The sequence below is a fragment of the Bactrocera dorsalis genome, chromosome 4, assembly GCF_023373825.1.
Source record: "Bactrocera dorsalis isolate Fly_Bdor chromosome 4, ASM2337382v1, whole genome shotgun sequence".
Taxonomy (NCBI): domain Eukaryota; kingdom Metazoa; phylum Arthropoda; class Insecta; order Diptera; family Tephritidae; genus Bactrocera; species Bactrocera dorsalis.
Genome location: NC_064306.1, coordinates 9,531,809 through 9,600,512, shown reverse-complemented (window position 1 = coordinate 9,600,512; position 68,704 = coordinate 9,531,809). Strand labels below are relative to the sequence as shown.

The window sequence follows — 68,704 nt, the reverse complement described above, 5'->3', positions numbered from 1 at the left end:
GTTTTGTGCTTCGTATTTTTTTTTGTCGCTGGTCAATCAGTTGATTTTTGCTTCGAATGCTGTTGACTTTTGGTCCATTGTTTGCCGGTAATCGGTCATTACCTACGGTTTTGCTTTCGCTTTCGTTTGCGCGGAAAGCGGGGGGCAAGAGTGTACGCTCACTTCGAAATTCAAGTGCAAGCCCAAGCTTATCGCGTTAGCTTACAATGCCTATTAAAACATATTTAATCTATGGCCCACATTCGGTATTTGTTTATTTTTGTACAGAAAGGTCAGCAGGGTATTTAGATTTTAAGTATATTTTCGAAGCTCAGCTTAAATATTCGTTTACTAGAAAATGAAATATATATTTGATACTTGAAGTAATAGATATAAGCGAAAAATAAATAATATTGTAAAATAATGCCGTCTGTTTTCGATTGAAACCATAACAAACTCAGAAAGTGAAGCTTTGAGCTGAGCCATTTTAGAAAACTTATTCGAAAACTTATCGTACATAGTAATAGGCCCCAGCTGTCTTCTGAACGCAGACGGTTTGATTTTATGCAGTCCCTAAGTTAAAATTTCGGCTGCGAAATGTCTAAGCCTAACCCATAAATAATACGACGATGTCTTAATCGGTTCTAGCATCCTCTACTTATGGAATAAAATGGAGACGTAACCAGTAATTTAATCGTAGAGTTTCCAAAAATCTCACTGCATGAAGTCTAAGCTACAATCACAGTCGAGAGGGAGCCGTAAGATGAACTTTGCAATTTAAACTTTCTTCTTCGATGAGTTTTTTAACACATATCGCAAGAGCAGCGACTCAAGGTGGCCATTCGTCGGAATATCCAATCATTTCCAACATCAGGGCTCTTTAAGCTTAAGGTTTATCTGAACTCAGTTCCAAAACAAACCCCTACAATGAGCTGCTTTTCATCATCTTAGGGAAAGTAGTACTTATGTGTATTTATGACAGCTAAAAATGTCTATTTGCCATCTCTAAAACTTATAAAAAATTAACCCATACCAAATGCCTGTAGTTCCATTAAATATTATTGGAGATCTGTATTTTTAGAAGTCGGTCTTGTAAATATTGTTATACCATGTAGAATTGTGTGCAAGTTCCCCTTTTGATATCGGCTTAATTTGCTGACAGTTGAGCTTGATATGAACTCGGTACCTTTATTAAGATTTCTAGTATTGCTGGCTTAAACTTAGTACTTTAGGTTTTGATTTAAAGTTCAAATCTTGGCATCGAGTCTAGTTTTCTGTTGATGTCATTTGGGATCTGAAGCAAATTAGATTGTTGACGCCTACTTAGCGCTGGATTAGGTTCATTTACTTAAACACTTCAGTGCAGCGCCGCTTCTTTTTAGGGTAGGACTCCTGTCACGTAAAATATGGGTTAATTAACTGGTTTCGTGGTTACAGCTGTCGAAGCTCCAACTTTTTTGTAATACAATCTTTGGAAGCGAACTCAAATCATAGAGGAGTCTACATGGTAAACCTACCGGAAACTGGAAAGCAAGAGTACATTTGAGTACATACTTAAATTAAGGGAAAATATGATACGAGCCTTCAAGAAAGCAAATATAATTCAGGAAATGGTTGAAAAGTCTCAAGAACTGCTGAGATCTTCTACAAACTGCTTCTGAGAGATCTGATAGATAAATATAGAGTTTCTTAAAAAACATATAACATTTCTCTTGTTGTCAACTAGAAAGTAAGGAAATTTTTCTTGGGTAACAGTGGAGCTTTTATTATATTTGGAGATCTCGAGGGGCTACAAATTTCAGATATAATCTGCAATGGAGCTCTTGAATTTTTCCAACCTTAACCTAACATTCTCAGTCTTTTATTAATGAATATACATTGTGTCAAAAAAGCACCCGGAAATTTTAATTAAATTCTCGCATAAACATAATTAAAAAAAATATATATTTTGTTAAGAAGACATGTCGACACTCGACGTCTTCAACTGATGTTAATAATAATAAAGTGAAGGACATGGTGTTGGAAAATCGTCCGGCAAGTGTTAGAGAGATGACAAATGACCTCGACATGACTCGTTAGTCCGTTCGTATGATTTTGGTGGGTATTTTGGGTATGAAACGCGTTCTTGCTCGACTCATCCCGATGAAGCTAAATTTTTTTTTAAAGAGTGCCGTAAACAGTTCTTTTTAGACATGCTTGATTATTCGAATTCCGATCCCACATTCATGGGGGACATTATAACCGCCGATGAGACATTGGTCTATGAGTTTGACATACGTACAAGTCAACAATCAACTGAGTGAAGGGGGAAAACGAGCCGAAACTAAAAACCACGCCAATAGATTTGTTCCGGAGAGACAGATGGTCAATAGGGATTTCTATTTGGTCGTATTGAGGCGTTTGCGTGAGAACATCTTTCGAGAACGACCGGAATTGTGGAAGAACATAATGCGCCATTGCATCGATGTTATTTTTTCTTGTACCCCAAACTGAAATTGCCGCTCCATGGAACCCGTTTTTAGTCGACTGAAGACTAAACTACACAATGTCACAATGTATTCGGTTAAATGGTTTACTTAAATCGAGTTTCTATAGTAAATTCTCAGCTGCGACTGCGTCTGTAATAGCACTATGCTTTGTCCCTCCACCTATGTAGAAACTTATCCAAGTCTCGATAAAATTTCCTAAATTGCTTAGTTGCTAATGGGGTCAAACAGAAAGTATTTTTTTTAAGATTTCGTCGAGCTTTGTTTTTTCTTATTTCCAGTGACTTTTAACATTTTGTTGACTTAATGCCTACACACATGTTAATAAGCGCCTCAAAAAGAGTTCAATATTCTGCACTTGCTCGAAATAACAGTCACACCTGCAGTTAAAGCAAAAAAAGTGAACGGCAATTGCCCTGTGAACCCACGCATCAGCGAAAACGGTTGTTTTGAAAAAAAAAATAATTTAAAATTTCTGAACTGTTGACATCAAAGTGTTATTGACCAAAATTTCTTTTCTTTTTATATTTCTTATTTTTTGCCATACATTTTTTTTCGGAAAACGTTTGTGCATGACTCATTTTTACACAAAATGCGCGCGACGCGAAAAAAATTCTCAGAAATTACAAGCAGTTCTAAATACCGGAATAAGGTGCACTGATTAATCAGTAATCATTACAATAATGTTGCTCTTGTTGTTGTTGTTCGCTGTAGAACTAGTTTTTTTTGTGTTTTGCTTTGTAACTCAGCGCCTTGTTTGCTTGTGTGCACATTTGTTGTTATACTTTATTTTTTGTTGTTGGTACAAAACAAAGTGTGAAGTGTGTCGATGACAGCTGAGCTGGCCAATACCACAAGCGGCAAGGCCGTTGCAGCGCCGGAAAGGGTGCAATGTTTCTTGCTTACTTAATTCTAAAAGTTCATGAGTGTTTGGGATTTTTCTTATTTATTTCTTGGTTACTGTCATTAACCAAGCTTAATTGCTTCCGTAAGTTCGAAAGTATGACAAATACTTTTTATTTGGATTCTTTGGTGAAAATTAGCCATTTAGTGGAAATACCAATAATGAGAGAATGGTTCGAGGGTTAATGAGTAATTGGTTCGAGTGTTAGGCGTAGGTGTGCTAATGTCATATGAAACGGAAGTAGCTGCGGTAGTGAGTGAGTGAGTGCACAGCAGAAGGTGAAGAAATTAAAAAGAATAGGTAGAGAGAAAGGTAGAAAAGAATGACAGAAGCTGTAGTTGACGAAATATCGAGAGATAATTCGTGAGAGTGTACGTGAGGACAACGTTTGATTGTTAAACTGAGAGTGATGGCTATTAAGTCTATTCCAACTACTATTTTATTCCAACTACTTATGTAGAGACTTTTTTTTTATAAATTTATAAAAATAGTGAGGAATCTTGAAGAATCTTGAGCAGTTTTTCCTATATATAAGACTTTAAATCCCAAATTTCTCTATACTATAGAAAATATTGGTGAAAACTCCGATTTGATTCAATGTATCGGTGCTTTAGAATGGATTATTCATTTCAGTCTCAGTTGGATAAATAAGCCGGTTAATAATCATTGTGGTCGATCTCATCATATGATTTAACTGCTCCCAGTAGGACTCAAGATTAATCAGAATCTATTTTCTGAGATTTTTGTTTTCGAAATTTGTAAAATTTTTTGTTTTAAATCGTCGTTTATCTGCGATTTGATAATTCTATTCAATTACACTACGCAACAAATCTGAAGTAAAAATTTGCGACTTTTCCATCACGTTTAGCCATTTTTGTAAATGCTGTTGGCTTGACCAACACACCTCTTGGCTACAAAAAAAATGTGTTAGAAAATTTGTGCTCTCATTTTCGATTTTAGCTACCCAAAATTATCAAGAAATAATCGCAAAATGATTGTAAATTAGTGTTATCGATATTTTAAAAGGAAAATAAATTAAAATGACTTGGTCTTTCAATTGCACAAAAATATTTTTTCTGTTATCGATAATTTTTATCTCGATATAAATCGATGTTTTCTGTTATCGATAATATTTTTTCGATTAAGAATCGCTGTTTTCGATTTCTCTATTTATAATGTGTTAGAAAATTTGTACTATCGGTTTCGATTTTAGCTACCCAAAATTATCAAGAAATAATCGCAAAATGATTATAAACAAGTGTTATCGATATTTTAAAAGGAAAATAAATGTAAATGACTTGGTCTTTCAATTGCACAGAAATATTTTTTCTGTTATCGATAAATTTTATCTCGATATAAATCGATGTTTTCTGTTATCGATAATATTTTTCCGATTAAGAATCGCTTTTTTCGATATTTCCACTTATAAAAACGCAATTGACAAAAGTGTAATATAATAATTAATCATTAATATATCGATTTATGTCTTCAAAATTGTATGAGTTTTTTCATGTCCTTCAACTAAATGGATTTAGCTAAACTTAAAATATTTTTTCCTCACCTTTAATTGCTCAAAATAAATTATTTTTAAAATAAAAAAAAAGATTATCGAAATAATATAGAAAATAGTATAAAAAAATTTTTAGATTTTCAATAATTTCTAAAATAAATTAATTTAAATAAGTTTAAAATACAATTTTTATTACGTTTAAATGCACAACTACTTAATTCAGCCATTTTAATATTCATTGACAAAATATCGATATTTTCTGTCATCGATTTTTTTGTTATCGATTTTTTCTGTTATCGATTTTTTTTCAATTCCAAATTTCAACGCATACCAGCAGTCAGTAAATCGAACTCTATTTTTTTTTGTTAAATGCATTTTATTTGCAATCTATTTTAGTAAATAATAAACAAATTTGATAACAAAACCATAATTTGACTTATATTTTTTATCTAAAGTTGAAAAAAAAAACATTTTTTGTTGTTTTTTATTAAATCTTTATTTATTTCACCATTTTTTCTCACTGTAATAATAATAAATGTCATAATAATATATTAATATTAATACAATTCAATAATAATTATAATCATATCATTCTCTTGCGTAAATACATTTTCATCTTATTCATATTTCTTAATTGCAATATATTATATATATATTTTTTTATAATAACTTTTATTAATTTTTTAATATTGTTTTTTTTTCTTATTTTCTTTATATTTGCTTACAACTAACAAACGTACTCATCGCAGTTGTATTACAAAATTTTTGGTTTTAAATTAATTATATTTATATTTTTTTTCGTTTGTCGTTTTGCTACTGTTTTTAAGTATGTGTGTGTGTAAACATTTTCTAGCACTTATTATATTATATTCTTTTAATATTTTTGCTGTACTTAGCTCATGTTTTTTTTTTTTTTGAATACGTGTCTGTTTTTTCTTTCTTTTTTTGTTTTTTGCTTTTCCCTTTTCGTATTTTTTTTAATATATTTTTTTTGTGTAATTTCCCATATAAAGTTTTTCATGCATTATTTTTTAAGTTAAATTTTTAGTAATTACTTACATAAGTATTTAATTATTGTATATTTAGTCGTGCCTAGTTAAAACGAGCATACAGAAAGCAAATTTATAAATATCGTAGATTTTTTTTATTGAAATCTAAAATTAATTTAATTCGTTTTTAAAATACTTAAATTGTTTTTATTTATTAATTTTGTTTGTTTATAATTTTTTATTTTATTTTTTTCTTTATTTGTTACAATTTTATTATTTTTTTTTTTTCTTTAAAATTTTATGTTTGTTTATATTTTTTATCATTTTATTTTAGTATTATAGTACATTTTATTATTTTTTTTTATAATTAGTTGTATAATTATTGTTTGTTTTTGTTATATTATTTTTAATCCAATAATGTTTCAAACAAAAACTCGCAATTGTTTTTATTTTACTTTTATATTTATGTGTTTTTATTTTCATATTTAATACATTATATTTTCTTAGTTTTTTCGTTTTTTTTTAAATTTTTTTTTTTACTTTCGTTTGGATCTCAGCACTTCTTTTAAATATTATATAATTTTATTATTTATAATTTTGTTAATATTTTTTTATTTGATATTATTTTAATATTTTCTTTTTTATTTTGTATTGTATTATTTTATTTATATTTATTTTACAAATTATCGAAAATCGAAAAAAATTTGTTTATGTATATAGTAGGCAGTGCCAAAATGTCGATTGTTTTGGATGTCGATTAAATTACCGAAATAAATTATTTTTAGCAATTGAAGGCCAGAAAAAAAATATTTTAAGTTTATTTAAATACATCCATTAAATCCATTTAGTTGAAAAATATTGAAAAAACCATAAAATTTTTAAGCGACTCATTTATGTATAAATTGAATTAAATGAAAATATTTATATTTAACTAAATATTATATTATATCATAATTTCATCAATCACACTTTTATAAGTAGAGACGTCGAAAAAGCGATTCTTCATCGATATCTATCGATAAAAAATATCGATAACAAAAAACATCGATAAATAAGTTATTTTGTGCAATCAAAGGTCAAAGAATATTTTAAGTTTATTTAAATTTAAGCGATTCTTCATCGATGTATATCGATAAAAAAATATCGATAACAAAAACATCGATTAATAAATTATTTTGTGCAATTAAAGTTCAAGAAAGAATATTTTAAGTTTATTTAAATACATCCATTAAATCCATTTAGTTGAGAAATAGTAAAAATATTAAAACAAATGTTAAGCGTCTCATTTAAAAATCGAATTATATTAATATTTAATGATTATATTATAACTTCATAAATCGTGTTTTTATAAGTAGAGATCTCGAAAAAATGATTCTTAGTCAATTTATATCGATATAAAAAATTTCGATAACAGTATACATCATGATTTTTAATCAATTTATATCGATACAAAAAATTTCGATAACAAAAAATATCGGTATTTTTGTTCAATTGAAAGGTCAAGCAAATATTTTAAGTTATTTAAATTTATTTTTCTTTTAAAATATTGATAACACTAATTTGCAGTCATTTTGCGATTTCTTTCTACTTTTGGGTAACTAAAGCAGAATATGATAGTAAAATTTTTTTAACACATATTAATTTTTATTTAACAAAATATCGAAAATCAAATACCATTTGCTTATTGGCAGTGTCTAAATATCGATTTTTTGATATCGATAATTTTTTTGTATCGATATAATTATCGATATAAATTATTTTGTGCTTCTAAAGGTAAAAAAAAAATATTATAATTTTATTTAAATCCATTTAATTAAAAAATACTGAAAAAGTTATGAAATTAAAATATAAAAAATGTATGGATTTGTTATACAATTGAAATGTCAAGAAAATATTCATTCTAATTATTGTACTATAATTTCTCAATCGCGGTTTTAGTGTAATTTAATTTATTTTATTTTATAAATATTTTTTTATTACATAATATTATTTTAATATTTTTTATGCTGAATTTTATTATTTTATTTATATTTGCATTATAACAGTTAATTAAATTTTTTTTATTTATTTTTTTTCAATCAAAATTTTTTTATATATTTTGTCGAAATTTTTTAATTTTAATTTAAAATCAACCTTTAAAACTAAATATTTACACATTTTCAAAATCTGTTCTCAAAAATTGTTTACCAATTTTAATAAAATTGTTTGCTTAAATACAATACAGTAGTTGCCAGCGAAATTTTTCCATAAACATTGAACTTTTTTGCACTAAAGTGGTTTGCATTATACATAAATTTTTTTTTTTTTGTTAATATATCAAAAATCGCCTTAATTAACAATAAAATTACTTTTAACAAATGCTTAAATGCGTTTAGGTGTATATTTACTTAAATTTTGTAAATAAATTTATGAGTAAATGCTTTTAAAATTGCTAATTAATTAACTTAATTAATTATATTTTTCAAAATTTTCAAGTTTTATAAATATTTTTTAGCTAAAACTCAGCATTTATTTACAAATTTTATTGCGCGTATACACTGAGGTACGCAAATATATAATTTAGACTGTAAATTTTCATATAATTATTTGTGTTATTTTTATTTATTTATTTTTGTTAATTTGTTATTGATTTTTCTTTTTAATTTTTTTTGTTGATTTTTTTAATTTTTTTTATTAATTTTTTATTGATTTTTTTTTAATTTTTTAATCAATATTTTTTTATTTATTTTTATTTTTTTTTTTTTAATTTTTTTTAATCAATAAATTTTTTTTATTTATTTTTTATTTTATTTTTAATTTTTATTTTATTTATTTATTTTTTGTTATATTTTTAATGATTTTTTATATTTTTAATATCTTTTATATATTTTTTTATATTTATTTATAATCAAACAATTACTTTCAAATAATTATAAATATATTTTGTAAATGCATTATGGTAGTGTTAAGTGTGTTTTAACAATTTAAAACTTGCCGCATTTTCGCTTAGTGTAGTGCATTTTCTCTATAAACACAAGTGCAGCCGTGCTGCCATATTATTTTGCAGGCTTGTTTTCATATACTATATAGCATAATTGTTCCCCTTTCACATCAACTACAAAGGCTCTAGCGCTCATCTTGCACTTGTCAGCCATATGAGTGATATTTTTTTTATTTCCATGTACCTTGAGTAGCTACATAAAAATGCCTTATTTGCAGCAGTTAAATTAGAAATTAAATATAAATATTATTTCTGTATACTTTCTATATTTTTTTTTACTAACTGTAATATTTGTTATTTTTACTATTATATTTTTGTGAGTGTGGTAGTTGCATATGATTATTGTTAGGTGAGTGTCTTTGCTAAATGTGTAGCAATGAGTGAATTTTGAGCGCAATGAAAGCGATACAATTTTTAAATGCAGATGGATAGGAAATAAAAAAAATTCAACTTCCATATGTATGAGATTAGGTGTAAAAAGAGTGCATTTTTCGTATTGAAAGTAGCAACCAAGCAATTTTTCGGATTTTTTATGTAATATTTTCTCCAAGTTTAGCACTGTACGGGTAGTAGAAGGTAAAGAAGAGAATGATTTTAGTATTGAAAGTAGCAACAAAGTAATTTTTCAGATGATTTATGTAATATTTTTTCCAAGTTCCGCTGTTTGTTAGAAATAAAGAGGACTAATAACCCGTATACAAATTTTAAATGAATGTAGTTGGCAAAGTGTATATGTTTACTGAATGAATTTGAAACATTATAGTTTGAAATATATTGTAATGCGCTAAATTTATGTCTTTCTGAATACTTCAAGCTTAATTTTTATTATCCATTTGGACAAAAATAATGTTAATTTTATGTTCGCTTGATGCTTGGAAATAGTAACTTGAAATTACTTAAAACTGAGAATTGTATTTAGACTGAGTAAAAGTGATCATTGAGAGAAATTTAACGAAATTTCGGTTATTATGGTCGCAAAAGAGTAGTTTACCTAAAAAACGGCATTAAATATATGAAATTTATATTTGCTCCTCTGAACGAAAGTGATCCACGGAATTCATTCACAAAAAGTACTAAAAGTTGAGAACTGTATTTTGGCTCTACTGAGCAAAAGTGATCATTGAGAGACACTTTAACGAAATTTTGGTTATTAAGAAATTTAATGTAACTTAAATGTCATTTTAATCCCACAAATTTTCACGGTTTAAATTTAATTATTATAATTAACTTTTTTACTTTTTATTAAATACTCATGCAGTGTCTCATCACGTCTCAAGTAAGCATATACCCTTTATGTACTCTCACACTCATAACAATTTATGCACAAAGCTAATTGTAATGCCTCTCACTCATTTAAGCAACTGCTATGTCATCCCTTAAAGAGTATTGCTATGCACTTATTGGTCAATTAGCGTTTCACTTGCGCTACTGAGCGTTTAAAGAGCATTCCTGCGCGTCGATTGGCCTGTACGTTGCATAAACGTTCTCTACGCTCACCAGTGTGGTTTAGCAACTTTTATTGTGCAGCATTATTGTTGTATGCATTTTGAGTGACAAACGCAGCTTAAAGCTGTTGAGAAGTGTAGGAAAATTAAATAAAATTGAAATTTAGAATTATTGAGTGGAAAAATATTCACTTTTTTTTTAATCGATATTAAAAGTCATTAACTGGAAAATATGCACTCTGCTACTTATATAATTTTGGTTTGCTTGCAATTACTAAAAATTGTTTGTAGTGTTGTTGTGTTATTAACTGTTTGGCTAAAACTGTTTTTATACAAAAATCTACAGTGGTTGCGTATTTGCTTCAGTCCTATGCGTAGTGCTTAGAAATAAGCTGAATATTTATATTCATTTTAGCTTTAATATTTATTTTATTTATTGCTAAGTGTATTATGTATATATATATTTATTTATTTTTTTTTTTAATATCGCGAGCACCAATTCGTTTTATGTCTTAAAACTATAAGTAAACTTATGACCGAGCTTTTTTGAATGCATTTACTATTTGTTTATAATAAACTTGCGCTATGTTAACTAATTTTTTATACATTTATAAATATTTTGTTTAATTTTTGCTGACATTTTTTTATGAATAAAATCATTATGCTAAAATTTTGCTAACTATTTTGCTTAAATTACAGTTTTATGCTTAGATTTTTGCATATTTTTCTTATCATTTACTATTTACACTCTACAATTTTTATTTTAATTTCACTAATTTTTTGTTTCTTGACATAAATAATTCATTTTTTTTATAATAATTTTTTTTAGTATTATTCTATTATTTATGTATTTTTTGTTTATTTTTATTTTTATTTATTTTTTTTTTGCCAATAACAACTTGACGCACGTTTTGGTGGTTCTACAGTAATTTGACTGAAACAATTAAATGCAAGAAGGTGTTTTAATTAAAGTAGCTTTCAAGTATTTATTTCTCATTACAATTTACACTTATTCAACAATTTTTTTTTTTTCAATGTACTTCAGGTGCGTGCGTCGTTAATGGGTTCATGTCTATGCTAATAAGTAAAGTAGAGGAACTTAAATGTTCTCAGTGTGTGAGAAAATGTTTTGGTGTAGTGCGTAAATTGAGAGCTTTTAGTTTTTATGTAGATTTTTCTTATTAAAACCATATTTGAAGGAACAATGCTTATAATTAGCAAAGAAATAAATATACTTATTTGTTGCCATAAATATGTTATTTTATAGTTACCAAACACTTAGGCGACACAAAGCGCGTGCTTTAAATAAATCTTTAAATGCCGTACGAGACAGTTATAATTAGTTAGTAATTTGAAATTCATGACACAATTGCTTGATGACCATTTAACGACTATTTTCAGCAAATAAGTTTTTATATTACATATTTATTTATAAATTGAAAAATTCTTTAGTATTACTGTTTATTATTTTCTTCACATTTTTATATTTTGTGCCCAATATCTCTACATACAGTGCTAAATTCATCTTTTTTTGTTTCAAATTCACATATTTTCTACTATTTTTCTCAGTGTATTCGAATTATTTTGGTGCTTTTGTTTAAAAACTTGTCAAGGCATTTATATATCAGACTCTTGCTTTTACTGTGTTCATTATATACATTACATGCAATATGTAGTTAAGTATGTTTATTCTTATAATGGTTTTAATATTTTTACATAATCTGTCGCTCATTTTACAGCGTTTCATATTTAGTTTTTTTTTATCTTATAATATTTTCCTTTTCATTTTTTGTTTTTTTTTTTTTGGTTTTGCTATTGGAAAATAATATATTATGAAACACAGACAACGTGAGCGTTCGTGTACCTCTCTATGAATGGTTTCTGTTGCTGTCTCTGCTAAATAAGCCGCTAAAGAGAAAATGTGGTTGTGAGCTTTGCTAATTTTTTATATGTGCTCAGTTGATCGCATACAAATAAATATAAAACAGTTTTAATTTAGAGTTTTAGGAAAATAGAGTAACAGTGCATAAGAAAGCGTTGTTGAGAACTTAGAATTTATGTTATTTTATGTAGTGGTCATCCTGTGGAAAACAATAAGAAAAAATTAGAAATTAGTTTAATAATTAAAAAATGATTAAATTTAGACAAAATTTCCGCATAGGATTGCTGCCATTATGACTTTTGTAAGTAGGTTTAAATTTTAAAACTGAAAAAATCATATTTAATTAAAAATGTGATATATTCAAGAAAATATTAATAAAAAAGTTTTCATTAAATTAAAAAAAAAAATTAGAAAAAAATTACAAAAATTAAAAAAAAAAAATTGATAAAAATTACAAAAATTAAAAAAAAAAATTGATAAAAATTACAAACATTAAAAAAAAAATTGATAAAAATTACAAAAATTACAAAAATTAAAAAAAAAATCTTAAAAAAATATTATTACATTTTTCTATTTTTTTCCTAGAAAAAATATTAATAGTACAGCTTGTCTATAAATGGGAAAAAATTAGGGACTAAGAGTTGGTAAGAGGGAGAAGTAGTGAACGTTAGACAGAGATAATCAGAGTGGGAGCAAAACAGTTAGAGAGATATAGCGAAAGTTAGTGCTGTAGAGAAGGAGAGAAGGAGAGAGAAGAAATGGAATTTACAGAGGTTTAAACAGGGAGAGAAAGATAGTATAAATATGATTACTAGGGACTAAGAGTTGGTAAGAGGGAGAAGTAGTGAACGTTAGACAGAGATAATCAGAGATTTTAGTTAGAGAGATATAAGGAAAGTTAGAGCAGTAGCGAAGGAGAGAAAAGAAATGTAAATTACAGAGCTTTAGACAGGGAGAGAAAGTTAGTATAAATATGATTACTTCTATTCTATTCTTTATATCAACAAGACAAAAATTTTGGTTCGAATCTGAAAATTTTTTGTTCGAATCTGAAAATTGTTTTTGTTCGTTTAAGTATAGTTATAAATAGCTTATGACGGAAACAAGAGTAGTATAAGTACATTTCTATTTTCGTATCATTTGCTTGCCGGTTGCTTTTTTGGATCTTAGTTTTTATATCCTTGCCACATGTTAAAGCATAATTTTACTCATACTTCATGCGAAATTTTTTGATCTCCCACCTATTTGGTAACCGATCGCTCTTTTCATCTCATCACTTTCACTTTAAAATGAATTAAAAAATTTAGCTGGAAAATTTGTTGTCTAGTTTTGAGTGCAATTCCCCTGAAATAAAGATTTTAACCCAAATTTTCTCGAAAAAAATTCTGCAAAATTGTAATATTGCGCAAAAAATGAAGAGAGCGTGTGAGCATGATTTGTGTTTCCACTAAAGAGAGTTTCTTATGTCGTTAAACAGGTTGTGATATGAGATAATTGAGAGCGTAGTATGCATAGAAGTGAGTAAAAAGTGTGGGGATGGTTCGAGTTTCAATCACTGCGGCATCATATTCGACGCAAAAATGTTGCAATATAAGTATCAGCTGAGTATCTGCAGAAAAACAATACTGTCGCAATATTGCTGCAGTTATTTGCTTGCTCGAACATGCCCTGTATTAATATTTTTTCCTATTCTCCTTCATGTGCTTGATAAGGCGAGAATTGCGCTACCGTTGTTATAGCATTTCTGACCCTGCAACATGTTGCTGCGGAGCTAATTGAGAAACATGTTGCTCTAAATGTAATTCTCTCTGCTCTCCCTTTTGCTCACTGCTTCTATTAATTTTAACTGAATTAAAAGATAATAAACAGTTGTGGCAACCGCTACAAATAACAAAAATTGTAGTATTGAAAAATAATTCGTTTTTGTACCCGATTTCAATGAAATAAAGATTTTAAGTATATTTCCTCGAAACAAAAATGTAACATTGAAAAATAATTTTAAAAAATTGTAATACTGCATAAATTTTTTTCGGTGGCATTTTTACTCTTCCAAATTTCAAAAATAAAAACACAGTGCAAATAAACTTTGTAAAAAGTACATTTATTATTTTTTCACTTAAATTTTTTCATTTTATTGTGTTTGTTTTTGTTGTAAAATTCGTGGAAATTAAAATACATACACACAATAACCAGCGTGGAGAGGAAACATAATGACAGTAATGAAAATATAATATTTTTACAAAATGCAATCAAATTGAAAATTTACAAATTAAAATTATAAAATACAATACAAACTTAAGGCGTGACTTAAACTGCTGCACATTCAAGTCAAAACTAAACAGTAAAAGTAGAACACAAACTCAACAAATTGCTACAAATTAAACGTAATTATTTATAAAAAATCATTTTTTTTTTATAATTATGCATATATTTGCTTTATTTTTTCCATTTCCTGATATAACACATACAACTGCAACGCTAATTATTCAATGTACTTAGCTTTGTGATGCCAAATGAAGTGTATTTTTTAGTACTAGAATAAAATAGTTTAATTGTAAATAGTAAGTGTCGTCTGCTTTGGTGCGCTGGGTGTTGCTGAAAATGTGGCGAAAGCGTTGAAAATGCGCAGCGCAATATATTTGAGAGAATTATTTGGAGCGTGTAGACTAGCATGAAGTGAAAAGATGGCTTTCAATGAGCAAAAAATGAAGAGAGCGTGTGCGCATGGTTTGTGTTTCCACTAAAGAGAGTTTGTTATGACGTTGACAGGTTGTGACATTGGCTAATTGAGAGCGTAGTTTGTTTGAGCGCTGAGTGTATGACAAGCTGTGTGGTGAGAGGTTTACATAATTGAAATTAGTATGTTAAAGTGGGTTTAAAAACTAAATAGACTTAGATGAGAGTGATGAATAGTGTTGTTGTGTTGTGTATGCGAGGCAGCTTATGTTAGACAGACTTGTAATGATAGTCAGACTTTATAAATTTGAGAATTGCAAGGCAATAGAAATGAAAGTTGATGTACAATTGACAAATACAATTCATTAGCATTTGTGATAATACTACGTTTTAATGTCAGAAAGTTATGAGACGCGTTGAGCTTTCATGTTTTGTTAGAAGTTTTTGCATTTTTTTGGTTTAAAAAGGTTTTATTTGCGCTCACTTAGTATAGTAATTTTGGAAAATTTTTTAGACTGAGCTTTCATGCATTTTTAAGCTTTCTTGCATAAATTAATTTTGCAACTAGTTTTGAGCTATTATGGATTGATGAAGAACTGTATGTTTGTTACATTTTCTCTTGCCAAATTTTAGCTCAAAACGGTTTTGAGCTTTCATGCAGTGTTTAAGCTATTTTATATTAGAGCTTTCATAAATTATATATTTTAATTAGAGCTTTCACCATTTTTTTTTAACTTTTATAGTTCGCTTTCACTTTTAATTGATAACAGTAAACGTTTTTAAAATATTTTGGAAACATTGCCAATTTGAGCTTTCATAAAATGTCAAGCTTTTATAGCGTATTGTTTGAAAATACAAATATATATTTGAAAGCATAATATTTTATCTGCTTGGATTTTATAAAAAAGCACGAACAAAATTTTTAAATTTGAGCTTTCACGTGTTTTTAAGCTCTGTGTTTTTACAAACTACTGATGAATTTTGACGAAAGAAACTATTTTTGAAAGTTTATAAACTCTAAACGTATATTTTTAACTTGGCAGTGTTGAAGGAAGCTGCATTTTTGAAACATTTGTAATTGTTTAATATTCCACCAATTTGAAACTAATGAAAGCTCGCAGGCTTGAAAATCGAAAATGAAAGCTTCATAACTTGGTGGTGAAGAGAGATTTTGAAACTCTAAAAACCTTTTAATCTTAAATAAGTTCACTAATTTGAGCTTAATAAATTCTCAAAGTTTTAAAACTCAAAAGTGAAAGCTCCATAATTTAGGAACTGTTCAAGAAAAGTTTGAAAACGGTTGCTTGTAGACAAAAACTGCAAGAAGTGATGAAAGCTTAAATGCTTGAAAGCTTGATAACTTTAGTGAAAACTTTATGGCTTTAGTGAAAGCTTTCTAGTTTAGGAAAAGCTTTCTAGCTTTAGGGAAAGCCTGATAACTTTACTGAAAAATTTCTAGCTTTAGTGAAAGCTTTCTAGTTTAGAAAAAGCTTTATAGCTTTAGTCAAAGCTTTCTAGCTTTAGTGAAAGCTTTCTGGCTTTAGTGAAAGCATTCTGGCTTTAGTGAAAGCTTTCTAGTTTAGTAAAAGCTTTCTAGTTTAGTAAAAGCTTTCTAGTTTAGTAAGAGCTTTCTGGCTTTGGTGAAAGCTTCGGCACAGCAATGAAAACCTTCTAATAATATTGAAGTATCTTTAATGGCAATGCAGGCTCCTAATTAATGCACTTGAAAGCTTCGTAGGAGCATTTAAAGCTCATTAATAGCAATGAGTGTTCTAGAAATAATTCAGACTGCTATTAAAGTTAATAAGCTTGCTAGTTTATGGCAGTTTTTAAGTTGACGCACTAAATCACCCGCTACGACACCGTTGTGTAGTTAGATAAATGCTGTTCTCAAGCAAAATTTTGGTAATTAAGGAGGAGGAAACTTGAAAGACTCAATGTAGAACTTATCTAAGTATAAGCACATGACATATGTAATAAGTATGCGATTTATATGTATGTTTGTATGTATCATGACAAAAAAATATTTGATTGCAATAGGTTTTTTGTTGTTTTTTTTCATATATGTTTGTATTTAGTATGTATTTCATGTAGGTATGCATGTACTATGTATTTCTATGTATGTAAGTAATGACAGACATTTAAACAATTAGAAATTACAGTAATTTTAATTAAAAGCAAACACTTAAACAACTACAACACTTTACACAGAATACAACGTAGGCGGCATTTCAGCAGTTAAAATTTGTTTTTTGTTGTTTTTGTTTTAAGCTTAAATTCTTCTTCTTACTTTGCTTACTAAATAAAAAGGTATATGGTAATTCTTTATGCACATATGCATGTATATATGTATATGTATATAGTGTAACATAGTATGTATATGCTTAAGACAATTAACAGCTAGCTTAAACACATATATATATATAATTAAAGTTAATTATAATTAAAATGCATGTTTGTATGTGTGTGTGTATATATAACTTGCTATGCATATATGTATATGTGTGTGTATTATTTTTGCTTATATATGTATATATATATATATTTATATACATAAATATTTATGTATACATACACATATGCGCTTGCATATATGTATGTTTATGCCTTAATTAATTAATTAATTAATTTTTTTCTGTATGTATGTATATATGTATTTAGGCATTTACTTAATTTTATATGCGCTTTTTATGTAAGTATATATATTATATACTCTAATTGTTATATATGCATATTGGTGTATATGTGCATGCATATGTGTGTGTGTGTGCATTTAGAAAATAGGAAAATAACACGCTTAACACACTAATTTGCTATGTATATATCTACATGTATATAATTACAATTGGCATACACACAACTACATACATACATATGCATAATTGTATTGTAATTCTATGTATATGCCAGCATACATACACTGCTATATGTACATGCAGTTACTTATATACATATGTATATATATGTACATACATATTTAACGGCATTGTGTATGCATGCATTTAGGCATGTGGGCGTGGTTTAGCTGGTTCTAGCTTACGGCTCTGCTCTCTCTCTCTTTTTCAAAAAATAAAAAAGTAAAACAAAAACAATTCGCTTAGTGTAAAGAAACGCTCAAGAAGTATTGTACAAATGCTTAGCTTACAACTTTAACGTTTGTTGCCTAGTTATTTATTTTCATTTAAATATTTTTCATGTATGTATGTATATATGCATGTATGTACTATGTATATTATGTATATATGGTTGGTAATAATGCTTACTGGCTAACCATTTTCCATTTACTTGCTCACCCTAACATACATACAAATAACAAATTACAGCATAGCGCACTTAATTGCATATTTTTACATAACTGTATTTTTTGTTTTGTTTTTTAATGATGACAAATTATAATTTTATATGCAATTATATTTTATTTATAAGTTTTCTTGTAAATACAATTTTTAACAAAAATTTTCATTTATTTTTTTTTTATAAAAAATGTTTACTTTAGTTGTAATTTTTATTTACATAATTTGTATTAAACATTACATTTCATAGTATTTTTTGCTTAAATTTTTTACGCTTAAATTAACTAATCTTTTCACATAAATTATTTAATTTTTTCGTAAATATTATTTTAACTTTTCTTAAGTTATTTTATATTTTCTTAAATTTTTAAAAGTTTTTTTTAATTATTTAAATTTTTCTTAATTATTCTAATTTTTCTTAATTATTTAAATTTTTCTTAATTATTTCAAATTTTTCTTTAATTATTTTTTTCTTAATTATTTCAAATTTTTCTTCAATTATTTTTAATTTTCTCTTAATTACAATTTTACCATAAACTTATTTTATTTTTAACACTAATAATTTTCTGCACAAAATCTATTTTTTTCACTTTCACATACATATATAATAATTAACTTCTGCTAGTTTTTATTAAATTAAGTGCACGTCACTAAAATTAAATTTTTCCACAATAATTTTAACTCCGTTTATGCAACTGTTTTCTGCTTAATTTCTTAATTATACTTTTACTACATTAATTAACACTTTTTACTTAAAAAAACTATTTTCTATACTAAATAGACATAATTTACTGTTATATGTATATATTTTTATTGCTCCCTACAAAAAGTGAAAAACTGTTTTCTGAAATTTTTTTCATAAATTTCAAGCATTGTGTTTTTCATTATTTACTTTTTCCACCGTTTCACCAATACTCATGCATTAACATACGCATTTATGTATATATTTAGTATAAAAATTACACACTATTTGCTTATTAACATTTAAAAAGTCCATCTGTCCTTCACCGCAAAGCCTTTGTGGCTGCTAGCCGCGACTTTGCGGTTTTTTGTTGTATGCTTAAATATTAAATACATATTAATTTTTAAAATAATTACATTGAAAAGTCCATAAATTGTTAATTTTTGCAGAAAAAGCATTCATATTTATGCCAACAGTTAAAGTTTTGCGCAATTTTCGGCTACTTATGCAACATGCACTGCAAGAAATTTTGGGGCAAAAGAATTTTTTTTTTTAAATTATGAAAATAGGTAACTTTTTTAATTGAAAAGTGGTGAATTAACCGGCAGCAAAAACTAATTTTTGTTTTTTTATCTTGGTATGTTGTTGTAGGTTAAAAAAATTTGTATTAATATTTTTTTTTTTAATTTTTTTATGGGTTTGGAGTAGTGGAACTGTTTTACTAAGAACAAAAACTACATTTAAGAAAAAAATAAATAAAAATTATATTAAATAAATATAAAATATAAAAATAAAATAAATAATAATAAAAATTAATATTATTTTTTTAATTATAATAAAAATAAAAGAAAAAAAATATAAAATATAAAAATAAAATAAATAATAAAAAAATATAAATACATATGTATATGTATAATAAAAATTAATATTATTTTTTTTAGTTATAATAAAAAAATCAAAAAGCATAAAAATAATAAAAAAATTAAAAAAAAAAAATAATAAAAAAATTAGAAATAAAAACAAAATAAAAATAAAATAAATAATAATAAAATGTAAATACATATGTATATGTATAATAAAAATTAATATTATTTTTTTAATTATAATAAAAAATCAGAAAGCATAAAAAAATAAAAAAAATTAAAAAATAAAAATAAAAAAAAAAATTAAAAAAAAGGATAAAATTAAATTAAATTAAAAATTTTTAAATGACATTAATAAATGTAAAAAGGTTTTAAAAGTGATAATTAAGTTATAAACAATTTATTGAAAAATATATATGCTTTTGGTTAAAGATATAATTTTAACAAACAAAATATTAAATGAAAACATTTTTTATGCTAAAATTATCTAAATGAATTTAAAAAAGTTTGAAAAGGTGATAACGCAAATGATATGGTTTAAATAATAAATTTTGTAATATAAAAACTAATTAATAATTAAAAAAGAAATAATATTTTTCAGTGAAAAAAATATAAAAATGTTTATATATTAAATTTACATGAAATACCAACATAAAAAATTAAATACGTAAAAAATAAATAGTAAAAAAAGAAAAAAAATAAAAATAAAAAAATTTTAAAAAATTAAAAATAAAATTAAAAACAGAAAAAATAAAAAAAAATTAAAAAAATATAAAAAAAAATTAAAAAATAATAAAAATAAAAAAGTAAAAAAATAAAAAAAAAAATAAAAAATGAAAAAAATTAAAAAAAAAATTAAAAAAAAATTAAAAAAAATAAAAAATAAAAAATAATAAATGAAGAACTAAATAAAAAATAATTAAAGGAACAATAATAATAACAAAAACAAAATAATAATAATAAAACAGTAGTGGAAAGTGCAATGTTTAATAATCTCACGCGAAAGCTTGCAATAAAGTTTAATGGAACTCTAAATTACCTCTCAAAACGAAAACTTTGATGAACTAACACTTTAAAAGCTCTCAATAAACACCAAAAGGATTTTTTTTTTAATTTTCAGCTTTCTTTTGAAAAGCTTTGCGTAAATTTTCTAAGATAAAAGTGTAAATTTAAATCCTCTCTCTCTCCACAGCTTTCAATTTATTATATGAGCAATCAATTACTTCTCAGTTTAAAAACTTTCATAAACTGACATTTTTGATACCCTGCAATAAACTTTAATAAGATTTTAAAACACTTTCATTTGAAAAGCTTTTATGGCATTTACAATTAAAATTTTAATTAACATTCATTTGAAAAGTAAAAAAATACGAGCTTTCATTGTAGAGCTTTCACTTAAAAGCTTTGAGCTTTCTTTGGAGAGCTTTAATTAACATTCTATTGAAAAGCAAAAAAAAAAACTTTCCTAAAAATTAAGAGCTTTCACTTATGTATTTTTAATAGCTTTTACTCAATTACTTGCAATAGCTTTAATGCTGGAAAGCTTTCATTTTTATTCATTTGTAGAGATTTCACTCAAGTATTTTTAATAGCTTTAACTCAATTACTTTTAATAGCTTTAACTCAGGAAAACTTTCATTTTCATTCATTTGTAGAGCTTTCATTTAAGTATTTTTAACAGCTTTAACTCAATTACTTTTAATAGCTTTAATTCTGGAAAGCTTTCATTTTCATTCATTTGTAGAGCTTTCACTATTAATAGGTTTAATGCTGGAAAGCTTTCATTGAAATCTTTTTACCGTTTGCTTTCTAATTTTGTAACTTATGCCGCCGCGCAAAGCTTTTTTAGAGCTAATAATGATTTTAGAAAAGTTTTACTTAGTCGTGTGAGTTACGTAGCTCCAGTAATGGTGAAATTTCGCTCCAAACCCAAGTGAAATCCGGTTAAAAACGCCAAATAATACGGATTAGTTTAGTCTAAGCTTTCTTACAAAAATTGCATGCACAAGACAAGGACTTTCATTAGGCGTTGTGATACTTACACGCTACAACAAATATGTTTACCTATAATTGTAATGAACAAAATGAACGTCTAATGCGGTGTTACGAGTGGAAATTTTACTTCGTATGTGTTGAGAGCTTTCTGCAAAAGCTTTTTCGGCATATTTTTCATTCTTCTTTTGCTAATAATAAAAAATTAATTAATTCAGTCATCAGGTAACAATGTTTTAAAAACAACAACAGTAACAGCTGTGGAGGGCGGGGCAGCGGTGGCTGTGGCAGTGGCTGTAGATGTGGGCGGTGCGGCACTAATCGTGCACGCATTCGTTGTGGTGGCAGTAACTAATGTAGTTGGGCGTTGCGGTGAGGCGCGGCGCGCCACATTGGACTGCTGCGTTGGCGGTGAGAGCAATGTTGTCGCTGCGCTGCCGCTAGCAGCGCTTGCCATTGCTTGTTGTTGTTGTTGTAGAGCAGTGCTTAGTTTGCGCGTGATTACATGACTGCTAGCGGCGAGAGCGTGCAACGGCGTCTGCGCGCCACTTGTTGCAGCGATGGCGGAGTGCATTTCTTCGGTTTGCGTTTGCGTCGTCACCGTCGCCGTGCGCACTGTTGGTATTTTTATAGTTTGCGTGGCAATTGCTTGGCAGCCGCTGCTAGCGTTGTTGCACGCAATTTCTGTGACGCATGCGCCGCGTCGCAAGTTGTTAACAAAAGTGGCAGTGGAGCGCGTGGTCGTGGCGGTTGTTGTTGCTGTTGCTGTCGCGCTCGAAACGCAGCGCAATACGCCCGCGCTTGTATTATTTAATACGAACTTGGTGTTAGCTGCAGCAGCATTTGCTTCTGAGTTGGCAGTGTGGCTGTTGTTGTTGTTGCTGCTGGTTTCAACTGGCAGTATAGTAATTGTATTCTGTTGCTGTTGTTGTTGTTGTTGCTGCAATAACGTTGCCGCTGTTGTCAGCATGTTGCATGTGGCTGTTAACTTTTGTTGCAGAAAACTCTTCTTCTTCTTCAATGGCAGTGTTTGTTGTAACAATAAATGCTGCTGTTGTTGCTGCTGCTGCTGCTGTTCGCGCAAGCGGCGTTCTTCCTCCTCCTGCTGTTGGCGCGCTGCCGCAATTTCACTGAGGCTCGCTAGTGTAACTGCGGTCTTTAAGACGTGCGGTGGTGGTGGCGCCGCTGCTTGTAAACCGGACGCGCGCATAAATTTTGGCCCAACTGTCGTCGGCGTTGGCGGTGTTTGCGACTGTGGCGGCCGCTCACCCATAAGCGCCGTCTGCAGTATGGACTTGTAAGGCATTGCGGGCTTAGGCTGTTCGCGTTGTTCTTGCTGTAGTTGTTGTACGTGTTGTGGTTGTTGTTGTTGCTGTGTTTGCAGTCTTTTACTCTCTGTCAGACTATTATCCGCCGACGGCGTTTGTTGTGCGGTCAGCGCGCGCGTGCCCACCCTACCGCCAGGCGTTAGTGGTGATTGCGCTTTGCGATTTACCTGCTCCGCGGCTGCCGTCAGCGTCGCTAGTGTTGCTGCCGCGCCTGCCAGCAATGAGGTCTTTAGTATCGACGTGGTTGGCTCCATTAAACGCGCCATTATTGGCGATTTCATATGTGTTGATGTGCTCTCCTCGCCGCTTTGCTTCTGTTGTTGCTGCTGCTGTTGTTGTTGCCTTTGCTCCAAATTGCGTAGCTCTTCCTCGTCCGTATCGGCGTCGTCTTCATCCATTGTATAACTATGTTGCTGTTGCACATTCTCCACTTTGATTGTAGGTAACTCCAACATCGGCAGACAAAATCTTACCGGTTGCGCTTGTTGTTGTTGTTCCGCCGCTGACTTTTGGCTTTGCTCGCGTTGTTGCTTTTGGAAATCCTCTTGTTGCTGTCTTTGCAAGCGCTCAGCCATTTCGGTGGCTGCGCGTCTACGCGCCTTCATTAAATTGCTAGCTTGTTGTTGCTGTTCTACTTTTGGCTCTGCTGGCTCCTCATTCTCCTGCTGTTGTTGTTGTTGTTGTTGCATAATCATCATCAATCGCTTAGGCTTCGGCGGATCATCATCGATCGGCAGTAATCCACGTTCAAGCCTTTGCTACCTCACGCTGGCCGAATTCAAGACGAAGGGAACGTAGAACATTTTACTTTCTAGCAATAGACTAGCAGCAGCTTGGATCTAGTTGGGTTTTGTGGAGAAAAAGAGACGGTTTACATTAACATTAACATATGCCTTTCATCAAAAACCCGTGAGCTCTGTGGGGAAATGTTTTCCGAAATAACCTATAAATGGTTAATCCCTGACTCAACTCGTTAGATTAAAAAAAATGGTTCGGATAATGAAATGAAAGTTCTTGAATCCCTGCAGACGATACGAACGACAGTTGAGAGCTTTGATGTCTCTTCGTTTAGGCAGGTTGTCTTTCATACCGTATTAGCCCACATTCTTTTCCTATCTTCGATGCTTTTGAAACTGAGATTCAGTAGTCTCTAACCCAGTTGTTGACGCAAGTGCTTGATACAAGCACTTTCAGCCCGAAATACCTGACCATATAAAATGGACTGCACTTTCAAATCCCATTAGGTTTGAAGATAGATCTTTGTGAGTAGATATTTTCTGGTAATTAGGAGTGTTTTTGAATTGAGAAAGTCGGGATTGGTCCTCAGCACATGTCCTCAAAAAACCATATTAGAAAAGTTTTAGGGTTGGGAAGTCTTAGTAACCCCAAAACTAGTCATGTTTTTCGATTATACATTCAATATTACTGTCTTCAAAGGAACAGATTACCGACTAGGTCGTAAGGATGATGAGGTATTAGCGTAAATTGCAGACTAACACTCAACATTTAACATTAGAAAAGCTTTTCTGCGGAACCAGCTTTTTATAAGTGATTGCAGAGGGATTAGCTGATGCCTTCAGACGAAATTAGCATATATGAGACTCTAGAACCAACGACGAACCCTCCGGGTCATTGTGTTCAGAAGCTTATCTGAGTGACCAGCATATAGTTGGCGCTTTCAAAGAGCTTACCTACAGCCTTCTGTTAATTCATTTCGGATTTCCGGAGTCAAACTCAAAACCCGCTGGCTTCAGATTTAGGAAGCATTAAGTACCTTTTCCGAGGAATCAGCAAGTGGAAATTGCCTCCGGAGTAGATAAAGTCTTCTTAATTTCCGAAGCCAAAGCAAAACCTATGAGAGCTCGGAAGCTTGTCTAAGTGGTCAATCTATTAGATGTGACGATTAAGTAAAGGTTTTCGCTTAACGTTGGATATTTAAACTCTGGAGTCAATGACAGAACATCCGAGCCACAAAGTTAGTAAACGTTTCTAAGGGATTAAGGAAAGTGCTAGGGATTAGCTGAAAGATCCCGCTAAAACTACCGATTTTCTGAGTGGTCACAATATTAGATGTTACCGTAGAGCGAGTAACGGGCACTTCCCACAAAATGCGTCGTATACGATTTCCGAGACCCAGAGTTTATAATTATTGAAGTGGAAGCTCACGGGTTTCAACCTTCTTTCATCCTCAACTTACCTCCGGTATATGCGACAGCAGTTCAGTGAGTCGATCTTGTGGATTCTGCGGTGACGAATGCTGCAAATACGTGCGTAACACTTGCACATAACGCTCTTGTATGGTCTCCAGTTCCACTTCTGCTAATGGGAAAAGATGAGCTACATTGTTATTGTAGTACAACAGCTACAATTTCTCACTACTACAACTCACCTTTATTCAACAGAATGTACACTTTCAAACAAACATATTCCTCCATTTTGAGTTTAATGCGTCGAAACATGATCGTAATCTGTGTCATCTTATCCACCATATGACCGACATCCAGCTTCAGCTGTTCCATGGCAATGGGCTGGCCCATCAGTGTGGTGAGGCACGTTTGCAGCGTCAGCAGATGGCCATTCACCTCGTCCACGAATTCGGGATCCTCCTTCTGCAGCGGTGGCGTTGCTGCTGCCTGCATTTGTTGATGATGCAGCTGGTGTGGCAAATTCAGACTCGTGGCATGCGGTGAGCCGCTCATGTGATGGTGATTGTGATGATGATTGGCTGAGGCGGGCGAATGTGGTGGCGCGCCTGCGCTAGAACGACCGCCGCTCGAGCTGGTGGTGGAGGAGGCTTGCGCTGTTGTTGTGTCACCGCCACCGGGCGTCGCGGTGCTAGGCGTCCTGCGCCGGCCGTGCAAGGCCTGGTACGCCGCTGTGGTCAGTATGAGTATCTCATGCCACTTGTCTGTCAGCAGCTTGGTGTGTATGTCAACGGGTATCTCCAAGTAAAAAGGCAGTTTCTTTGTCCACGATACCAGCTTATGCACGATGGAGTCACCGATATTGCATAGCTTCTCGCTAATCTCCGATTTGTCCTCGAGAAACTCGGAGAAATGTGGCAATGTGGCTATGTCCTCCATAGCATCACAGTCGATCAGCGTTTGGATCATGGAGTGCGCATGCTCATACGAGAGCTGGCGATCCTTCGACGAGCTCACGGCGGTATCGAGACGATTTCTTAAATGCACGATTTCGCTGGGATTCGTTAGGGCAGTCTTAAGTATTGTACCGTTAACCAAATGCGAGGGCAATTTGATGGCATTCTCCTGCAGCTGTGACGCATGCTGTTGATGTTGCTGCTGCTGTTGCTGTTGCTGCTGCTGCTGATGCAGCTGTTGTGCATGTGGCGGTGCAAGTGACGCGTTCGCTTGCAGATGATGCGCATGAGCGAGCGCATGATGTGGCGAATGCAGCGCATGGTGTGATGGCTGCTGTGAGCTGCTGCTGCTGCCGCCCGAAGAAGCCGACGACGAGGATGAGGATGAAGAGGAGGTGTGTGGTGGCAGTGAGGGCGGCCCATGCGACAGTGGACTGTGCAATGCGCTGGCCGAAGAGTGAGGCGGCAGCGCGCCATGTGGCGAGCCGTGTAGCGTGTGGTGCGGCGAATGCAACTGCTGCTGATGTGGAGAATGCAGTTGCGCTGCTTGCTGTTGCTGGTGTTGTTGCTGCTGCTGCTGTAGCAGCTCCTGTTTGATGGAAGGGCCCAAAAACATTGGCTTCATTTCACTTTGGCCTAGTGTGGCGCTTAGCAGCTTCGAATGTTGATGCTGCGCGGCTGCAGCGACTGCGGCAGCGGCCGCCAATTGCTGTTGATGCTGATGCAGATGCTGTTGCGGTGAGAGCAGATGTTGTTGATGGTGTGGTGAGAGCGGCGATTGATGGTGTGGTGAATGCATGTGCTGTTGCTGTGATTGCTGCTGTTGTTGTTGCTGCTGCTTGGACTTTTTGTGTTTCTTATACTTGACCTTGTAGAGGTTGTAGACGGCGCCGCTATTGCGGCCGCCCGGCATGCGATCCTCGCGCACAGCTGTAGTGTGGGGGAAAAACAAAGAAATTTTTAGACTCTTATAATTAAAAGTGAGCATATATGGTGGGCGTACGTACCTTGCAAGACCATGCCCTGCTCGATGCACTTCTTAAATCGACAATACTGACACCGGTTGCGCTGCGCTTTCGTTATTTCGCACGTGCCATCGGCCACGCAGGTGTAGACGCGTCGGTTCTGCACGGTGCGCTTAAAAAAGCCCTTGCAACTGTAGGGATAAAAGATAACGGTAAATTATTACGGAACTGTATTTGAACCATTGTGATTTTTACACACCCTTCACACGTGATGATGCCGTAATGCAAGCCGGTCGCCTTGTCCTCGCAGATCATGCAGACCAGCGGCTGATCATCCTCGTCCGTGGGCTCGTGTGGCGCATCCAGCCCGCGATTCATGCCCGTCGCATTAGTGCTGCCCCACTGCTGTTGCGCGCTCAAATTGAGCGCATGTATCTGTCCGGGCGGCAACTGCGAGTAATCGCCCGCCCACAGCCGCTCCATATTGAGCGCATGCGGTGTGCGAAACTGATGCGCCCGCGGCCGCACATCCTGTATGCGCGTCTGACCCAGTGAAAGCAATAGTTGCGCGGCCTCCTCGTTGTTTTGCGGCGACGGTCCGGGCGTATGCGTGGGCGTAATGGAGCCCGCCGATGGTGATGACGCCGACTGCAGTGATGACTGTGATGAGTGATGTGACTGTTGTGAGAGCGATGACATAGAAGAGGGCGGTTGCTGTTGTTGCTGGCCGTGTGGATGTTGCGGCGTGGAGGGCGGCGTCTGATGCAGACCACCGCCACTGCCGCTATTGCTATTGCCGCCATGTGTGGGCGATGGACCGGCTGTTGGTGGCGCCGGCTCGTAGCCCCACACCATTGTGCGTACACCACAGCTTTCGCCCATGATGACAGTGGGCGTACCGCGTGGCGGCGTTTGTGAAGGCGTTTGCGGCGACAGTTGTGAAGACGAAGAGGATGAAGAATGGTGCGGTGAGGGCGACTGCGCTGGACCACCCGGTCGCAAACCGCCGAGCGGACCACCGATAACCTCCGGTTTAACGCCGTTTATGCGCGCATTCGAGACCCAGACCATGCGTTGTGCCGCGGCTGCGGCAGCGGCAGCAGCGCCGGGTTGCATAAGCTGCGCGGCAGCCACTTGCTGATGCACATCGTTCTTTACACGAAAAAGTATGGCTGCGTCGCGGTTGGGATGACGCAATTGCAGCGAGCCAGGGTGTATCAGCTGCGCTATATTACCCAACGCTTGTGGCGGTAATTGCGGTGGAGGCTGCTGCTGTTGCTGTTGTGGCGATGATGGGTGATGGTGATGTGGCGAGTGTAAGTGGCGTTGCGCGCCGCTGCTGCTACCCAATAAACTGCCCGCGGCGGCGGCCAATAGCTGCGCTGGCTCCTTTTTAATGCGTAAATGCTGTTGCTGTTGCTGCTGTTGTTGTTGCTGATGGTGATGATGCTGTTGTAGCAAATGTTGATGTGGCGATGAAGCGCTGGACTGATGCCGCGCGCTTGGCGATGAGTTAATGGCATTCGGCGACATTTGCGTTGGTCGCTGTGACATAGCGGCCGCCTGCTGCAGCAGCTGCAATTGCTGCTGTTGTGTCAAATGCTGCATGGATTGGTTTAGTAAATGTTGCTGCGGCAGTCCTAGACCAGTTGGCGGACTGCTCTTGCGTAACTGCGGTTGTGTGAGCTGTTGATGTAGGTGATGCGTCTGCACGATGGGCGGCGGCGGGTGATGCAGGTGCGGATGATGCGCCGCTGCGGCGGCCACCGCTGCTGCTGCCACTGCCGCCGGAGTTGGCAATGGCGTCGGCGATGGCGTGCTTGCGTGTAGTGCTGCGGCGCTGGAGCTGGTTGTGGTAGTCAACGCGCCGGAAGTGGATGTCACCGAGCTGGTCGCTGTCGACACAGACGTGGAGTAAGCCGGGTGGTGCGCCAGATGTTGTAGCGATGTAGGCGGCATCTGCTGCGCATGCTGCTGTTGCTGCGGTGACAATTCAGACTTTATGCGTGATGGCGTCACCAGCACGCTGACATGCTGCTGCGACTGCGTGAGACCTTTGGATTGTGTGGGAGATGGCGCATGCTGTTGATACTGCATTTGCTGTTGTTGTTGCTGCTGATGCTGGTGGTAGGATAGCATTTTCGTAGGCGAGGCGGCAATGCGCTCTTCCTTCACCGAGCGTATGACACTTAAATTACTAACCGCACACTCGGCACTTGCAGCGTTTTGCATACAGTCCCCACTCGCACCGCCATGTATACCATTTGTAGACATCTGCGTGCCACCCGTTGTTGTTGTGGTGGTTGTTGACGGACGCTCATCCATTGAGTCCGGTGAGGCGCGACTGCTGCCACCGCCATTACTGGTGCCACAACTACTACTCGCATTACCATTATTATGCGGTGGTGTTGGTGTGGCGCGTGTCGGCGTCGCATTGCTAGGCGTGCGACGCCCTGCCGGCAGGCTCAGATCAGTCGGCGGCGCTGGTGACATGCGCACTGTTGTTGTTGGCGGCGGTGACATCACGGACGAGGCGGCTGCTGCGCTCACAGGGCCGCTGGACGAGTTAATTTCAGTCTGTTGTTGTTGCTGCTGCTGCTGCTGCTGTTGGTTTTTTTGCTCAGCTTTTATGGCTGCCGCTTTGCCAGCGGACACAACCACCGTAGTGGCGGCGTTTGGTGGTGTTGCCACGCACACATTGTGACCGGAGTTGCTGCTGGCGGCTGTTGGCACAGTGCTGCTCGAGCAGATAGTGGCAGCTGCGGCAGAGACGGGCGCAATTGTGGATGTTGCCGTCAAGGTGACGACGGCGGTGGGCAACGGCAGGGAGGAGAGCGCACCGCCGCCGCCACCTCCATGACCGCCACCACCACCAGCGCCCGCACCGCCGGTATCGCACATTTTCGGCGACATCGGTGCGAGGAGATCGGGCGAGGAGGTGGAGGTATCGGCTACTGATTCGCCATCACTACTGCATCTTGAATCGATTTTTCGTCGTTTCAGTTTTAGATCCTGAAAAAGGCTCATTTTATCGAGCTCGCTGTACGGGCCACGGCTCAGTGTCATAATTCCTGGAAAGAGCAAGAGGGAGAGGTGGAAATTTATGAATTAGTTGACATGTTTAGTAACTTGAAGACAACTAAATTTAATTTATACTTAAGTAATTTTGCAGATAATTGTTTCTTTGTTTTTTTTTTTTTTAAAGTATAGTGTTCTGCAACATGTTGCTAAGTAAGTACAAAAAGTAAAAAATAATTGATTTCTGAGGTTAGTTAGTTCTGTAAATAAATATATGCCTATTTACCTAAATACTTACAATAAATCGTATTGGAAAAAAGCTCAGCAAGAAAAACACTTACCTACATATAGGTGTATGTTTTTATTTAAAGTTACAGCATAGAATGGTTTTCACGCAACATGTTGCTAAGAACTTAAATTGAAAATTAAAAAATTTACCAAATAAAGTGAGTTATATTGCGTCAATATTTATCAAAAAAAAGTATATTTTTAACATGTTGCTGAAACATGCTGTTGATACAAGTTGCTGAAACATGTTGCTGTGAGTAATAAAAAATTGAGTTAATTAAAAATTTACAGAATTTGTTAAGTAAGAAAGTAATTCAGAGTTATATCAAATTTTGCTAACACATGTTTCTAAACATGTTACAGCATTAAATATTTTTACGCAACATGTTGCTAAGGATAAAAATTGAAAATCATAATTTTTATCAAATAGTGACACACACATTTCACAAAAATATTGAACTTGTTGCTGAAACATGTTGTTGATACAAGTTGCTGCAACATATTGCAGTGCGTAATAAAAAAATTTACTTTATTAAAAAATTTAAGTGAATTTGTTAGACAAGAAAATAATATAGAGTTATATGAAATGTTGGTGACACATGTTGCTATGTCGCCGGTTAATATTAGCCAAAAAAGTGTAAATATAAAAAATGTATAACAGGTCTGCAAAGTTGGCTTCTTACAAGCCTATCATATTAAGATCGGCTCAAATATCATTATGCACTTGAACCTGGATGTTGCCGAGAGATGAAAACCGGTTGCAAATTGCATGTTACACTAAGTTTTTTGTCAACATTGTTACATGGTTTGAAGTTTCAGTGAAATTGCCAAAAAAAGATATATGAAAATAAAAAAAAAATTAATTATTTGTAAAAAAAAAATCATTGAAAGCATTTGCGAAAAAAACTTTTGTAACTGCGTCTTTACACCTCCCAAGTGGTTGTAAATTAAATGAAATTTGAACCTCCTGACATTGACAACTGTTCTCCGTATATGTTCATATATGTAAGTATGTATATGTATAGTGATGAGAAAATATTTATAATTTTTGAAATTGGCACACACAAGCAAACATAAAGCTCACACAGTTGCATACAGTTAACTCCTTTACTATTTCACCACACTCCTTTTACCCTCCACTTGTCGCATAAAATTCATTCTTGTTTTTGTTGTTTTGTGCATTATGCTTGTTGGCGCCAACTGTTACACCATTATGCTGGCGCTATCGAATTACCAAGCGTTCGATATGCTTTTAACACCTACTTATGTGGTCAAGAACATCCGTTTGTGCTCAGATTAAGAATTTAAAATGTAAAAGTGAGACTAAAAGAAGTTCTTGCGATATGTAAATGTTAATACACTATGGGTATGTATATGTACATACATATGTACATACATATACATACATGTACATATATACTCGTATCGCTTTATGTCTAGCTATCTTGAGTATAAGAAACAAATATAATTCGTTCTCAAAATCAGCCACAAAAAATATTTATGTAAACTTTATTTTCATTTAAATTTTTTAATTTAATTATAATTTTATTTTTTAAAGTAATTAATTTAACTTTTTAAATTAAGTAAATAATTCATATAATTAAATGTTTATTGATTTTTCTTTAAATTATTAATTTTTTGTTTCTTTTGTAATTAATTAATTTTTTTCATTCATATATTTTCAAACAATTATTTAAAATTTTTAATTAAGTAATTAGTTAATTTTCAATTTTTAATTTAATTTCTTTAATTAAGTAGTTAATTTATTTTATTTTTTTATTTAATTCCGATTTTATTGATTTTTCCTTAAATTATTAATTTTTTGTTTCTTTTTTAATTAATTATTTTTTTCATTCATGTATTTTTAAATAATTAATTAAAATTTTTAATTAAGTAATTAATAAATTTTTAATTTAATTTCTTTAATTAAGTAATTAATTTATTTCAATTTTTTATTTAATTATATTTTATTGAATCTTCTTTAAATTATTAATTTTTTGCTTCTTTTTTAATTAATTAATTTTTTTCATTCATGCATTTTTAAAAAATGTGTTTAAAATTTTTAACTAAATAATTAATTTATTTTAATTATTTATTTAATTACAATTTTGTTGATTTTTCTTTAAATTATTAATTTATTTCATTTATGTATTTAAAAAAAATTATTTAAAATTTTTAATTTATTATAGTAACTAATTAATTTTTTTTGAATTAAGTAACTAATTTATTTACATTTATTTATTTAATTATAATTATATTATTTTTTTGTTTTCCTTTCAAGTTAATTTTTTTATGCTATTTAATTTTTTTATCTTTTAAGTTATTACTCATTTTTTTTTCATTGTTATTATTTTTTTGTTAATTTTATATTTTTGTTATAAATTAATTAAATAATCGTTTTTAAAAACCATATAATATTGCGAACAATTTTTTTAATACAATAATAATAGTTTAAAAAAATATTTTTTGTATTTATTTAAGGTAAAATTAATTGTATAGTACAAAGAAAATAATTTAAACAAATTTTTGATTTCAGAAAAAAAATTAATTAAAAAAATATATTTTTAAACAATCTCTTAATTAATTCTTTTTTTCAGAAATTGAACAATTTTTTAAATATTTTTTTAAACTATTTTTTGAATAATTTTTTTTCTGAAATTAAAATTTTTTAAAAATTATTTTCTCTGCACGTAACTAATTTCAGCATTTTATCAAAAGCAATCGTATGATTTGTTTTTCTCTGCTGAATATTTTTTTCAGATTATTTTTTATGTGATTTTTCTTGCCTAGCAACAAATTTCTCGAACATACTGGGCGTATGTCTAAGTAATTGCACCCACCCACTCGTTTACACTTCAACTTGAACCTGACATTTAATTGAAGAAAATGCAAAAATTCCGCGAAATTCCACGACAAGGCACATAAACACCTACTTGGGCGTGTAAAATTCTATTTAAGCATTTCCTTAATGAACACTTAAAAGTTTATTAACTTATGTGTCACATTCGGGCCAAAAACAACGCATGGCAGTTGCTATCCATGTCTATGTATTTATGAAAATGTGTGCAAATGCATGCTGAATACAGAGAACATTGCATAAAAATGTTGCTAGCATTAAAAACAAAAAAAAATAGCAGAAATGTATACAACAACAAAAACAATTTTTAGCATAGCAGCAAACGGTATAAGTGCATAATGGTGGCGGCTGCTGCTCCTACTCTGCCTAGTAGTGGGTGTGTATGTGTGCAAATTTGATTTATGTTTTATGTGTATGCGTTTGCGTCAATTTTGTCAAACTCATTAGACAAGTTTTACAGTTTTCCTGTTGACCTTAAAAATAGAATAATTTTTATGCACGCTGCTGTGATATTTGAAAATGTGAGCATACATTTTTGCATAAATACATATTTACGCTCATACATGCATATAGACATGCCTTCATACATTTAATGTAGTATGCTAGAATTTATTATTGTTTTTACTATGTTTTGGTACATATGCAATTTTTATTGCTGCAAATTTTAATCTAAGTATTGGTGCATGTGTATATGTGTATATACATATATACAGTAGGTAGATAAAAAAAATACGATTTTTTTCGCTGGGTACCCTAAAAATAGTTTTAGTAAATAGTGATTTAATTTTTTGTTTCTTTTTAAATTAATTTATTTTCTTCAATTCTTGTATTTTTTAAATCAAGTAATTAATTTTCTTTTTATTAAATAATTAATTTAATTTTTTCAAATTAAGTAATTAAAAAAACTTAATTAATTACTTAATTAAAAAAATTAATTACTTAATTAAAAAATACATGAATTTAAATAAATAATTAATTAAATCAGAAACAAATTATAATTAAGTAAAAAAATTAAATTAATTACTTAATTAAAAAAAATTAATTAAAAATTAAAAAAAATAAATTAACTATTCAACTAAAAAAATTAATTACTTTTTTTTATTTAAATTTTTTTAATTAATTATAATTTTATTGATTTTTTTAATTATAATTTTTTATTTCTGTTTTAATTAATTATTTATTTTAATTCATGTATTTTTTAAATAATTAATTAATTTTTTTTAACAAGATTTAAATTTTTTCTTTATCAACTGTCCTTAGATACCTCTAAGAAAGTCTCACAAAGCTCTCTTGACTGTAACGGATTTTATGATTTTTTGATAGTATCTTTATGCTTTTAATTCTAGTTTTTTTATTTTTTATTATTTATAGTTTTTATATAATATATATTTTTTTAAATAGATTTAACAGTAGAAAAGATTTATTGACTACTCAATTTATGTGCAATCGAATCGGCCCCAAAATATATAATTTTAAAGCCCCAAAACTATTGTCAGTTAGCGTTATGGTCAACGTGACACATCACGACCTTAAACACGCCCACTTTATCAAATATCTAGCATATACATATACGCACAAACATACACTCACACAAAATAATATCGCATAACTCGGAAGTCAATGTTTGAGATGGGCAAACCCGTTGCCAAAAATGGCTTTAATTTATTAATGAATAGACAAGCAATAAACTAATTTGCAAATTCTATTAATGAATTGAGTCGATAAGCGCCAATTTCGAATGTTCGAAAGATAAAAAAAAAAAAATTAAAAAATAAAGCGTTAGCAAGAGAGTGTAATATAAGATATGAAAGATTTCAAAAAAAAAAATAATAATAATAAATTTTTAATTTTAAATAAAAAAAATAATAATTTTAAATTAAAATTAAAATAAATTCTTAATTTTTTTGTACTTTTTATTATACTCTTGTTGCTACAGAGTAAGGTCCGAGAGTATCTTTTCCTGATAATAGTAACTCTATGCACCAAAAATGGGTTTAATCGGGTCAATACTTCTCTGACGACTCATATACCTAATATAAAGGCTTTCAAATTTTCGGATAACTTTATACAGCACATATTGACCAATGTGTTTTACTCATAAGAGTGTATTTTTGTGCCGAAAATATGTAAAATTGGGCGAAAGCTTGACCTAGCAACCATATTACTAATGGCAAGATTTTCGAACATCCAGCTGAATCCACTGCTTTTGATTGGTGATGCTATGTGAGGTACCTTATGAAACCCAGGGAACATTTTATTTGTATGTGACATGCTAATAGCATGTGGTATTGGCAAAAAATAGTTAAAACCTGGTCGATATTAGCCTAATTCACATATATACTATATATAATAATTTCGTTTTTCTAACAAACCTAATGCAGAATATGTCTTGTATGAGTTATATACATATAGTATATGTATATTATATTTTTTATTTGTGTTATTTTTGATTTATAATACTTTTTATTTTATTTTTCAATTATATTTTATACATATTTTTTTATTTTTCAATTATATTTTTTTTTATTTTTTTTTTTAGTTTTTTTTTATTTAATTTTTTTTTTTTAATTTATCAAAGCTTAATCGCAAGATTTTTTGTATACACAACTTTTGAAATGTCTTATCATCAGCAATCTCACAAAAATGTCTCGAATGCAGTTCCGTTGTCTACAAACGCAACATAATCGAAATTGCTGACTCACACACGTGGCGCGTGCTCGACAATTCATTAATTATAACTGCAGAAAAGTGTTAATAATATTTAACAGCCGTCAAAATATTCATTTCAAAATATTTCTTGTATGAAGTAAGCTTTGCGCGGTTGTGTCACACTCCCCACGGCGACTGTGAGGCTAAGCTAACTACAACATTTTTCTGCATGCCATTTTGGCCTTAGACAACCATATACCATACATACGTACATACATACATATTTTGATTTATATACATACATATGCGACTGTATTAATTTTTGGTTTTCGGTATTTTATTTTTAACGTGAGTGTTTTCATTTACTTTTTTTCAGAATATTTTTTTTTTTACTTTTTTTAAGTTTTTTTTATTTTAATTTTTTTTCTTAAATTTAAATTTTTTTTTAAATATTATGTTTATTTTAATTTCCATAATTTTAAATTTTTTTATTTTTATTAATTGTTGGTAAATTTTCGATATTTTATTTGTAACTTAAGTTTTTTTAATTTTCTGTTTTTTTTTTTTTTTTAATTTATTTTTATTATTTTTTAATTTATTTTTATTAGTTTTTTTTTTTATTTTTTTTTTATTTATTTTTCTTAATTTTTTTTTATTTTTTGTTTAATTGCTATTTTTTTTACTTTTTAATATGATTATTATTTTATTTTTTTAATTTTATTTTTTTTTTAATTTTTATTTTATTTTTTTAATTTGAAATAATTTTTTTTCGTGTTTCATTTTTCATTTTTTCTTTTTTATTTTGAATATTGCCTCGTTGACGAATTCGCTCATTGCCAAGGTTCAACTGGTGATTTTCGCATTTTATTTTGCATATTTATGGCCACAATAACAACCGTTGCTGCTATCTTTAAATCTCTGTGTGTATATTTATTTTAAACAAATTTCAGCTATGACTTAGACTGTTAGACTTTTTTGCGCATTTTTGTTGTTTTTTTGTCTGATAACTCTGCTAAAATGCCAAAAAAAAATAAATAAATGCAAATGTATGGTAAAATGCGCGCAAAACAAGTTTATCGCTTAAGTCTTTTGTTTGTATGCGCCAATTGACTTTGTTTGGCTTGTTTGCAAATAATGACCAAACAGCTGTTAACTGCTTAGTTAGTAACGTGTTTATTCAAAATTTAATATTATTAGTATTGTTGTTGTTGTATTTAGTTGCTTTGACTTTGCTGTGCTCGCCTTAATCAGCGGCGCACGCGTCTTTGACGAATTCGCACGTTGCGGAAGACTTCGTTTACTTTGAAGGTGATTCCCGTCAACGGTACATTTTATTGTTGTATAATTTCTGAATTCTACTATTTATTTTGTTCTTTTTCTGAATTGTATTTAGAAAAAAAATTATAGAATGAATTAGTCTTTTTTCAAGGTATAAGCTGACGTGCTGTTCGTCGTCTGATTGTTATTTGATTAACGAAATAAGGCGGAAAGCCGTGTTGAAGAAATACTAAAGCAGCAAGGCACGTTGTCTTCAATGATTATATTGCGCACGCTTAGTCCAACTGGCTAAAGACGAGCGTTATGCTTCAGTTAGAATCGAAATGAAGGCTGTGCAAGCACTTTAGGCTGTTAAAGTGCTTCGAGGTTGTACCACAGAGTTTCAGATCTGAGTAAATGATTAGAATAATTCAGAAAATGTTGGATTTGTAAAAAAGACGAGCCCTGATTGATTATTTTGTGCAAAAATAAACCTTTTTTTGAACATTTTTTGGAGAAGGTATAAAGTTACTAGTCAAATGGCTAGAATTTTGCGCAAAAGTTATTATTTTGCGGCAAAAAATTCTACATAACCTAGAAAATGGAAGAAAAGTCACCTTAACCTATAAAATTATAACTTCAAAACAATTTTTGTGACTCAAAAAATCAGCTTAACCAATAAAAGTGAAAATAAGTTAACTTAACCTACAAAATTTTGAAATGAAACTTATTTTTGCGACCCAAAAAATTCACTCTAACCTCAAAAAAGTGAAGATAAGTTAAACTAACCTATAAAATCATAACCACAAACTTATTTTTGCGACCCAAAAAATTCACTCTAACCTCAAAAAGTGAATAAAAACCAACCTAACCTCCAGAACTATTACCCTTAAATTATTTTTATAATCCAGAAAGCTTTCGCTCCCTATAAAAAAAGAAAATTCCACCTAACCTATAAAAATTTAACCCCCAAAAGTCTTTTTATGACCCAAAACATTCAACCTAACCTATAAAAGTGAAGATAATTTAAACTAACCTATAAAATCATAACCAAAAACATAGTTTCGCGACCCAAAACTTTCAACCTAACCTATAAAAGTGAAAACCAGTAACTTAAATTCTAAAATTATAACCCTACAATTTCTTTTTCGCCCAAAAATATATACTTAATACGATGAAAGTTCTGAAAACCCAATCTAACCCAAAAAAATTTTACTCAAACTTGCGGTTGAGGTTAGTTTTTGTAAATAGATTTCCATAGCCGATTTTAGTTATTGCGTAAACCTCATGCTGTTGGACGTATGATCCAAATATGAATGGATAAAGCAGAATAAGAATTGCGTTGCTGAAAAATCTGTAACCATAAAGACATCTGAAACGATATCTAAGACCCATCCTTTATTCACGGCGAGCTCGGAGGCGCTAATGAGTAGCCTTTTCCTAACGTAAATGCTTTTGGAAGTTTGACAGTGCCTGAGCTCATTTCGAAAAAATGTTCCATAAGTTCATATTTTACCTCGAAAGCTATTGTCTACAAACTAACGTTAATTCAGAGACATATTTTTGAGGCCTGTCCATGAAAATATATGTTTAATTTAGCTAAAAAGTTGAGAAATTGCCTTTAATTTTTTCTTTGAAGAAAAATTTTTCATTTCAAGTCAAACATATAATACTATAACTTGCATGTAGCAAATGAAATCTAACTACGCAAAGTAGAGAAAGCCAGGAAAACTAAAAAAAAAAGTTGTATAAAATATCTATACACTACAGAAACACTCGAGGCTCCCCACCGAAAGCGAAGCAAAGCTGCAAACATACAATAAAAAGTAAGCAGACAATAACAAAAGCAAGTTTACAACAACAGCGAATGCTTAATGAAAAATTCTACAACAAAAAAAAAAAAAGCATGCACACACTCAACTTAAGCGCTCACCTAAGCGAACTTATTGCATACTTCTATTTGTCTACATCGGCAAAAGGTTCGTTACTGAGCCACCCACGTCGTCGTCAGTGAGGCAGTGGGACACTGCACTCGCTTTGTGCCACACGACGTCAACTTCGCACTCGAATGCACTGCCAGGGTTGCAAGTATGCGTGGGGAAAAGCAAGAAGAAGCAGACGAAGTAGCGAAAAATGCAAGCATACCCACAGGCGCACTAACGTTCTTGTGTGAACGTAGCAGCGACGAGGCCAACCACCCTTGAGTTGACCGCTTTAATGCAACTTTACAGCTCGTGCCCCGCCACCCAGCCAGCACATTATGCGCGCTATGTGCCACAGACAGCTTGGTTGGTTGAATGGCGCGCTGACTGAGCGACTGTCTGGCACATTGTCGTACCTTTGTGGGGAAATGAAGCGAAGAGTGCACTTGTTTATAATGGTAGGGTTACAAAAGCGCGCAGCTGCTGCTGTTGAAGTGCGCCGTTATGTATGCAATGCTGTTTGCATAAGCAGCAAAGGCTTCACACACACACACGCAAGCAGAACGCTGTGTGGCGCGGTCAGGTGTGTGTGTGTTGGCTGGCGGAGGGGATAAATGCGCATAGTTCAATGCACGGCAAAAAGGTGAAGGAAACTTTACTCCACTTATTTACGGCATTTATATTTAAAACGTTTGGCTTAATGGCGTTGCTGTGAGTGCTGCGCACATGTTGCCAACCACAAAGAAACATATACTAGTTACTTCCATGCAATGTCGTCATGTGTGCTTATAAGCTTGGCTTTTCGTCGCCTTTCACGACTGCTTGCATGTTCTTGGCACTTGTCAGATGACAGGTAAATAAAGTTGCGCGACTATGCAGACAGCTATGTATATATGTATGTGCATTGCATGTGTTACTCGTGTGCGAGAATGCACGAAATACATATGCTTTCTGTATGTAGTGGCATAGCAGCGCATACTTCAATAAGAAATTGCTGGCAAATAATGCAACAAAGCAAGAAAGTCAGTCCGCAAATAAAAGTCAGGCATATTTTTTTCATTGAAAATAGTCAGCAAAGCGTTGCTACATGCACTTTTATGTATATATATTTTATATAATTATATATATTGAGTTATTTACTTATAAAATATGTATGTATAACTCTATACACTCTTTTAAAAGAGTTTAGCATGTACTGTTATTAAAAGCATATTTGCGAGCATATGAGTATGCTGGCAGCGAGTTGAAAACATACTTGATGGCATCACTATAGTGTAGAGTTCTAAATATGCAAATATCATCAGTTTCATAAAACTACCAAAAACAAATCTTAGATGGGGCTCAAAGCTTAGCGAATTAATTGTATGAAGTTTTGTATAAAAAAAAAACAAAAAATTAATATAAGAGTGCTGCAGAAAAGCCAGAAAGTCGAATTTCTAAATATAATAATCAATAAAAAATAAAAAAAAATAATAATAAAAAAAGAAAAATTAAAAAAAAAAAATTAAAAAAATGTAAAAAAAAAATTAAAAAAATGTAAAAAAAAATTAAAAAAATGTAAAAAAAAATTAAAAAAATGTAAAAAAAAATTAAAAAAAATAAAAAAAAATTGAAAATAAAAAAAAAAAATTGAAAATAAAAAATTAAATATAATTCAAAAAAATTAAAAAAAAAAATTTTTAAATTAAAAAAAAGAAGGTTTTAAAATTTTTCTAGTGAGGCTCCTCAAATATTCAGCTATACCCACCAATATTTGGTAGAACTAAGTTGAGTGACAGTAAACCGAAGAGTGAAGTAACAGAAGACTGTTGCAGGTGCATAAGCCACGGTTGAAACATTTTTAAACAAAAACAGGCTGAAAGACTTATTTGTAACAAGTACTCCTAGAGCAAAAAAATAAAGAATGGAACCTCCAAAATAGATTTTAAGCAGCTCTAGCCTCATTTTCTGATAAAAAAATTCGATAAGTCAGGTAAAACAATTGAAATAATGCAAAAGCGGGTCGACGCATCAGCTTCTTTTAAACCTTTACACTTATTGCAATAATGAGTAGAGCTTTGACTATGACTATTTTAGGAATTAAAGAGCATATTTGCAAATTTTGAATTTTTACAAATATTTTCACTTGTTATTCAACTCAGATGTTAAAGTATATTTGTAAATCCACTGTACAAATAGAAAATAATATGAATTGGCTCAAACATTGAAAAACAATTATAAAAACTATGAAATTTAATGGAAAAAATTCTATTGCAGTTAATTATAAAGACAGTGAACTAAACTAAAATAAAGCAAAACCTAATATTTCATAAAAAAAAAATAATAATATAAAAAATAATATAAAATAGAATAAAAAATATATATAATAAAAAAATCGAATAAAATAAAAAATTAATAAAAAATAAATTAATATAGAAATTTATTAAAAAAATAAGAAAATAAATTTATTTCTATAAAAAAAAATTAAAAACAAATATAAGTAAAGGCAAGGAAGATAAGAAGTAAGAAAAATAAATCAAAGCCGAATATAAAAAAATAATATAAAATAATAAAAAAAAAACAAAAAATAAAAACAAAATTAGAAAAAAAAATAATAATAAAAATAGAATAAAAATAATAATAAAAATAGAATAAAAATAGAATAAATAAAAAAAATAAATAAAATAAAAAATTAATAAAAAATAAAATTAATATAAAAAAAAATAAAAAAAAAAAAAATAAAAAAAAAATAATAAAAATAGAATAAATAAAAAAAATAAATTATAAAACAAAAAACGAAGATAAGAAGTAAGAAAAATAAAATATTTAAAAAAACATCAGAATTGAAGCAATGATTTTGGATATTTTTATGCATATCAAAGAAGCAATTTATAATAAAAAAAAAACTATTAATAAAAGCTTACATACACATTTATATTTTGCTATATATTTTATTATTATGTTTTTTTTTACTTTTTAATTATTTTTTTCGATATTTTTTTAAGTAATTTTCATAATCAATTTGTTTTTTAGTTCTAATGTTTTTTATTATTTTTTTTTTTGTTGTTTTATTTTTTGTTAGTTTATTTTTGTTATTTGTTTTATTTGTTTTTACTTATTTTCTTTATTATTTATATTTTTTTTATTTTTTTTTCTATATTTTTTTAAGTATTTTTTATAAGCTATTTGTTTTTTAGATCTAATATTTTTTATTTATTTATTTTTTTTATTTTTTGTTAGTTTATTTTTGTTATTTGTTTTATTTGTTTTTACTTTTTTTTTGATTATTTTATTTTCTTACATTTTTATAATTAATTTGTTTTTTTTTTATTTTTAATTTTTTAATTTTTTTGTTACTTTATTTTTTTTTTGTACCTGTATTTTTTTAATTCAACATTTTTTTGTAATTTATTTATTTATTTGTTTAATTTATTTTGCTTTTTTTTTTACTAATTTACACCATATATTATTTTTGTACAAAATTGTATGCCTACACCTCATGATACCTGGCATCGGTCGTCTCGCTAAATCGCATTACACTGTCTGCTAAAATACTTGTTTTTCTTATATTAATACCTAAGCAAAACTATGTATGTATATGTATGGATGCCTACAATTCACAACAACAGCCCTACCTATCTGTAGAGAGACGCATGTATACATATATACACAACTACACTACAACACAGCGCATTTGAATGCGGAAGCATTAATGTCATGTCCTAAAAGTAGGCCAACCGTTTTCACCCCAACACTCTTCGCAGCGTTGGTTGTTTTTGTAGCTTTTTCTTTGTTTTTGTTTGTGCAATTTTTCATTACATTGCTCTATAGCTGCGCCAGAATTCGCTTTTTTCTAATATATTTTGTCTGCCTGGCAACTCCAATTCTTTTTGAAAAGTATGCACCAGCACACATGCGCCTGCTGTCGTTCGCTTGTAGGCTGCTCATTATTCTTTAGGTCTTTTATGCAACTAGATATATGGGTGTGTATGTACATATGTATAAGTATGTAAGCATGTGTGTATAAATTGCTTTCCGCTTATGAAAAGTTAAAAGTGCTTGAAGTTTCTTTGACATTTCAACTGAAGGGTGAAACAGTTAGTTCCTGTATGGGGTGCATGAGGTGTAAATTATGAAACGCAGGACGGTTGGCAAGGTGGAGAAAAACTTTTTAAAGTAAGCTTTCATTTATTTTAATTAATATTTGAAAGCAAGTGTACATTTTTCTGACAAAAAAAATACAAAAGTTTAAAATTACAAAAAATATAAAATTAAATAATTCAAATAATTTTTTGTTTTGTTAATTTTTGTGGAAATGAGTATAATTTTTTATACTTCATAATTTTTCAAAAAAATTTTAAAGTTTTTCAATTTTTTAAAATTTAAAGTTTTTTTTTGATTTTTTTTTAATTTAGAATTTTTTTCTTAAACTTTTTAAATTTTTTTTAAACAAAAATTAAAAATTTTTTCTTCCTCTTCAAAATTGAAAATTTTTTTCTAAACTTTTATTAAATTTAGAATTTTTTTCTTCTTCTTTAAAATTGAAAATTTTTTTTCTAAACTTTTTTTAAATTTAAAATTTTTTTCTTGAACTCTTTTTTAATTTAAAAATTTTTTCCTTAGACATTTTTAATTTTTTTTTCAAACAAAAATTGAAAATTTTTTCTTCCTCTTTAAAATTGAAGATTTTTTTCTAAACTTTTGTTAAATTTAAATTTTTTTTTCTTGAAATTAATCTTTAAAATATAAATTTTTTCTATCAAATAGTTTAATCTATTCGAAAAACGCATTTCAAAAATTGTTAGCTCATACATCACTCATACGCACTGTAGTACCATACAGCATTAATCGTCTAGCAGCATTTGCCATACAAAAAATGTATTAATGAAAGAAAAACAATTAAATTGGCTTTTATTTGCGCTGCTGAAAGCTTTGGCAATAAATTATTTCGGGGGGAAAAAATACAAAAATCAGTAAAATTAAACAAAAATTCTACGGAGCAAAAAATTCGCTATAAAAATCTTTTTTAGAACATAAACTTGCAAAATCACACGCATATAATCAAATGAGAATCTAACAATTTCTCACACCAATCATCAAGGGAAAATTTAACTAAACGGCCAAAAGCTTTAACAGATCCATGAGCTACCAGCGTGCGCTCAGAGAACATTAGTACTCTTATTGAGTATAACTAGTATTCATATTTGCTCTCTAGTTTTTGTGTTTATGCTATGTCTTCGCCAGAAACATCCCTGCGCAGCCAGAAGCACGGCACAACTGAATTAAAGTTGCGGCAGGTCATGTACTTAGCGGGTATAATGGCATAACAAAAGCAACAAAGGAAATAAACACAATAACAATTGTGTAGTAGGGACGTATTTAACTGAAGACAGTAATAGCTGTAGATATTTACAATGAAATATATTATATGTGTGCGTAAAGGTAGGAAAATAAAAATAGTAATTGCTAAATTTAAATAAAGCTTTTATTCTAATATATATGTAAGTTTTCTTTGTGGATGTGCAATGCTAATAGTTCATGCGTATTTTAATTAAGGCATTTTAAATTTTCGGTAGAGAATGAAAGATTACCGAAAAGCTGGGAAAGGAAAAAGCTTTTTGTGAGCTTTCACATTTTCTTATTTTTCCAGAAATTATTTTCTTTTCATTAATAATTAGTTGAAAAAGCATATTGCATCGTTGTATTAAAGCTTTTGGTAAGCTTATTTTAAAAGCTTTTTATTTTAAATATTATTTGCTAAAAAACACAAGCTTTTTGCTTCAAAACATAAGCGCTTTTACAAACTTTCCATTTACATTTTATTTTCAAGAATAATTACTTGCAAAAGCTCGAACTTTGCTCTAAAATATTTAAGCTTTTCCTGAACTTTAACAATTTTTGTAATATTTTTTTGAAATTTTTTTTTATTTAAATTTAATTTAATTGAAATGCTCAAGTATTGCTTGGAAATACAAAAGCTTTTCCGGAGCTTTTACAAAATTTTCCTGGAAGTATGTACTTTTTAATTTTTGCCTTGTTTTGAAAATGATTTATGTTAAGCAAAATTTAAATAAGCTTTTAGCTTCACACCCAAAACTCAGATTAAATCTGCAAAAAGCTGTATGAACCACTTTTGTCTTCCAATGCGTTTAAAGTGATATATAATTCATTCAATGGAAATTTAGATCATAAATAATGGTTTCTTTAAGCTTTGAATGAAAGAAACGAAAAGCTCGATTTAAAGTTGTTATTTGTTGCAAGACCAGAAAAAGCTCGGAAATCCTAAACTTCTTGAAGACTTTTATTACTGTCTAAATGTATACCGAAAGCTTCTCTCAGAACTTTACTATTTTTTAAATTATTTCGAAAGCTCTTCTAAGCTTTTTGCTATTTCTTTTTTTAATTTATGCCAAAAATATATTGCATTTTTGGTTGGAAAAGCTGAAGTTTATTGCCAAATCGCAAAAGCTTCGAGATTTGGTAAAATTTTATTTTCTGACTGAAAAAGGATCTTTTAAAATTTAATTTTTTTAGATAAAATTTGTCTAAAAACGCTCAAATTTTTGAATTTTCGGTTTAAAAGCTTAAAGCTATTTTCCTTAATTCTCATTAACCTGCATTGATTGTACTTTTAAAAAGCTTTCTACTATCTAAGAAATTTTTTAAAAATTTCGATTTAAGCTTTTGGTGGCTTTGAGAAAGTAGCATGTATGTCTGCATGTCTGTATGCTTATACATACTTATGTCTAAACTAGTGAACTAATCAAAAAATATGTGTCAACTTCATTTAGCTACTTAACCACAATAACAACGGCAACAACAACAATAACAATAACTTAGAGCAACACTCTATTAGCTGAGGGCACTGGCGCTTTTATCAGATGAACTCAAAAAGTACAAACGATTGCATAAACACAAACACACTTGTAAGTACATACAAACATATATTTATAGGCATTCATACATATATAGTATGTGTGTATGTAGACCCATTTACACATGCTTATATATTCATTGTCAATAACAATGCTGCGGAAGTTCGTAATGTGGAGAAGAAAATTAAAAATAATAAGTTGGAAAAATGATTATAATCAAAATTTTTTTATAAACAAATGTTTAAAAAAATTATTTCTTAAAAAAAAATATGTATATATTTAAGTTATTTTATTTGAAAAAAAAATGTTTTTCTTAATAATATTTTTTTTAATTTTTATTTTTTTAATTTTTTTACCAAATTAAATTTTTTATTAATTATAATTTTTTTTTTAATTTTATGTCTATTTATTTTTTTTTTAATTTTTAATTATTAAATTGAATTTTTAATATTTTTTGTTTATAAATTTTTTTTACTTAAACAAAAGTTTAAAAAAATTATTTCTTAAAAAAAAATTTAACAAAAAATATTTAAGTTGTTTTATTTGAAAAATTTCTTTTTCTTATTAATCTTTTTTTAATTATTATTTTTTTAATTTTTTTAACATATTCAATTTTTTCATTAATTATATTTTTTTTTTTTAATTTTTATGTCTATTCAAATTTTTTAATTTTTTAATTATTAAATTAAATTTGTAATATTTTTAGTTTATAAATTTTTTAATTTTTTTTAAAAAAATTTTTTATTAAAATTTTTTTTTTTTTATTTTATTTTTGTTTTTTTTATTTTCTTTTATTATTATTTTTTTTTAATTTTTTAACATATTTTTTTTTAATTATAATTTTTTTTTAATTTTTTAATTATTAAATTGAATTTTTAATATTTTTTTTATAAAATTTTTTATTAATTTTTTTATTTACTAAAGTTTTTTTATTTCTATAATTACTAAATTTTTTTAAATTTTTGATACTTATTAATTTTTTTAATTTTGTAATAAATAAATTTTTTTTATTTTTTATAATAAATAATTTTTTTTTACATATTTTTCCATTATTAAAAAAAAATTAAAAATTGTTTAAAATTTGTTTTTAAAATTTACATGAAATTAACAACATGTACAATTAATTGTATCAAAACATTTATACACGTCTATGCACACCTATGTACATATGCCTAGGTGTATGCATAAATTTCAATTTTTCAAGCTCAGCTCTGAATTAACAAAGCATAAAAAGGTGAATGAACTTGTCAAGGAAAATTTGAATTTTTATTAAAAGAAACTTTCCCAATATGCTGCCTGAAATATAACTAAAGCGAAAATAGACAAAAACTTGCATAAGTGTGAAAGTGTGTGTATAATAACAGAAAGTAACAAAAACAAAAGGGAGAAATATTTTGGACTGCACAAAATGTTACAAGCAAACAGACAGACAATTAACAATTGTACAAACACTTCAAAAGCTGACAGATATGCAAATATATACCTATGTATATATGTATGTATGTTTGTACATGTACATATGTATGTATTATATTTACATACATAGCTGTTTTTATATAGTGTTATGTGTGCGCTTGCGCTTATGGCACATACAAATTGACGATTAAAGAAATTCAAATTTGATGAATGAGTAGAAATTTTTTGGCCAACAACAAATGCAACAACATCAACAAAGCGTTTGCAGCAAAGGTGGCAAAGACAAACACGGAAAAAAGTTGATGAAATAGAAACATAAAGAGAAAAGTCAAAAATGATAAAGAATTAAGTAGCAAGAAAGTGAAAGAAAGCGTTGAGAAAGAAATATTAAAGAGAAACAAATATTGATATACATAGTAGTGGGAAGTTGTAAGTAATATTTTGGGGGGCCAAAACAGTAGCAAGATAAAATTCAAAAGACGAAATTTAGTTAAAAAATCATAAAGTCGAAAAAAGTTAAACCAAAAAATATACAAAAAAAAACAAAAATTTTTTTCCTTTGCACTGAAACTATAATACCCTTCACAAATAAAAAAGTTTTGCATACAAATAATACCCTTCACAGCTGCATTTTTCATACTAAAAAAGCTCTTTTTTATGATTTTGTTGTTCAGTTTCTATGGCTGGATGCTATAGTGGTTCGATCTGAACAATTTGTGCGAAGCTTGTACCACTACCTTAGATAATAATGCGTACCACATTTCGTGAAGATATCTCGTCAAATAAAAAAGTTTTTCAAACAAGAGCTTGAGTTTGATGGTTCAGTTTCTATGGTAGCTTTATGCTATACGCTATATTGATATCGGCGCTTCAGACAAATGAGCAGCTTCTAAGGAACAGCTGAGAAAAGGACGTGTGCAAAATTTTATATCGATATCTCAAAGGCTGCTGAGGGACTAGTTTGCGTATATGTATACTTATAGACATACAGTCAGATGAACATGGCTAAATCGACTCAGCACTTCATGATTTATAATAATTTAGCTTATCAAAAAAGTTTTCCTTCATTAAATTTAAACCATACATACAATTAACATCAAATTGGCAAAAATTAAAGATAAAAAAAAAAAACTATCGGAATAGTAAAAATTTGTATATGCCCACATATGTATGTTTACACATATATAGTATGTAAGTATGTGTATTTGCTTACACACTCAACACATCCAAACTGTGTGTGGTATTTTTTGTCTGCCGAAAATATATAATTGAGAAAAAACTCAGAAAATAGAAATGTTAACTCAACGTTGACATACTTTTCTGGAGCAAAGGCACACACAAAAACAATAACAACAGTCACCAAAATATTGAAAATAAATGGAATAGCAAGAACAAATAAACGCCACCATGCGTGCATAGAAGTTGGGTGACACACAAGCACACACGGCGCACATAAGCAGACACACATATTTACATACATATATGCATGTACATAGATATGTATACATAACTGAGCGCTTATATTTTCGGTGCATAAATCAAAATCTTATTTTTCATAATTTCCTTAAATTAGACGAGCAGACTGCGTCTAAACTTAGTTGCATGAATATGCATACATACTTGTATATACTTGTGCGTACATATGCATACATACATACATACATATGTATTATTATAAATCATATATTTGATGAATGTTATTTTTGCTGCGTTAAATGACAATCCTCAGCTGCCCTTTGCAGTGCACTAAGTAGTGTATTTCGTTCCATATGTTTAATTTATGCATTTTTATACGCATATAGCAAAACTTTAAAATTTAAATTTTTCCCGAGTGAAAATAAAATTTCCTAGAAATTAATAAAATAAAAAAACTAGCTAAAATCGGTAACTAGTTACAAACTAGTCCACAAACAACTAGATTTATAGTCACCAGTTTTGGTTAAAAATTAAAAAAAAAATCATATTTGTACAAAATAATATATAAAATGGCAAAAGTAGCTAAAATCAACGACTAGTTACAAACTAGTCCAAAAATAACTAGCATTAAAGTCACCAGTTTTGGTTAAAAATTAAAAAAAAATGCATATTTGTACAAATTAATACGTAAATTTACAAAACTAGCTAAAATCGTCGACTAGTTACAAACTAGTCCTAAAACAACTAGCATTTTTTGACACCAGAATCACCAGTTTTGAATAAAAAAAGTTAAAAAAATATGCATATTTGTACAAATTTATGAGTAAATTTACAAAACTAGCTAAAATCGGCGACTAGTCACAAACTTGTCCAAAAACAACTAGCACGTTTTTGACACCAATTTTGAATAAAAAATTTAAAAATATGTATATTTATACAGATTACGATATAAAATGAGAAAACTAGCTGAAATTATCGACTAGATAGAAACTAGTCCAAAAACAACTAGTACGCTTTTGACGTCAAGGTCACCATATTTGGTTTAAAAAAATTTTAATACATATTTATACAAATTCAAATGTAAAATGACAAGACTAGCTAAAATCGTCAACTAGTTACAAAATAGTCCAAAAACAACTAGCACTTTTATGACACTAAAGTCAACAGTTTTGAGTAAGTTAGCACTAAAAATGTGTAGACATCAAAAATTTTATTAAAAAAAGAAAAAGAAATGTGTATTGGTTCAAATGTAAGTAGTTCATAACTAGTCGCAAGCCAAAACTACATGTAAATACATACATATATGTACTAGCTGTACAGTTCTTACATATGTACATATATATACTTTTTGAACTTATGCACACTTCATACAGTTGGACATGCGCTATCCGGCAGAGCTCGGCTAATACCGTTATGTACATATGCATATGTAGAAAATAAATATATCTACATAAATAATATTATATATGCAACAATGTAAGTACATATGTGCCTATACATATATCGTCTTGAATGAACATAACTCCCGGCGCTCGCCAATTTACTGCCTACTCAATTATACGCCGCCGCGCTATCTAATTTTCTCAAATATCTTGCGCTCTCTTGCATTGACACACGCTCAGTGATATACTACAAGTATATACAGCCAAACATAAATGTCAAAGCGCTGCGCGCGCTGCGGCGTTAATTTAGACGAATATGCGTATGCGCTTGTACTTGGCGTGCTGCGCTCTATGTGTCCAAAAAAAAATAAGCAAAAGCTTACTAAACTGCAGCGCTTTTGCTGTACAACAACAAAAAATCCAAAATATTTTTTCTATTATTTATTTTAGCCCCTCATTATAGGCCTGCCACAGCGCGACGCTCAGTGCGTTCACATTGACGGCACAGGCATAGCGCTTGTACAGCCAGCAGTCGCGGCGTTTTGCGCGTGTGCGTATAGCTATATATGTATGTGTATATGCACATATATGTACGTAATTTGTTGTTTTTATTGTTTAGAATAATCTTGCGCTTGATAATGAAAATAGGTCAAATTTTAAAAATACTTCAGTGCGCAACAACAACGCGCGCAACGTCGCAGCGTCAGCGTACATACATACATACATATGTACAACTATATAAATATATGAGTACGGAATATTTATTGCGTTAATAGACAGTATAGCGAGCGAAGACGCGTATAGACATATTTTTAGTTATGTAAAAGAGTATATATGTAAATACATAAATCCATACACGCATGCATACCTTATAGTTGGACTTCGGGAATTATAACACTAGATAAATAATTTTAGTGTGAAAATAAATACATGAGAGAGTATATTACGCTTAAGCTAATGTAACTATACCTATGTATTTAAGTATATGTATGTACATACGTATGTATTCGAGCTAAGAGTAATGTGGAAATTTATGGCACAGTACAGTATTGGAAAAATTTGTCGAAGATGATCAAATTTCGACAGTCTCTTTACATATATGTACGTACATACGGACGCTCCTTTGATTTATGCAACTTTCTCAAGAAATACTTACATACATATTTATGTAAATTATACCGAAAAACGTATAAAGTTTAAACAAATTTTTGAAATTTAAAATTTTCCCTAGTAAAAACAAATTTTCCTATAAATTAATACATAAAATGTTAATATTCGCTAAAACCGTGGACTAGTTACAAACTAGTCCAAAAACAACTAGTACGTGTTTGACACTAAATTCACTAGTTTAGGGTTAGTTGACGATACATCATGTGTAAAAATCAAAAAGTCAATGAAAAAATATTTGTATTGCTTCAAATGAAAGTAGTTCATAACTAGACGCAAGCCAAAATATACATATGTTTATATGTATGTATATACTAGCTGTACAGAAAACATCCATTAATAGAAACGAAAACCTGCTTCTGGGCAAATAATGAGTTTTCAAATAAATTTGAAAGCTCAATGGTTTCATAAAAGCTTTCATATTTGAGAAAAAGCTAAGTAAAAAAGCTAAAACTGGGTCAATTTAAAAGAAAACTAAAGAAATGTAGACTAACAGGTCTGAAATCGGATATAGTATAGTATAGTTTTCGCATAACATTGAAAGCTTCCAAATGTCATAAAAGCTTTCACTTTTAAGAAAAAGCTTAGTATCAAAGCTCAAAGCAAATGACACCCCGGGCTTTCCTCCAACTCTGAAAATTTGAAAGTATAATAAAAGCTTTCACTTTTGGAAAAAAAGCTCAGTAGCAGACATAAAAGTCTATAATTCGCAATCATACCATTTCACTCAGCAAAAACTAAGCAAAGCTTTCATAGACAGTATTACAAGAAATTTTAAGTTTTATAATTGAGAATATGTTATGAATATTTTTCGATAGTTTTTAGCTGTAAAATTAATATACATATTTTTATATATAAAATGTCTATATAAAACTAATGAATACTATATAAAGTAGTCATATACCAAAAAAAAAATAAATTATTTTAAATAAAATCAATTAGTTTTTTTGCCAATTTACCTATGGACGTCATAATTTTGTTGCTAAAATTTCGACCAATTTTGCCAAATTCGGTAAATTTTCAAGGTGTATGTCGCAGTCACAGTGCTCCCTCAATTTAGTTGCATGTTTTTGTAGTTTTGTTCCAAAATTTTAATGCCAATTGGGAGTGTGTACAATTTTTTGTTGCACAGTGTTGTTTATTATACTTATTTTTTTTAAATATATTGTTTGTAAATTTGTACTATTAATTTTTTTCTAAAATTTTAGTTTATAAAAAATTTTGGTTAATTTAATAATTAAATTTCAAATTAAATTTTCTAAATATTTTTTTTATTTCACTTTTGAAACAGTTTTTTAATTAATTAATAAATTTTTGAATTATTAAATAATTAAAATATTATTAATTAATTTGAAAAAAAAAATATTAAATAAAACATTTTTTTAGAAATAATTTTTCAATTTTTTTAATTTTTTTTTTCAATTTCTGCCACTAAAAAAATGACAATATAAAATTTTTGTCGTTTTTTTAGAAAAAAATTTCGTAATTTTTTGTTGGTGGTTTAATTTTTGTGTAGCACTGTCGAAATTTGTTGGTAAATTTTGTTAAAAAAAAAAACGATTTTGCATAATTTTCTTGCCAATTTGAAAAAATAGCGTTGCCAATTGCTGTTAAGGTAAATTGTGCTGTGACAAAATAAATATTAATATAAAAATTCTATAAAAAATATTTGTTGTTATACTAACGGCAAATCGGCATGCGCGACTTTTTGCGATAGTAACAATTGTAATTGTTGTAATGTATGTTATTATTGTTGTTGCACTTGCTACATTTCGCTGCATTGCTATCGCCAGCGCCACTACCTCCAGCAGTTGTTGTTGCCGGCGTTGCTGGCATTTTATGCGCGAAGCCGCACGCTGACGTCGAGGGGCTATGCTGCGGCGAGCCACACTCATCACCGCCATTAAAAGACGCCTGCTCGGCGTTTGCTTGCTGCTTGTCCTGTTCGCGTTCGCGCTCGCGCTCATCCCTGCCGCTGCAATTGAGCGCAGTCTCGTTGCCGGCCGCGCAGCAGGGCGCATTATCATATGCACTAGCGGCGGCAGTGTTGGCGTTACCATACCCCTGCCCATTACCGCTGCCATTGCCATTGCTGCCACTACCATTTCCACTTCCGCTATTGCTGCCACATCCCAGCGCACTATAGCTGCTGCAGCGCTTCAGCAGCGTCTTATTGAGCGGCGTTTTTATAATGGTCGCAGTGTGCAGGTGCTCGAAATCGCCCTCGTCATTGTTGGATGCAGCGCGTTCTCGTGCGCTTTCATGCGCCGCCTCATCCGCGTCCTCCTCGTGGCGTTGCTTGCGCGCGGCAGGCGTATCCGCGTTACTTTCGCGCTTACTAGCGCTGCCATTGCCATTTCCACTGCCGCTGTTACTGTTGCTATTGCTGCTATTGCTGTTATAACCAGGCGCTGTAGCTGACTTTTCGCCATTGACGCGGTGATGTTGTGGCTGTTGTTGTTGTTTGCTTTGTTCGCGCTCCTGCGGTTGCCAGCTTTTAATTGGCGTCTCCCTGCCATCTAAGCGCCCATCACTTTCCCTATATTGTCCATTCTGCTTCGGTTCATAACTTCCGCTTTTGCCATTATTGTTGTTGTTGCCACCAGCAGCGCCACAATTGCTGCCTTCATCATTCACATCCGCTTTACCAGCCGCGACACTTTTCAAATGCTTCGCGATCTTTTCATGTTTCCCACCCAAAACACTTAGATTCATGGATTCGTTTGCAACATCTGTGTTGCCGGTGTCATTAACTGTGTTGCTGCTGCTGCTGCTATTGTTGTTAGTGTTGCCAATTGTGTTCGCTGTTCTCGCTGCCACCTCCGACGCCAATTGGTTGGCATTCATTGGAGTTGGTTGTGTTTTGTTTCTGTTTGCTAAACTTTATGTTTATTTAAAGAGTTAAATTTGGTACGAGAAAAATGCTGCGCGACTGCAGGCATGTTGCGCAACATGCTGTGAAGAGTTGCTTGACGTCTGCGGCGTCATTTTTAAGTGGGATAACACAGCAATGTGGAGAACATTTCGAAGGATTTGTGTTTAAGCGCGCGATATTAAGATTTTGCTTAGTTTTGAAGTTTTTTTAATATTGTTTTTCAAATATTTGGTTACTACAGTGTTTTTTATTTTTTATTTTATTTTTGTTACACTCACAAGCGGCGACAATATATTTTTAAGGCAGTTTTGGTCAGGCGCTGATTTATTAATTTATTTATTTGCTGCGTGTTGAGATTTTGAGGTTAGGATTTTTTGCAAAATTCAATCTACCACTTGCTGACCTGCATTAATTTATTATAAATAGACTTTTATAAAGGAGTTTGCTACAAAAAATAGGTTTTAAATCATATTTTTTTCTTTCTGTAAGCTATCATAGCTATTTTTATATTTACCAAAAAACTTCTGAACTATGAAGAAATTATTTAAATTACATTTTTTTTTAATTTTTTTTAATTTTTTTTTAATTTGAGAATTAAAAAAAAATTAAATTATAAATTAATTATAAATTAAATTTTTTTTAATTAATTTTTTTTTGAATTTTTAAATTTAATCAATTTGAAAATTTTGTAAAAAAAAAATTTAAATTATAAATTAATTATAAATTAAATTTTATAAATTAATTTTTTTAATTTTAAAATTATATCTTTAATTTTTTGTTTTATGAAATTGTTTCGAAATTTAAAGAAAAAGATTTAAATTTTTAATTTTGTAGATATTTTTTAATTATCAATATTTTGACAATTAATTAAAAGAAGTTTTTGAAAAAATCTATACATTTTTTTTAATTCATTCAATTTTTTCTTCACCTAAAAACTTTCAGCATTTCTATTTTAAACTTTAAATTTACTTTACCTCCAACACATTTTTGCACTTGAAATTCTCAACACATTTATGAAAAAACTAGCAATCAGCATATTGTTTTCAGTTACACACAGAATAGTTTGAAAAAAGTACATTTATTATTTATTCAGTCTTAACATTTTTCAAAACTTTTGCTGGTAACGGCTCATTGTACGAAAACGTTTGACTTTATTTTCTGCATTATTTGCCGTTAAGTTACTTTGATTTATACATTTTATCTGTGTTGCACTTTCGCTTTCCTTGCGATGCACTCACACGCTTCCCTTCTCTTTCGCACACACACACTTGCTGCATTAATAGCACTCAAATAAAGCTTTCGCTCTTTTGAACACACACACACTCTCTACCTCTCGCTGAGTGGAATGTGTTTATTATTTTGCTCTGTTGCGTTACTTTTATTTACCGTTAAGTTCTCGTTTTTTTTGTAATGCTCACGAATGATTCGTTTCAAGTATAATTTATTTGAGGTTATGTGTTAGTATTTCATGTATTTTAAATAATGTTTTAAATACTTTTCTGCGCACAAATGCCTTCAATGCAAAGCAATATTTCGCGAAAAGTTTTTATTATTGCACTATAACCATTTCTAGCGCTTACTGTCTACCGTTTATAACTATATATGCTTAATGTGAGAATTGCACTTATTTTCTGCCTATGAAATGCACTTTTCTGTTAAAGTATTTTTTCAGTCTTACACTTTGCATATAAAGATCTTCTTAATTTTTTTTATTGTAATACGTATAAAAATGCAAAATCGTTTCAACGATTTGTCTCGTTCTTCTCTAAATGTCGTTTGAGTGCACGATTTGCTGCTAACGAATGCACTCAACTCACTTTTCTCGGCAATGGCAATGCACGAGTGTCGCTCAGTAAAGTACTTTAACGCGCACAAAACTTGTGAAAATTCTGGAATATTCCGAAAGCTTCGTAAGTATTTGCAGCATATGCTCTCAGCACAAAAGTTGGCTTGAGCGCTTTTGAATGTCTTTGGGTTTTTTCTTGCAGAAAATGCTTGTAAAATGCAGTCTTTTCACTTCCCTCGGTTTTATTTTGTAAAATTTTTACTACAATTGGGACGTAGGACGGATTCAAAACGGGTTGGGTGTTTTCACTGTAAACTTTTCATATTCTATTTTCGTTTTTGCAGTTGTTTTATCATAAATTTGTTGTTATTTCGTCGAAAAATTCACTTCGAAAAATTGTTGTAACGGAAAAATGATTTGTTTCGTTTTCTTTGTGAAGTTAAATGTTGTTGTAATTACACTTTTGGTTAAAGCTATGAAATTATATTCAATTTCTGTGGTGTTTAGATTTAAAAATTAAAATTTTCGGTTCAAAAATGTTTGACTAAAATGTTCTTGGTTGGAACTTCGAAGTGCTGTGATGAATTATTAATTATAAATTGAACTTATAATTTTATAATTAACTAAATTATTAGTAAAACTGAATTTTAATTAATATATAATTTTTTTCTTATTAAAATAATCTAACCTATAAGTATAAAAATTAAACGTTTTCAACAACAACAAAATTTTATTGGAAGATGAGATAGAAAATTAAACACAAAAATTTAAAAATTGTTTTAATTAATTTTAATTAATTTTTGCTTTAATTAAGTAAAAGTGTGAATATTTTAAATTAAGTTGAAACAAAAAGTAGTGAATTTTTTTTTAATTAGAAAATTTAATTAATTAAAAAAAATTAATTAATTAAAAAAAAAATTACGAAAATTTTTATATGAAAAATTAAATGCAAATTAAAAAGAATATTTTGAATAAATTTAATTTAATGTTTGTTTTAATTAAATTAAATTTTCCACATTTTAAATTAAGTTTACACAAAAGTTAGTGTGTTTTGTTTTAAAAAATTAAATTACGATGCGAAAACTTTGAGTAGAAAAATTAATTTTTTAATTAATTATAATAATATAATATATAAAAAATCAAAAAAAATAAATAATTCTCAAAATTATTTTAAATAGCTTTTTTTATATTAAAGTTATTCTTTTTTTACAAAAATAATATTTTTTTTTAATAATTTCATTTCTTTTTCAAAATAATTTTTTATTTTTGAAATTTCAAAAATTATATATTTATTCAAAATAATTTTTTTTTGTTTTTTTTTTTGAAGTTTCAAAAATAATATTTTTTTTAAATAATTTTATTTTTTTCAAAATAATTTTTTTTTTGTTTTTTTGAAATTTCAAAAATAATTTTTTTTTAACCGAACCTCAGAAACTATTTGGCAATACAACTCAATTATTTAAATAATAATAATGCTAGCAAAATAATAACTATTTTCAAAAATAATGATTCCCGTCCTCGCCAGAGTTCAATGATTCATGAGAATATGACGTGACGGAAAAACAAAGCAAAACAAAAACGAAATAAAAAAAACAACAAAATTATGCAACTTCAAAATTCCAAGCTTGAACAATTCGTATTTGTGCCGCAAAGTATTTGTATGTCGTTGTGTATATTTGATATAAGAGCAATTGCTATTGCAACAAAGCAGCGCCGCAACATAAAAAACGTACAACAACAAAATAACTGTTGCAACACAAGTGTTGTTGGCGAAAAAAAAATCAAAACTAAATTAAACAACAACAAATTTTGTTGATTGTTGTTTATCGTTGACCGCATAGAATATTGTAGAAGCGCAGCGAACGCCATGGCGCATATATGCCTTTGAGCAAACACACACACGTGCAAATATTTCTAACACTTTTATGGAAAATTAGCTGCGCTCAAATGAGGGAGCAACACAAATTTCAATTATTCCACGCAATTTTGACATGTAATTGCATCAGCTTGTAATGGTATATTTCTCTTATGTAAATTATTTTTTTCAGAAAATTTTACTTTTTCTTTAAAGGATTTTTATTTAAATAAAATTTTTTTGGTAAATTTTGTTTTTAAATTTTTTGTTAATTTTTTTTATTTAATGTTTTAGTTAATTTTTTTTGTTTTTTTTTAATTTTTTCGTATTTTTTTTACTTTTTTGTTTTTTTTTTTTATTTGTATTAACTTTGAATTGATAAATTGTTTTGCATTAATTCATTCTCAATCCATTGGCGTAGCCAATTTATTTGCTATTTTTTATTATCGCCCTTTTTTAATATTTTTTTTTTTATTTTTCTCCACTTAAATCTAATTTTCACTACGCAAAAATCTTAATAATCATTATTTTAGGCACTGCGATGACACCTTGCAACAACGACAACATTTTGTAACTGCAATGCAAAATTAATAAAACTTCGTCTTTAATATTTCTTTGCTTAATTATGCTTAAAATTGTTTTTAGATACTTTAAGTGAGACTTTTAAATTGTTTAGCGCACAAAAAAAAAGTATTTAATATTAAAATTATTACTACTTTTTTTTTAATTTATTAATATTAAAATTTTTTTTTAATCTCATTTCTTGTGTTTAGTTGTTACATTATATAGAGCTATATATTTTTTTAAATTTTTTAGTTTAGCTTCTATTTATTTTACTATATTTTTTAAATACTTGTATTTTACTTTTAGTTTTATTTCCAATTTTTTGGATAAATTTTTTCTATAAAATTAAGTTATTGTTATTATTTTTTTTGTGAAATTGGATTTTGTTTTATTTTTCTATTTTCTATTATTTTTTGATTTAATAAATTACTTTTAATAATTTTTGCAATTATTTTTTTTTTATTTTAAATTTTTACTATTTTTTTTAATTTATTAAATATTAATTCCATGTTTTTATTACTTACATAATTTTTATATATTATTTATTATTTTCATTATATTTTTTAATAAATTATTTTCAAAATTTTTTTTTTGATAAATTATTTTTATTATTATTATTTTTTATTAGATTTTGATTTAATAAATTATTCTTATTAATTTTTATAATTATTATTTTTTTTTAATTTAAATTTTTACTATTTTCTTTTAACTCATTATTTATTTTCTTATTTTTATTACTTATTTAATTTTTATATATTATTTATTATTTTCATTATATTTTTTAACAAATTATTTTTATTCTTTTTTTAAATAATTTTTATTCTTTTTTTAAATTATTTTTATTAATTTTGTTTTAAATATTTCTTTGGTATATTTTGCTCAGTTTTTGTGTTAATACTTCTTCCGTTTACTACACTCCCCTTGTTTTCCTATTTTTTTAATTTCCCCTAAACACAACAACAACTACTTATAACAAGAATATGTTCTTCAAATTTTGTTTTTGGCAAGCGCATAAGTTTGTCAATCGTCACATATGTAGATGACAGCTTCCGTATTTCCGTTATGCGACAACTAAGCACATGAAGGCAAACAATTTGTCTGAGTACGGATTTCCGGTTGGCCTGTTTTCGTTTAATTTGTTGGAGTTGTAGTGTATAATATAATATAATTTTGTTTAATTCATTTTTCTTTCGCCTTTTTATAATATACATACAAGAGTATTTTCTCGAAATTGATTATTATTAATTTTAGAAAAACAATTAATGGATTTAGGTACTTTTTTAGAATGAAATTTTTAACTTCGAAATTTCGGGAAAATTTATATATTTTCAAAAAATATTTTCATGATTTATGCTTTTATTTTCCTTTATCAATTTATGTTATAGAATTTTAGCAATTCAATAAATTAATAATTTTTTTTTAATTACATTCTTGTTTTATTTAACCTTTTTTAAATATTCCCTAATTTTATTTTCATTTATTTCTTGTCATATTATTTCATTATACTTTAGTCAATAATTTTTGTCATATTTAAACTGCTCAAAATAAATTTTTCTAATTGTTTCTAATTATTTTTAATTTTTCTAAATTATTTTTAATTTTTCTAAATTATTTTTATTTTTTTTAATAATTTTTTATTTTATTTTTTTAAACCTTTTCTAATCATTTCCATTGAATTTTGTTCTAATTATAATTTTCTTTCTAATTATTCTTAATTTTTCTAATTTTTTTAATTTTTTATAATATATTTTTTTTTTTTAACTTTTTATAATCAATAATTCGATTGAATTTTGTTCTAATTGTAATTAGCTTTCTAATTATTTTTTTTTTTAATTTTTTTATTATAATTTTTTATTTTATTTTTTTTTAAACTTTTTCTAATAATTTCGATTGAATTTTGCTCCAATTGTAATTTGCTTTCTAATTATTTTTAATTTTTCTAAATTATTTTTATTTTTTTATAATTTTTTTTTAACTTTTTATAATCATTTCGATTAAATTTTGTTCTAATTGTAATTTGCTTTCTAATTATTTCTTATTTTTTTTAAATAATTTTTTATTTTATTTCTTTTTAGTGTTTTGTCTCATATTCTCTAATTTACTTTTGATTTTGATTTTAATTTTGTTGAGTTTATTATTTATTTCTTTTTCTTATTATTAAAATATTGAGTTAATGAAAATAACAAAAACCATTTTAAAGCGTTTTATTTAGTTTTGTTTCACTTTTTTTTAAATTATATAATTATTTTATTTTTAAATTATTTTTATTTTTTTAAATTATTTTTTAATTTTCTTATGTATTATTAAATAATTTTTAATTATTTTTCTTTTAATTATTTTAAAATTACTTTACATTTATTTATTTTTTTCAATATTATTCAATTATGTTTAACTTGTTTTTTTTTTTAATAATTTTTCATAACTAACCGTTTCCTTATTTTGATCTTGCATCATATTTCTTTATGTGCTGATATACTGCACTTTAATTTTTTTTTAATTTTTATCACTATTCACCACTGCTCGCTGCCATATAATCCACCGCAATTCCAAAAATCTCAGCGCCACTAATAATCCGTGTAAATATTTTGCATTGCAACACTTATTAATTAATTATTCTTGCATTCAACCAGTGCCACACAATAAAAACCACCAACAAAATAACACCACACTGTAAAAAAAAACAACAACAACACACCGTATAAATCTTTGACTTTTACTTTTCAAGTTCTCGAGTTCTTTGGCGCTGCCACCTGACGACGTTTGTTCTTGACTCGTCACTGTTGGCTAATAGCTGGCTGCGCTTACGCTAATTGCGTTAACGTTTAACGTTTGTAACGGTATTTCGGCGCGACTATGACGAACAACAATTGCCGCGACGCGCAACGGTAAAGAGTTGGCGGCAAAATGAAACCGATTGCATGCCGCTACGAAGAAAACTTGTCTGTGTTCACGACGTCACTACTGCTGCGACTGGCCACATAGAGTCAGCGCCGCGCTGAAGAGTTGGAAAACAGCGCACACATTCATGCATACATGTTTCTATGCATGTATGTACATATGTAGTTTTAAAAAATCGAGTTCGTAGCGCTTGCTTTGAGCGGCGGCTGGCGTTGGAGCAGCAGTCAACGGTACTTTCATCCAGCTTTTACAGCGCGGAGAAAAACTTTTACCGCCAACAACACGCACAAGCGAAAGAGATGGGCGCGCGGCAGTGAGAGCGCCCGGCGCAACGTTACAATACAGTTCTAATGTTGTGCGCGCGGTCACAAGGGGGATAGCGCGTACAAGAAATGACCGACCGACCAACCGTTAGACGACTGTTCGCGCTTCGTTTGTTTGTTTATTTAGCCTAACTGACTGACTGACTGGCTGGTTGGTTGGTTGGCTACTCCGCGCCCAACGTGCGTACATACGAACGGAATAAAGTGAAATGAAAGGAGTAGATGGAAGAAAGCGGCCAACAAGCGCCAAAAACTCTAACGAATGCTGCCGCCAACGACCGCTGCCACATTTGCTGCTGCTGCGTTGAGCGATGACGACAACAAATAGCTGAGCTAGCGCTAGCACACTATTCAACCACACACACACATACCGCTGCTATACATAATAGTCATTCATAGGCGGCAACAACAAAGCCAACAACCAGAAACGAAAGAAGCATGAAAGCTCACCCATACCGAAGCACAGTGGGGCACACCGATGCGAGCGAATGAACGGCAAAAGATAAAACATATACAAATACAAAAACAAAAACAGAAACAAAGCACATGTGAGCGCATAAACTAACGAGCCAACTAACAAAAACAACAACAAGCGCCGTGCCGAGCGCCACTAACAACAAACGACTGCAATAGTCGACGAGTAAGCATACGAGTCGGCGCGCTTGCACACGAACCCGTCTGGCATTCGTGTATTACCGCTATGTGACTTCGTGTACTTTTAACTGTGTATCACACAACATTACAGCTACGTCTGCAGCGCGCGCCTGCTCAGCGCACTAAAGCAGCAGCAACCGGAAAAACTAATGCCACCGCATGCAACCACAAAAACAACAAATAAACAAAATACATACACACACACACTAAGGCAGGGTAAAAAATATGCGCACGCCACAACAACAAGGAGTGTAGCAGCAAAGCAGGCAGTAAAAGTAATGCATAAAGGTGACAGCGGGCGCGACGCAGCGTGGCTTGCGGTGCTGAAGTTGAGTGGGAGAAAAGCGTCGAAAGCATATTTTGTTGTTGTTAGAAGCGCTGTATAGTGAGGTGGAAATATGTAATACTGCGCGTAGCTGAAGTTGCATGCATAATTATGCTACATTCATAGAAATTTATATATGCACACATACATACATATAATATATGTGTGTGTAGCTGTATGGGTATTTGTTGGCGAATCGAAAGCTTTTGCATTTGAAAAGCAGGAAGCGCATGGAGACGGTACTATACATAAATAAATACATACATACTTTTAGACATTTATGTGTGTAAAACCGTCTCTTTGGCAATGTAAACGCAGTGAGAGTGAAATGAGAAAGCCTGTTAGTTTGAATGAGAGTAAAAGCAGTGCAGCGCACAGTAACAGCAACTCACTTGCTAAAGTTTTGCAGAACTTTTTGGTTGCATTTGCCTGCATTTGAAAGCGAAATGCTGAAAAGCTTTTCGGAAATTGTCACATGTACATTTGTAATTGAAGCATAAATGTCAAAAGGGAGGAATTGGTAATGATTTTTGCATAATATTTGAGAATGTATGTATGTACTATATATTTAGCTGGAATATAGCCATACATAAAATAGCAAAAAATCTATAAAATTAAGAAAATAAAAAATATAAAAATGAGAAAATATAACGATTAATATAAAAATTAAAAAAAGGAAAATTTAAATAGTTGTATATATTAAATAAAGTATGAAAATTAAAGAAAAAAATAAAAAATAAATAAATAAAGTAAAAAATACAATTTGTAAAAAGGTAAAAAAAAATATGAAAAATTAAAAGTTTTATGAAAACTGGAAGACATTCTGGAAATTAAAAAAAAAACAATAATTAAAATTAAAAAAAAAATTATGAAAATTAAAAAAAAATAATGAAATTTAAAAAAATTATGGAAATTAAAAAAAAAAAACAAGAATGAAAATTAAAAAAATTATAGAAATTAAAAAAAAAACAATAATTAAAATTAAAAAAAAAATTATGAAAATTAAAAAAAAATTATAAAAATTAAAAAAGTAATTACTAAAATTTAAATAATTAATAATTAAATAAAACTATGCAAATTAAAGAAAAACTAAGATAAAAATAAAAAATGTAATTAAAAATTGTAAAAAATAAAATAAATATGAAAACTAGAAAAAATTGTGAAAACTAAAACAAAATATGAAATTCAAAAAGGTTATTTAAGAAATTTAAGTAATCTTTTTTTTTTTTTTTGTTTCAATATCTTTTTATTTATTGAATCTGCTTTTTGTGTGTTTAAAGCCTAACAATAAGTAATAAAATCTTAAAACCTATTTAAAAACTAGACTCGCTCAAGCAACTGATTGAGGTGTTTTGGTGATACATTGCTCCTCAGTACGCGGGCATATCTCTTCTTTTAAGGCGTGTTTGATTGCAGGAATGCACCAAAGCATTAGCCAAAGGGTTTGGGTGATCACGGAGTTTACATATATATTTAATTCTGCTGTGTTCTACTTCTTTCCTTACCATAGAAATACCAAGGTCTTTATGGATATTCTCATTACGCATGTACCATGGTGAACACGTGATTGATCTAAGCATTTTTGATTGGATCCTTTGTATTATGTCTATATTAGTTGCACAGGTCGTACCCCACAGTTGAATGCCATACATCCAAATCGGCTTTACGACCGCTTTGTATAAAAGCACTTTGTTGTCTAGGCTAAGTTTATTTAAAAGCCAATTTAAATTTGCAGCTCTTATCTTCATGCAAGTAATTTACTTGATATATGTTTCCTCCACGTAAATCTTCAATCTAGGTGAATACTAAGATAAGTTACTTAATTCGCTTGTGGTACTAAAATATTGTTCATTTTTGTTGCCGGACACATTTTTGGTCTTAACGAAAATGTAACATGCTTACACTTGTTGTTGTTTTTATTTATACGCCAGTTCGCTAGTCATTCTTCGACAGAACTTAGGTGCTCCGCTAATGTTCTTGATGCTAGAATGTGGCATTTATTACAGCTCACTAAAGCTGTGTCGTCCACAAAAGTAGAAGTTAATACATTGTTAGCTGTTGGAAGATCTGCTGTATATATGATGTATAGTGTTGGGCCTAGAACACTGCCCTGGGGTACACCAGCCCTTATGTGTCTTTCATCAGATATGAAATCTCCCACTTTTACCATAAATATTTTTTAAATACGATTCCAATGTTATAATTTTGAAGGCAGAATATTTTTAATCTTGTATAAAAGGCCCTCATGCCATACCTTATCAAACGCCTGAGCCACGTCTAGAAATATAGCTGAACAGTACTCCCTGTGCTCAAATGCTCTTCTTATTTCGTTAGTAATTCTATTTACTTGCTCAATCGTGCTATGTTTTTCACGAAACCCAAATTGGTGCATTGGTACTATATTATTTCGTGGAGGAAAGGAGTCATCTTTGATAGTAACAATTTTTCAAATATCTTAGAAAGACAGGGTAGAAGACTGATTGGTCTGTATGAAGACGGCTGTGTTAAGTCTTTCCCAGGTTTGTCTATCAAGATGATCTGCGACTTTTTCCACGAATTGGATAGTGTCCGAGATTAAGAATTGCATTGAAGAGCAAAGAGAGCACCTTTACGGCAATATTTGGTAACTCAATTAGCATTTTTGGGGTAATATTATCATGTCCAGGTGATTTTTTGGGGTTAAGCTCTTTTATTATTCTAGTAACTTCAGAAGTAGAAGTCCTAATAGACACATGCGACTCTTTTGCGGTATTGGGCAAGGTTGGCAACTCAAAGTTGTTCGTTGGGCAATTGGGTTGAAATACCTTTTCTAGGTGATTTGCAAAGCAATTTGCCTTGTCCTCATCACTACGTGCCCAATTACCATTCAACTGTCTTAGAGGCATGTTGGAATCTACTGGTGGCTTGAAAGACTTTTGTGCTTTCCAAAGAGAATTGTTTGCGAGCATTTGGACACAGTTTCTTTATATAATTTTCAGTGTTGTGTTCCTCTTCGCATTTAAGCGCTTTTTTTAACTTTCGTACAGCAGATTTCAGTTGAAGCAAAGTTGAAGGGGATCGACTTAACTGCCATTCCCGCCTAGCTCGCCTTTTCTCATTTACAAGTTTCTCTATTTCATTATTGGTGATCTTTCTAAAACCAACTGGTTTGTTATTTCTTTTTGGTGTTGCCAATACAGCTGCATTAGTTATTACGTCATTAATTTCTCTTATATTTTCATCAATGTCTCTTCCTGTATTTATTTTGCAATCAATATTGATGTGGGTGCTGATATACTTTCTATATTTTAACCAGTTAGTTTTATGTGATGTTAGAGTAACTTTTGGCTCAAATATCATGGGCTGTTCGTATAACTTTATTAGTACAGGAGAATGATCAGATGATAAGTCTGTACATGTATCAGCTGTCATAAGCGATCTATCTATATTTTTGACTACAGCAAAATCTATTAAGTCTGGTATTTTTCTTCTATCACTGGGCCAGTATGTCGGCTTACCAGGAGATATTATATCCAGCTTATTATTCTTATTCATAATAGTGTAGTACAACTGTCGTCCTTTCGGATTAATAAGACGTGAGCCCCAGTACGTGTGTTTTGCGTTATAATCTCCACCTGCTAGAAATCTTTGACCTAGTGTTCCAAAAAAGTCTTTAAATTCGATTTCTGTAATTTTAAAACGAGGTGGACAGTATATAGCAGTAAGGTTTAAGTCACAACCCCGATTTTTGAGTGAAATTGTTGTAGCTTGTAACTGTGGAGTAGCATGCGATTCTAGGGCATAGTGGTTTAAACGATTTCTAATCAACACTGCCGTGCCACCATGCGCTTTTCCATCTGGATGATTTGTGACATAGACTCTAAATCCCGGAATATTGAAATTATTTTTATTTGTTAAATGAGTTTCTGATATAAGCATTACATCAATATTCTTTTCAGACAGAAATCTGATAATCTCTAATTTATGTTGGTTAACACCGTTGGCATTCCATATACAGATATTTAGTAAGCTCATTTTTTACTTAATAAATTTTGCAGCATTTGATTTTGTGATTTTATTAAATCTTGGATCATGTTTTGCATGGTAGACATAAATTGTGTCATACACTGTGTAAGATTTATAATCATAGTTTCAATACCTCCATTTGGAGGATTTTGCGGCAGTTGCATTTGCACAGTGTTGCCTTTCACCACATTTGCATAGCTTCCTTGCATATTATTACTGATAGAAGTAATAGGATTTGAACTTTTCTCTGAGGTTGCTATAATTTCATTACGGGGTGTTTGTAACATTTGGTTACGACGTGCTTGAATGCCCTGTGACAACTTCGATTTCAAATCTTTATATACAGGACAACCCCTGTAGTTAGCAGTGTGATTTCCTCCACAATTGCTGCATTTTTTATTTAATTCTTCTTTCTTAAGGGTGCATTTCGAAGTGGGATGTAAATCACCACATACCACACAAACACTGCGTAGAGTGCAATATGATTTAGTATGCCCATATTCTTGGCAGTTAGTACATTGTACCGGACCATTTCTTTTATGTGGTTCTTCCACAGTTACTCTGCGATGCAGCAAATATTTCAAATTGTATATAGGATGGGTCTCATTTTTTTTTAGTTGATTCGAATTCGGCAACAATTCAATTTTAAACATTGGCTGTGGTACTTTGTTTCTATTAAATATATTTACAACTGTTTTAATTCCAAAACCACATTCCTCCAATGCTTCTTTCACTTCACTAGAGTCTACGGCGGACTCTATGCCCTTGATTACAACAACTAGGCCCTTAGAGCTCTTCAGTTGATACGAATAATAATTTTTGTTTTTATTCGACAAAAATTTAACGATTTCCATGAAACTTTTTTCAGTGTAGGACTGAATTTTTGTTTCGTCTATATTGCCTTTTTTCAAAGGCACTATATGAAAATTGTTAGTGCCAACAATTTCACTTAAATTCGCAACAAGAGTATTACTGCTACGCTCGCGCAAATATATCGGAGGTGGTTTGGCATGAACGACTGTGGTGGTACCCTTCGCATCGTCGTCTGAACCATTGCTTAGTATGGCAAATCTGTTGCCATTTAAAACTTCCGTTTTATTTTTATTTGGTGTGCTGCCTTGAAATTTTTTAGGATTGACCGCTGATTTAGAAGGACTTAATTTCCTCTTTATATTGACGTAGCGGTCAATGCCTGTTTGTACAGACGGGCTTTTTGACAATTAAATAAATTGTAATTAAAATTAAATAAAAAAAAATCAAACAAAAATAGTAATAATTCAAAAATATGAAAAAAATTATGCAAACTAAAATATAAAAACTGGGAAAATTTATAAAAAAAATTAAAACAATTATGAAAATTCAAATAAATTATGAAAAAAAAAACAATTAATTGAAAAAAACCATTAATTTTTTTCATAATTTATTTGAATTTTCATAATTGTTTTATTTTTTTATAAATCTTCCCAGTTTTCATATTTAAAAAATTCAAATGATTCTGACAATTAAAAAAATTATGAAAATTCAAGAAAAAAACGAAAAACAAATAAAACAAAAATTTTAAAAAATTTATAAAAACTAAAAAAAAAACACACATAAGAAAATTTAAATAATCTTTGCAATTCAAATAAATAATAAAACCTAAAGACAATAAATAAAAAATGAAAAATAATCATTAAAATTAAAAAAATATGAAAAAAAAATAAATATGCAAACTAAAATTTGAAAATTGGAAAAAATTGTGAAAACTAAAACAAAAAGTTTTGAAGATTTATATTGAAAATTTTTGTACAGTTTTAGTCAATGAAGACATTTCGTAATTTCTTTTTTAATTTAATTAATTAAATATTTTTTAAATTAAAAAAAATTAACTAAAATTACAATAAATCAATCTTAATAAAAGAACAATTAATGAAAAAAATAAAAATATAATAAACAAATGTTAAAAAAAAATTAATTTTTTTTTTTAATTAAAATTAATTTTTTTTTAATTTAAAAAATATTTAATTAATTTTTTTTAAAAACTTAAATTTAAAAAATTAAATAAATAAAAATAATTATTAAAAAAAATAAAAATATAATAAACAAATGTTAAAAAAAAATTAATTTTTTTTTTTAATTA

At 30.1% G+C, this 68,704-nt stretch overlaps 2 protein-coding genes across 5 annotated transcripts; both read right to left on the bottom strand.

Moving 5' to 3' along the window:
- Positions 1–21,895: 21,895 nt before the first annotated feature.
- LOC125778224 (putative uncharacterized protein DDB_G0271606) lies at positions 21,896–23,707 on the bottom strand. Its single transcript, XM_049454852.1, has one exon. It carries the CDS (start codon positions 23,705–23,707, stop codon positions 21,896–21,898), a length of 1,812 nt encoding a protein of 603 aa, XP_049310809.1.
- Positions 23,708–23,712: 5 nt separating this feature from the next.
- LOC105228582 (hormone receptor 4) lies at positions 23,713–62,103 on the bottom strand. Of its 4 annotated transcripts, none has more exons than XM_049455601.1 (8): positions 61,076–62,103; positions 55,150–56,455; positions 52,986–54,578; positions 27,334–30,145; positions 27,117–27,265; positions 25,399–27,039; positions 25,207–25,346; positions 23,713–23,848 (listed from the first exon to the last, which is right to left on the bottom strand). In XM_049455601.1, exons 3-8 carry the CDS (start codon positions 54,145–54,147, stop codon positions 23,768–23,770), a joined length of 5,985 nt encoding a protein of 1,994 aa, XP_049311558.1. In that variant the 5' UTR covers positions 54,148–54,578; positions 55,150–56,455; positions 61,076–62,103; the 3' UTR covers positions 23,713–23,767. The 4 variants fall into 4 exon arrangements, with proteins under 4 accessions (XP_049311558.1, XP_049311561.1, XP_049311560.1 ...); XM_049455604.1 differs by having other exon boundaries at positions 25,207–25,325; XM_049455603.1 differs by having other exon boundaries at positions 52,986–54,518.
- Between the last annotated feature and the right edge of the window lie 6,601 nt (positions 62,104–68,704).

Excerpts from the sequence above, each read along its gene's own strand:
- LOC125778224 (XM_049454852.1), bottom strand. The coding sequence starts at position 23,707 with ATGATGATTATGCAACAACAACAACAACAACAGCAGGAGAATGAGGAG.
- LOC105228582 (XM_049455601.1), bottom strand. The coding sequence starts at position 54,147 with ATGAATGCCAACCAATTGGCGTCGGAGGTGGCAGCGAGAACAGCGAAC. Across the intron at positions 27,040-27,116 it reads GCAGGGCATGGTCTTGCAAG|CTGTGCGCGAGGATCGCATG; the intron begins GTACGTACGCCC and ends CCCACACTACAG. Across the intron at positions 25,347-25,398 it reads GTACATTCTGTTGAATAAAG|CTCATCTTTTCCCATTAGCA; the intron begins GTGAGTTGTAGT and ends ATAACAATGTAG.